Below are 72089 nucleotides of genomic sequence, written 5' to 3' on the forward strand. Positions count from 1 at the left end.
CAATCTGGAAACTTTGGCGATTTATCCCACCATCTCTTAGTAGAGATCAAATCTGAAAAGTTGACGACTTTTGAACTCTTTCACTTTGGAAATCCTAAAACATTCAATCATTTATGCAATTATCATGCATGTAATGCTCCTATCAATGCATTCATTAGTTCATATACACTTATGACCATGCCTTTTTATTCATTTAGAACGTCTGATCTTTTGGGAAGATTTTTAATTAGATCCTCAAGAGAATGAAATCAAAGTTTTTCATGAAAAGGAATGTAATGGTGAATGTTTAATGCAAAGATGAAACATGTCATGATGCAAGTGCATACTTTTATGAATGATAATAATGCAAAGATGCGTGGGAAGACTTCACTATTTGATTTTCTGATTTTCCTCATTATTTTCTCATTGAGGTTATTGTAATATTGACTCGCAAAAATTTGTTCCTCATGCCCCAACAAACTCTTGCCCCCAAGGTTTCGCTTCATTGCACCAACATTGATTCTGGTATTTTATGTCTGAGAGACGTTTGTCAGTTTCCAAGATGCACTATCTTGCTTGAAAATGTTTTTTTCTCCAGAACAATAATTTTGCTCTTTTTAGACTCACAATTGAATCAAAGTATCAATTCACTAAATATCAAATAAATCAACCACTCTTTGATTTAAAATAAGTATAGCCATTTGACAATAGTCAAGATTGATGGGTCATTTTGGGAAGGTAGGATGATTCATATTGGCTAATTCTTGGCTTTTTAAAACATTTTGAAATGCCCCACTATTTCGAGTTGATCTTCAAATTGGATGTAGATAAGATGGTGCAATAAATATATTCAATTATTAGGCTTCTTAGAAAGCATTTCTATTTCATTTCTCATAAATCTTCATTTTGTTCAAGCTTTATAGACTCTTTTAGAATAGGCAATGCAGAAATATTGATCTAAAAACAAAATTTCTAAGTGTTTGTGTGTAGTTGACTATAACAGATGTTTCTTAACTCACTTAGTTCACTTTTCATCAAAACTCATTCTCAATTTACATTTAGTTTAGGCCTTACCGCCTTTCTTTAAATTATAATTTGTTTATGTTTGATATCATTGCTTTTGATTTTAATGGGAGATTCATATCGACACATAGAGACTAGTGTCATGATCTGAATGTAATCGTATTCATAAAGTTAGGGCTATTGACATGGCCCATTACTTTAGTGGAATACCCTTAATTAAAGGATTCAAGTGTGAGAAAATCTTTAACTTGGCAACTCAAACAAAACTCACTTCATAAAGCTCGGACATTACCTCCATAGCTACTTCAAACATTACCTCTGAAGATTAACAACTTACTACTTTCAGCGGAGTGCCCCCAATAATGTTAAAATTAGCTTTCATTAGTACCACATTATTCCTTGAGCTTTTTATTTAAATATTTTTGAAGCTCATCAAGAAGAATCTGTTATAGTCTGAGTGTTGTGGAAAATCAAGAAACTTCATCCTTAGAGCTCAATTTCCAAGCAACTGATCTAATCCAAATTCATCTATTCCACCATTCCATTTATGAATATTGTATATCGTCAAAAAAGATCTTCAACAAGAATGCAAACTAATCGACCTTGCAATATCATGCACTAAATATGCCCCATCTTATCTACTTCCATACTTACCTAAGCATTTGACGTTTTTATTGTGTGGGGGAAGTGTTTTTTTGCATGACAAGAAATTTCTACTACTGTGACAAATTTAATTTATTTCAAAATTAATTATGTCACTATTAGTAGCTTTTTGGTGATAAAATAAATAATCGTCGCATTAAATTAAAAAAAGATATACAATTATGACAAAAGCTAAAATCGTCATAATAATTTGTCACAATTAGCAAACATGTGTAACATATGGTGATATAATAAATTTTATTACGAATTTTTGTCACAAATGTTTCATTCCAATTTTTTGGTGCCAAATTAAAGGTATATAGTGACAAATTTTGTAACTAAAAGTTTTAGTAACTGCGACAAAAAAAATTGTCAAAACAAATAATGTTGTTTAGATTTGTTGTGACAAATTTTGTTTGTAATTATATATTTTAATTATAGTGACAAAATGTAGTCATAAATGATTATCTCCAATTTTTTGTACAAAAACAAAATCATATAGTTACATGTTTTGTAACTACAAACTATAATTATTGTTACAAAAAAGTTATCCCAACAAATAATGAGATTCGAGTTTTTAGTAAAAATAGTGTTTGCTCGATATATGTTTTAATTATAGTGACAAAATATATTGTCACAAAGATTTCCCTCCATAATTTTTTGCGTCAAAAAAGTCATATGGTGACAAAATTTTGTAACTATAAGTGTTAATAATTATTACAAAAAATATTGTCACAAAAATAATGATATTAATGTTTTTGTGACAAATTATATTTGTAATTATAAATTTTAACTATAATGATAGCATATATTATTAAAACTATTTTTCTCCACTTTTTTGTTTCAAATGTTATATTGACAATTTTTATAATTATAATTTATAGTTATTGTTATAGATAATTATAGTGATAATATATATTGTGATAAATATTTTTCTCAACTTTTTTTCAAAAAGTTGTATTGATAAGTTTTGTAATTATAATTTATAGTTATTGTTTTAGAAAAAATTATTACATCAGATAATAAAATTCATGTTTTTTGCAATAAATTATTTTTGTAGTTATATATTTTAATCATTATGAAAAATTATACTATCATAAACATTTCTCCCTATTTCATGGTGCCAAAAATGTTACATAGTAAAAGTTTTATAGATATTGTTATAGAAAATTATAACAACAAAAAATTTATTTTTTAATTAAAAAATGATTTTAGTTTTTTTTTGAAAAAAATATGTTTGTAGTTATACATTTTGATTATAATGATAAAATATTATTATTATTATTATTATAAAAACAAAATGTTCAAAAACAATAAATTTTCTGTGATATATATAATTCAATGGCATTTTCAAATAAAATATAATAACAAAATATATTATCAAAATGTTTTCATTTATTTTTTATGAAGCTAGCTTGAAATTTTTTTCTTAATTACAATTATGTAAATAATTTAATAAAGAATTTGAATAAATCAATATGCATAATTAAATAAATCAAAAGTAATTTCATTTAGAAGCATACAAACAACTATAATTAATTAAACTAAATAATATATTTTAATAAAATAATTGTCTCAAGTAAAATTATAAGTAATCATCCTCCTCCTCTTCGTCTTCATATTGGTCGTCCATATCTTCATTTTCACCACCACCACCACCATCGTTATTATCATTATCATCGTCTAAGTAATTAATGATGGTATCATCATTATCATAATAATCATCATCATCACCTTAATCAAATAAACTAGTATGAATTGTTCTTTCATTTGACATTGATCCACTATTTGAAGGCAAAAGACTAGAATCAATCTCATAGACTTCAGCTTCTTGATTTAACAATTCATTGCTTTCAATATTAGTTTGATGAACATCATTGGAATCAGATTCAAATTATTGATATGGCTCATGAGCTAGATCACTTTCATTTCCTTCGACTTTTGGAACATTGTATATATGTACATGATTTGTCTTTTGCACAAATTTCAAGTTATCTCCATTTTTTACATCATCAATGTAAAAAAACCTGCTCCACCTGAGTACCTAAGACAAAACAGTCACATGTATACCATTTTTGACTAACGTTCACACTTATCAAGTCTCCATTTGTTCTTATGCCATATTTCTTGTCACCAACATTCCACCAGTCACACTCAAACATAAAAACTTTATTCTCATTGCAGTAATCAAGCTCAATAATATATGTTAACTAACCATAAAAATTGGTTTCTTTTGAAGTATGAACTCCATGCACTAAAACACCACTATTTTGAGTGTACTAGATCCACACTTGATAGTATGAAACCTAACCCTATTCACAATTATACTAATATAATAACTAACATGTGTATCAGAACCAATACCTAATACATATGGATGATTGTTCGATTCAAGTGAACCATCCAAATGCAACTTAATAACTTGTGAAAATAAGTTTAAAAGTGTAATTAATAAATATATTTTTATTAATGAATATGATATGAACTGAGAAACAATTACATATCATTTTAACCAAGAGGGAAATTCAACTTGATGTCTTTGTTGCAAGTCAGCATTCCATTGTTTCTGAATTTCCTCTATATGCATTCTATATATTCAAAAAAAATATAATTAGTAAATCATAAAGTATAATAATATTTAAAGTTTACATGTACTTCAATGAAAAAAATTAACTTACTTTAAGTACTTTTCTATCTCTTCAAAATTGATAAGTATATACCATTGAATCATTCTAAAATCAAAATCGAACAGTGTATCATATATTGCAGCTCCCAAAGGTCTTGCTTTTTGTGAAAAAATAGAATACTCATTTTCAATCTTTATTTGATCTCTGTCAAAGTTTCTTTCCATTCTGTTATATCTAGTTTCAACTCCATGAAAGTATATAGAACAAAAACTAAGACACTCTTTGTTCACATACGCTTCAGCGATGGAACCTTCACAGCGAGCTTTATTACCCACAGAGTCTTTCAGTGTACTTAAGAACCTATTCATAGAAAATAAATCGTGAATCCATAACGATGAATGAACATAAATAAAAAGGCTAAAGTATAAATTTGATATTACCTTTCAATAAAATACATCCATCGATAGTGAACGAGACCACCTAACTCAACCTCACGGGGTAAGTGAATAGACAAGTGTAACATAACCACAAAAAAATGACGGAGGGTATATGCTTTCAAGCTTACACAAATTAGAGCTATGTCACTTTGCAACTTATATAACTTGTCTTTTTAAACTGTCTTTGAACATAAATATATGAAAAAACAACTCAACTCAGATAACACAATGTAAAGATCCTTTTGTAGATAACCATATGTTGTTGCCGGAATGACTCGTTGCATAAAAACATGATAATCATGACTTTTCATTCTAGAAAACTTTTCATCATCTACATTTACACATCGAGATAAGTTTGAAAAATAGCCGTCAACATTTACACATCATCTAAGCCATTCACAAAACTTTTTTCGAATTGACAATGGCAATGTATAACATGCTATATGCATTTCTAACCTATCACCATTACGTTTTAAGTGCAACTCTTTTCTAATGCCTATTTCTTCCAAATCCAAACGACTCTTAACATTATCCTTTGTCTTTCAATCAATATTCAACAATGTTCCCAAAATGTTTTCACAAATATTTTTCTCAATGTGCATCACATCCAAATTATGGCATAATTTTAAAAATTTCTAATACGGAAGGTAAAAAATGCTTCTTTTAGTCCAATTCAACTCTCCATCAGTACGTTTGCGCTTTATATTAGTATATATTTTCCCAAAACTCATAGAAATGCAATTTGTTTGTTCAACTATATCATCTCTGGATAATTCTGAAGGCTTATCTCTATACTCTGGCTTACCATAAAATTTCTTACATTTTCTCCATGGATGTGTTTTATCCAAGTATCTACGATGACCCATGTAACATTGTTTCTTCCCATTATTCAAGGTAACATAATCTGTCCACTTTTTGCAAATAGGACATGCCAATTTTCCTTTCGTACTCCACCCAGATAACATACCATATGCAGGAAAATCATTTATAGTCCATAACAATGCAGCGTGCAATTGAAATTTTTCATGAATGTACACATCATATGTTTTAAAACCATTCTCCTGTAAATCTTTCAACTCATCTATTAAAGGTTGTAAATAAACATCAATTTCATTACCAGTAGAATTCTTACCTGGAATTAATGTGGACAAAAACAAAAATGGCTCATTCATTCATTTCTAAGGTGACAAATTATAATGAAGTAGGATAACGTGCCACATGTTGTAGTTGGTGCTCATATTGCCAAAAGGATTGAAACCATCACTAGCAAGCCTAAGTCGTACATTAAGTGAATCTAAAGCAAACCAATCATTTTCTTTATCAAACTCTTGTCAAGTTATTGCATCATCCGGATACCTTATTACATCATCATTAATACGTTTTTCCTTGTTCCATTGCATGTCTTCAGCAACATCTTTAGACATAAATAATTTTTCAAATCTAGGTTTCAAAGGAAAATATTTAACTATTTTACGAGCAATCTTTCTATGTTTTCCCAAACCAAATTTCCACCTTGAAGCTTGGCAATTAGGACATTAATCAAAATGCTCATATTGTTTCCAGTATAATATGCTATCATTCACACACGCTTCAATATTGATATAACCCAAACCAAGATGACGCAAAAGCTTTTTCACCTTATAATAAGATTAAGGAAGTGTTTCATCCTTCGGGAGAACATCCTTGAACAATTTTAAGTTCAAATAAAAAGATTTGATACTCGAATTGGTAATTGTTTTATTGTGGATCATCTTCATAAGAAATGATAACTTTGAGTACATACAACTAGGATATAGTTCAAGTTGAGCATCATTTAACAATTTTCTAAACTTTTGTACTTCCCCTTCCGGCTTAACTGTTTCAGTATTCATAGATGAAATTTTAATATTAGTTCCAATGAAAGTTGATTTTTGTATGTCATTTATCATTTCAAACATATAACCATGTTCTTGTTGAACTTCATCACTAATGTGATTATTATCATTCAAATCATGATTTGATCACTATTTGGTTTAAAAGACTCATTGTGATGTGTCCATTGAGTATAATCCTCTGCATCCATGTCGAAACAAATCGAACTTGACATCTGCTAACTTTTTTAAATAAGCAGTTGTTACAATCTTTGAATGGGCAACGAATCCTACCACTGAAGTATGTATTTTGTTTTGCAAGATTTAAGAAATCACAAACTCCTTCTTGATATTTAGTGATAAATCTGTTTGTATGTGACATTCAACTTCTATCCATTGTACCAACCCTAACATATATAAAATAAATTAACAAATATAGAAAACAAATTAATTAATATAGAAATTGTCAACAAAAGGGTAGAGGGGATACTACATAGACTACAAAAGAGGTTAAAATACAAGCAACCATGGAAGCTATAATATGATCCATACAAATTAATATACAATATTACAAAGAAAGAAACAAGAGGGAAACAACAAACAAAAGGGAATTAAATTGAAGATTTATAGGTTATGTCGTTTATATTTGGTAGTTTAAAGGAGGAAAATGCAGTTAAAAGTTCTCAAATTATGGTACTAGAGACCCAAATTTCTTCTACCAAAGAAAACCAGGATAACGAGCATGAAAAATGGCGGGCAGCTCAAGTCAATTATGAAAGACAGGTTATTCTACAATCAGAGACCATTCAGGAGTTGACTAAAACTTCGCAAGATTTGGCTTTACTGAAAGAGGAAGCATCTAAGTTGTGTAAACTGGCTGATGCCCATAGAAGTGAAAATACTGAACTTAAGGCTAAGTGAAAATACTGAACGTAAAGTGGTTGAAAGCACGAGGACATGTAATATTGCAATTAGCGCAGTCAACTTCTTTTTTGGGCTAGGTTGATCTATTCAAAGTACGTGGAAAATTTGCATTATCATATGCATATGTGTAGAAACCAGAGTAATTCTCTATAATTTCTTATTCTTTTCAATATGACAGATTATATATTTATATACAAAATATCTCTCTAAAGTAGAAAACTCTAAGAAAGAAAAAATAATAATCCTAGGATATGATCCCTTAAAATAAGGGATTGTAGAAATCTATTTACAAAATCATATCTCTATAGGAATTGTAACAAATCATATCTCTATAGGAATGGTAACAAATCATATCTCTATAGGAATGGTAACAAATCATCTCTATAATTCCTACACTCCCCCTCAAGCTGGAGAATATACATTGTATAATCCCAGCTTGAATAGGAATTTATTGAAAACAGGCTTTGGCAAAGCCTTAGTAAGAATGTCTGCAACTTGTTCTTCTGAAGGAATGTATGAAAGTGTGGTTGTCTTTTTGTTAACTTGATCAGCAATAAAATGCCTATCAATCTCAAGATGCTTTGTCCGATCATGTTGAACTGGGTTCTTGGCAATTTGAATAGAAGATTGATTATCACACAAAACTTCAAAGTGATCCTCTTGATTAGTGACAAGTTCTTTCAGTAGTTTAAGTAGCCAAATTCCTTCGCATATTCCCAATGCTAGTGCTCTGAATTCAGCTTCAGCACTACTTCTTGAAACGACATATTGTTTCTTACTTCTCCAAGTTGTAAGGTTTCCCCAAACAAAGGTACAGTAGCCACTAGTGGATCTCCTTTCAGTAAGGTCTCCGGCCCAACTAGAATCTGTAAAGATCTTAACAGTTCTGTCTTGTGTCTTCTTAAACATTAAACCGTGTCCTGGAGTTTTCTTCAAGTACTTGAGAATTCTATTTGTTGCTGCCATATGCTCTTCAATAGGATTGGTCATGTGTTGACTTATCACATTTACATGAAATGCTATATCTGACCTTGTCAAGGATAAATAAATTAGTTTCCCAACTAATCTTTGAAATTTCTCTTTGTCTACTAAGGACCCATCTTCTTTGTTGAATTTCAAGCTTGCCTCCATTGGTGTATCATTCGACTTACAACCAAGAAAACCAATTTCTTTGAGTAAATCAAGTACATATTTGCTTTGGTTGATCACAAGTCCTTCTTTTGACCTTGCCACCTCCATTCCTAGGAAATACCTTAGCTTTCCCAAGTCCTTGTTTTTGAATTCTTTATTTAACAACTTCTTCAAATTGTAAATCTCTTCTTCATCATCTCCGGTAAGAATTATGTCGTCCACGTACACAATAATGATAGCTTTCTTATCTGTTCATTTAATGCTATAAAAGGGAAAATTACTATAGTTACTCATTGAAGAGTGATATTTTTGCAACAAAAATCTAATATAACTCAGAGGAAATTCAACCCGGTGAGGGATCCGTGTTCAATATTGTGGGATATACCGTGGGATGATATGGCAACAATGGAGTTGACTCACGGAAAGAAAGACCACTTCAAAGCTCCACCTTCACAACTCATACTCTATCTAAAGACTGGACCAACTGATACAAAAGAACAAGTTTGTATCATAAAGTGCACTCGAGATACTGATTAGGCTCTTCAAGTTTACTTTTCAATTGAAAGAGCAATGATTATACATGGACGTAACCCTTCAAAGGAACTAGTGAAGAAGAAAGTGACTAAACCATAATCACCAGTATGCGAAAGCAATGCAGTTGAAGTGAATACAAAAGAAGTGGGTTCCACCTGGTCTTCAGGATAAGTGTCTAATCCTACGAGACCAACTTTTGGCGGCAGCAACAACATCTTATTTTGGGAGTGAGATGTTAAAGCGAATGAGCACCAGTTGAGTGCTAATAATTTTGCTTAAATGGAATTAAAATAAAATGGTTGTTGGATAATATGGGATGATTACTCTACCTCAGTATTAATGAATTCAATTTTCTTCAAAAAAAAAAGGCTAAGTGGGAGATTAAGAAATCAATTCTTGAGGAATCCAGGAAAGAAGCTGAGAAGAAATATGATGAACTTAATGAACAGAACAAGATTTCACACAGTTGGATTGAAGCTATGCATATTCAGTTGGCTGAGAAAGATCGCGATTCTATTTCATATTCACATGGTGATTCTGGTATGCAGAATATAAAATTACCTCCAACGGACGATAGAAATAGCAGAAACTGAGATATGTTTATTGAATCAAAAGCAAACAAAATGATTTTCATTATTGTACTATATCCAGGAAAAAAGAAAGAAGCAAAAGATTCTAAATTTAAACTTCTGGTGCTTGGGTTCTACTGCTTCCACCGCCATTTAGGTGTTGTAAAAATCATGTTATTGATCAAATTTCCAGATACTCTTAATTTATTTAGGCTCTTGTTTATTGTCCTTAACATAATAGTTTATTGTCCTTAAAATAATAGTTTCTTGACAATGGGCAAAACTAATTTTAGTAAAAGAGAAAAAGCAAAACAAAAAGGGGAAAGGAGAGTACCTTTGCTGTAGGATATTGGCTATGATTGCGTTGGTGAGATTGTGAGTAATTGTTGCCTATTGGTGCTGAAATGTCGTTATGACTGTACGAGAAGGGATAACAAAAGAAAGTACCGAGACAGAGGTAAAGAGAGCGAGAGATCGGGATTTTAACATTTGGGAAATTTGAAACTCTGTAACGGGCTCAAGTGATTACCCTAAGTGGCATTTTAGTTCCATTGAATTAAAAAGAACAAATTTTTATATGATATATAATGGTGTTGTAGTAAAAGGACTTACAATTTAAAAATATATACATTTAATATTATTAACTAAGTTTTTCACTTGTATTCAGATTTTAAGTTTCTTTAGTAATTTTATTATTGTTTGAAGTAGGTAATTGTTTTTTAGATGAATTGCAATCAAAACATAAGTAATTTATTGTTCTAAATATCTAAAATTGATACTTATATAAATATATCGAACATGAAATTTAAGGTGAATATTTTATTAAACAAAAATGAATGAATAAATAACTATACTAAATGTGACCCTTAAACTTATAAAAATCATTAAGCTTGGTCCTTTGACCAATGATTTTCTTCATTGACTGTTATATTTCTGATGTGACACATCACGATACTGAAATAGTAATTTATTGTGCTAACATGGCTGTCCAGAGTGATTATTACGTGACAGACGAGTTAAATTAGTTTTTTTTATCAAGATCAATGTATAAATTAGTTTTTCCAAAATTTCAAGGGCTTATTTATTTATTAAAAATCATTATTCTAAATTTAAAATTTAAAATATACAAAATAAAATATAAAAATACTAAAAATGAAAACTAAATTTCTAGAAAATTGAACGATATATATTAACCAAAGTAGGACAAATTTCCTATTATTATTTTTACATTAAGTTTAAGTGAAGTTTACTTCCGTCAATCATTTTATATTCACTAAAAATCCATTTCCTTGGATTTTTGCATTATGAATCTGTTTCGTCAATTCCCAACTTATGTTTTATTTGATTTGGTTTATGGGACTCGACCTCCATCTGCATGAATCTATCCAGCATGGACTCCATTTTCTCAACTCCTCCATACTTGGTTTTCATTAGTTCGAGTCTATTGGATTTTGCCTCCAATTCCTTATCATTCACATTAAAAATCACACGTCTTCACATAAGGTAAAGAAACTAACACAATACAAGTAATAAAATTCATCGTCTTTTTTAAAAGACAGCTCTCAAAATACATTAAATTTATCCAACATGGACTCCATTTCGTCAATGCCCCCATACTTTGACTTTATTTGGTCTGATCGATTCATCTCGGTTTCAAATAATTGGCGGGACATATCGTAATCTACCTCTTTTTGTTGCATTCTACGTAACTCGGAGTTCATGTGGTTAATCTGTGACTCCATTTCATCAATCCCCCCAAATCTGGAAACAACTTCCATTTCTCTATCGTGCTGAGGCTTCATCATTCTAAGTTCGTTTAACTCCCTCTTCATTAGTAAATTTTAAAAGAAAACAAAAGGTTGCGATATTAGTAACTTGTGTATGGCAATTGCGGATTTGAATAGAGAGATTTCATTTACCCTGATGTCCGCTCGATACTTCTTATCCGCGTCTCTTTTTTCCTGCATTCTTTCAAGCTGTTGCTCTTTTCTGAGACTAGCCTTCCGCTTCTTTCCAATGCAAGCTTGAGATGGTGTCCCTGCTATGTCGAGATGGCTCTTTACATTTTCCATTGGTGTTACCCTTGGCTCGTTTGAAGCTTCTTCAGGGAGATCACGGTCGGGTTAAAAACTCTGAGCTCCATCATCAACGTTTTCTTGAGAGTTATGATGAGAATTGATACACGTATATAATCAATCTGTTGACATGAAATTTAATTACAATTGTATGCTTTTGGGAGTGACTTGATATATATATCCTTCAGAACGTGTTTGTCTTTTTGAGTGCAAAATTCGAGGTTGGTGTTTTATTTATTTTTTTAATTGTTTTCACTCGAGAAAGGTCACTAATTTTAAATATGTTACTAATTTTTGTGCATGCATTGTCCACTGGCCACAATTTTGGATTTTTTATTAACTTGATATTTGGAAATTTTGGATTTTTTATTAACTTGATCACAATAAATATTAAATTGATCACAATATTAGTGTCTTGCAAAATTTTGGATTTTTATTAACTTGATATTTAGAAATAATTTTTGGGATTAATTTGATTTGGAGTCATTATCGATTTTTGGGTTAAGTAGGTTGAATACCTTAAAAACTATTTTTAATGAATTTTAGAAAAATCATTTAAAGACGAAGATTGGTTTGCGTATTACCAGAAATTTAATTTTTAAGGATTGGGAAGTCGGTTACGTGTGGGGAAAGGTAAGCACCCCCACGACGTCTAAAATTGGTACCTTTCGATTTTACGTTGTCTGAATAGTGAAACTTTATATATTCAAATCCAATATTTATATTTATTAAGATTTAAAAATTAACGGGATATTCCCTCATTCGTACGTCTTAAGGGATCGAACTCCAGATGTTTTGAAGATTTTCCCATGAACTACTCTTCGTTCGAGATATTCCAAAAAATAGATATAACTTAAAATTAATTTTTTTATAAAAATAATTTATTTATAAATCAAATATACGTAAATAAAAAGTAATATGTTTTTTTTGTAACCCTCAAAATGACACTTCATATATTCAGAGACATTCCATAAGTTAATTAAACATAAGACATTTACTTAATTTTAAATCAATTTAAGCAATACTCACTACTCGAATGTATATAATATTTACAAGATATATATATATATATAAATATGTAACACCCCAACCCGTACCCGACCTGGATACGAGTCCGATATGTCACATTGACTTTTTAAAACAATATTCTTAACAAAATACATATCATTTGGACTTATATTAAGAAAATATGATAATGTATCGTTGAATTATGTTCGTTATAACCAATTTAAGGAAATATAGGTTTTATGAATAGTATTATACTGTATGAACAGTACCGTGAACAGTAATGAACAATGCTGTGAACAATCCTTTCTGATTGCCCGTCAGTGTGAGGATGAAAAGACGTACTAAAATTTAAGCGAGTTCCTAATGCTCCATGTAGGGATTTACAGAATCTTGAAGTAAATCGAGGGTCCCGGTCTGAAACTATAGAGACAAGCACTCCATGCAATCTAATAATTTCTCTAATGTACAATTCTGTGTACTTTTCCATAGAGAAATATGTTCTAACCGGAAGAAAATGTGCTGACTTAGTCAATCGATCAACAATTACCCATATTGAATCTCTTTTGTTAGGAGTCAAGGGTAACCCCGAAACAAAATTCATCGTCACATTTCCCCACTTCCATTGTGGAATGGAAAGCGGTTGCAATAATCCTGACGGAACTTGATGTTCAGCTTTGACTTGTTGACATACCAAGCACATAGACACAAATTCTGTGATACTTCTTTTCATTCGTGACCACCAATATCGATCTTTCAAATCCATATACATCTTGGTTCCACCCGGGTGCATTGTCAATGGACTGCAATGGGCCTCTGTCAATAAATATTTCTTCAATTCCTCATCGTCTGATATCACAATTCTTCCTTTATAATACAATTTCCCATCCGAATTAACCTCAAAATCTTTAATTTCTTCATTCCTTACTTGCTCTATTCTTTTCAAACACATTTCATCTTTAATTTGTAATTCTCCAATTCGATCCAACCACGTTGGTTTAAGCTTTAACTCTGCACATAGACCACCGTCTCCAGTTAAAGATAATCTTGCGTCCATAGCTCGTAAAGCTGCAAACGTTTTCCTGCTCAAAGCATCTGCTACCACGTTAGCCTTTTCGGGATGGTAGTCAATTATCACATCATAATCTTTTAAGAACTCAACCCATCTCTTTTGTCTCAAATTAAGCTCTTTTTGAGTCATCAGATATTTCAAGCTCTTATGATCAGTATACAAGTAACAACGTTCTCCGTAGAGGTAGTGACGCCAAATCTTGAGAGCAAACACTACAGCAGCCATTTCTAAATCATGAGTTGGATAATTCTTTTCATGTGGTTTTAATTGTCTAGATGCATACGCTACTACTTTTCCCTCTTGCATTAATACACGTCCCAACCCATTATGGGACGTGTCACTATACACTACAAAATTCTTACCGGATTCATATTGAACAAATACAAGAGCTTCTGTTAAAATTTTCTTTAACGTTTCAAAACTTTCTTGACACTCCAAAGTCTAGACAAATGATACGTTCTTTCTCATCGGCTTTGTTAAAGGTAACACTATCATCGAAAAATTCTTAACAAATCTCCGATAATAACCTGCCAGTCCAAGGAAACTCCGAACTTCCGATACACTCTTTGGAACTTCCCATTCCATTATAGCTTTAATATTTTGAGGGTCCACCCTAATCCCATCTGCATAGATCACATGCCCAAAGAAAATTACTTCATTTAGCCAAAATTCACATTTGGACAGTTTAGCGTAAAGCTTCTTATCCCTGATAATTTGCAAGACTATTCTTAAATGTGCGTGAAGACACTAGTTTTTATTTCATTTGTTTTATTTATTATTATTATTATTTTGTTTTATTATTATATTATATTATTATTATTAAATAATTAATTAATTTTAATACATTGCAGGCCCAAAACCCGGGGCCCAATTACGAATAAACCCAACCCAGTTTACAAACAGACAGGAGCCCAACCCGACCAGGCCCAGCAGAACCCTTCTAGGGTTTTCATCATCTCAGCCAGCCGCCAACGATCTGCCAGATCCAACGGTCCAAATCTCTCTAACAAGAAACCCTAAGGTTATGATACCCTAGGGACCACGCGGCGCCGCCTTTGCCTCTAACCGCCCCACGTCGACGTCTCAGCCAGCTGCCATGCCTCCATGAAGCCACCTTCAACCGAAGCCTCCAGAAGCACCTCGTTACTTCCCCACGTTAAAACCCTATGGTGAGTCACCACCATAGTCTGGTGACTTACCTAGGGTCACTATTTGGGACCGGTTCAAGAGCTACACCGTTGATGGCTATAAAAGCCATCGACCACCTGCAAAGAAAACGACGGCAACGAACAAAGAGAGAGAACCCACTACAAGCAGTGAACCAAAACAGAAAACAAAGGAAGAAGAAAGAAACTTAACCTTGGAGCCTTGACCATCGTCGGAAGCACTAAACATCGTCGGAGAACAGAAAATACCGAAGGTATTTTCATAGATCTACTCCGATTAGGAGTCTTTTAGGGGAAACTAAGGCCGACTCGACCTTGGGGAAATTAGGGTTGTATTTTAGTGTAAAATTTTTTTTTGACACCGAAGGTGGTGCCTGGCGGCAGACGACTGCCGACCGGTGGTCGACCTTCCTTCGGTTGGAGGAATCTAGAGAGAGGCGAGAGAGAAATCTCTCTCTCAGTTCTAGAGAGATAGGAGAAATGAAGGAAATGAGAGGATGGCCCGAAGGGCCAGCCATAATAGGGTATATATACCCTCTCTTAAACGACGTCGTTTAAGAGAGGGCCTTTGTGTAATTTTACGCACGACTAAACTATTCTCGTAGCCACTGTAACTTTAAAAACTTGCATTTTGATCCTTATAGCATGTTTTTATATATTATAATTCGATCTAGTAATTTTATTTTATTTTATTTTAGTCCTTTACATAATATAATGTATATATTTAGGATAAATACCTAATTTAGTCCCTTATAGTTTAGTAATTATCATTTTAACCCGAATTAATTAAATAAGGCTAAATTACATTATTAGCACTTAGATCTTTTTATTATTCGAGTTAGAGCCTTTAATTTTAATAATTATAATTTTAATCACTTATTAATAATTAGGGTTAATTACATCATTAGTAATTATATTTTTATAATACTATAAATAAGGGCTGTAAATTTTAATATTTTATATTTTAATCCTATTATTTTAATTTTATATGTTTAGTCACTATTTAATTGCAATTTAATTTGTATTATTATCATTTCAATTCCAATATGTTTAAATGATTATTTTATTTTCATATTAGTCATATAAATATATATCTATATATTTGTTTAAATATTAATATTTATTTATTTTTCGATATTAAGAAAAGGGCAGTCTTAAAGCAACTAGATGTTCTATTATGGTATTTTAAAAATAAATAAATATCCTACTTATAAAAACCAAAAAACACATATTGTTTTATTTTAGTAAGGAAAATTATTATTTTTAATATTTATTTAAATATTAAGAAAGGACAGTCTTAATATAACTGGATGTTCATTTTCTGATATTTTTAAATAAGTATTTTACTTTTTATAAATTATATATATTTTTAATAAATGTTTTATTAATATTTATTTATTTATTTTTGAATATTAAGAAAAGAGCTGTCTTAAAGCACCTAGAAATCATTTTCTGATATTTCTATATAAATAAATATCTTATTTATATACATATATATAAATTAATATATTTTCTTAAAATTATAAAAATAACAGAATTATGAATTAAATATATTTTTGAACTTTTAAATTTTCAATAATAGAGACAATTTATAATTAATAAGTACCAATTTTGGGCGTTGTATGGGTGCTAATCCTTCCCTAAACGTAACCGACCACGAATCCCTATTTATTTCTAAAAAGAATGAATTTTTGGTTAAATGCAGATCAATTTATCTTTTAACTGATGTTTTTTTTAAAACTCTTTTAAAAGGTAATTTTTAGGTATTCGACCTACCTGACCCAAGAGGCCGATGGCGACTCCCAAAACATTTTCAAACCATTTATTCACATCACTTTTCCTGCCAAATAAAAAATTCGTACCCGGGTAAAAACCGGTTACGATAGTGCGTTATGCTCTTCATGGGATTTCGAGTACACCAGTATGCCATCAATAAAGACAACAACAAACTGGTCCAAATAAGGCTAAAAAATCATGTTTATGAGGTCCATAAAAGCAGCAGGTGCATTCGTTACTCCAAATGACATCACGATGAACACGAAATGTCCATATCTCGTTCGAAAAGCTGTCTTCGGAATATCTTTCTCTTGAATCTTCAATTAATGGTAACCAGAACGTAAATCAATCTTCGAAAATACCGAAGCTCCTTTTAATTGATCGAACAATTCATCAATTTGGGGAAGGGGATACTTGTTCTTGATTGTCACCTTATTGAGTTGTCGATAGTCAATGCAGAGGCGCATTGAACCATCATTCTTCTTAACAAATAACACTGGAGATCCCTAAGGCGACACACTTGGTTGAATAAATCCCTTCTCTAGTAACTCTTGCAATTGCTTCTTCAATTCCAGCAATTCTCTCGGAGCCATACGATAAGGTGTCATTGCAATAGGAGTTGTTCCCGGCATTACTTCAATTTGAAATTCTACCTCTCTATCTAGAGGTAATCCTGGCAATTCCGTAGGGAAAACATTAGGGAATTATTTGACTACCGGAATCTCATCTAACCTTTTATCTTTAACTCTTGTATCTACTATATTTGTAAGAAAACCCTGATATCCTTGTAGCATCAATTTCTTCGCGGACATCACTGATATTACATTTGCTAAAGGATTAGACCTTTCACTAATCACATTTACTTCTATCCCTCCTGGACTCTTCAGGGTTACCTTTTTGAATCTACAATCAACATTCCCATAATAACGAAACAGCCAATCTATTCCCAGAATCACTTCGAATTCATCAAAAGGTAGTTTCATCAGATTAGCAAGGAATTCAATTCTGTGAATCTTTAGGGGACACCCCTTACAGGCGTTGTTTACCCGAGCATTATGCCCTAAAGGATTAGTTACTATTACCTCATTACTCGTAGCTTCTAAAGGGATTCTCGATTCCTTTACTAATTTACTAGTAATATAAGAATAATCAGAACCCGGATCAATCAACACCAATACTAATTTATCATACAACTGGAAAATACCTGCTATAATATCGGGATCATCATGGTCGTCACTTGTCTTTAAATTGTATACCCGTGCAGTGGAGCGAATTTCAGGTTGTGCAGAGGATTCGGATTGATTCCTCCCTCTACCTCTTCCTAATCCTCTTTGGGAAGCAGAAACATTTCTTTCAGATGGTGCAGACTCATCCACCATTAATGGACAATCCCGGATAAAATGTTCAGCATCTCCACATCGGAAACAGACTCCATAAGCCATTCGACATGTTCCAAAATGATTTTTCCCACAATGCTGGCATTGTCTCGCTTGACTTTGAGTGGCTCTCCCAGTACCAGATCCCACTGATTGCGTCTGTCGAGTTCTCATCTAACTTGTTCATCTAGCAGAGGATGTAATTGATTCTGATCTAGCTTGAGGTTGGAATATTGAATCTCTTCCTCTTTTTGATGGTGTTGTGCTTGAAGAAGCACCAGTCCTCTTAGGTGTCTAAACTCTTGAGTCCCCAAATCTCTCATTCTGAGCACTCTCAAGGGCTTTAGCACGATTAATCACCTCTTGGAACGATGACAAATTAAGTATCTCTTTCAATCTAGGGCTCAAGCCCTCCATAAACCATTCACAAATATCTTTTTCAGTAATCACAAGCTCCGAAGCAAACCGACTCAGCTTATTAAATTCACATTCGTATTCATATACGAAGCGATTCATCTGTTTCAAATTCACAAACTCCTGCTTCATTTGCCGGATAAACTGGTCTCCAATGTACTTGTGCTTAAACTCTTCCAAGAACAGAGACCAAGTTACTTGATCACTTGGCATCCTCATAATGATATTCATCCACCATATTCTAGCTTGTCCTCTAAGTAAAGACACAACTCCATCCAACTTCTCTACATCAGAACAGTGGAGACCATCCAACATGATTTTCAAATCATTTAACCAAAGATTAGCCGCAACCGGACCTTCCTCGGCTTCTCCCTTAAATTCGAGAGCTCATAATCCTCTCAACTCCTTTGCTACATTTACTCTAGGAGTTTATGGAGCATGAGGTTGCAAACGCGTCAATACCGCATCTAACGTTCTAAAGAACACATCTTGATCAGCTACAGGCACTCCAGAAGGTGTATGTTCTTCACTTTGCCTGGCCAGGGCAGGTGAATTAGTACTCTCAGCGGGCCGGTCATTTCTCGCTTCACTTCGAGAACTATCATGTTCAGACATCTAATAAGAATAAACATATCGTTCTATTAGCAAAATAACATACTCATTACTATACCAGATCAGAAGTTTTCACTATTTTGTTGGCATGTATACATTATAAGACACTCTAGACTTCGGTTTATGCCGAGAATCGACTAAACCGTAGTTCTGATACCATTAAATATAACGCCCCAACCCGTACCTGACCCGGATATAAGTCCGAGATGTCACATTGACTTTTTAAAACAATATTCTTAACAAAATACAGATCATTTGAACTTATATTAAGAAAATATGATAATGTATCGTTGAATTATATTCGTTATAACCAATTTAAGGAAATATACGTTTATGAATAGTACTATACGGTATGAACAATACAGTGAACAGTAATGAACAGTACCATGAACAGTACCGAATGCTAAAATTTTTCCATATTGCTATAGGGGTATCGATACCCTGGTACATTGTACCGATACTCTCCTACGGTACTTCCGTAAAACATACATAAACTCTTAAAATTTAACCTTTCATCGCTATACATTTACAACTTAAAACATTCTAAAACTCGATCAGAGCACATATAACTTAATGAATTTGTTTACATGCCAAGCTATTTATCACATAATAATACATACTATTTAAGTTTCTTCTTATCTGATAGTTTTAGAAGTAATTTTGTCCCAACTGTTTAACCTTGCTTGTCTATCTTCTCTGATCCTACGTGTGAAACACTCACACGCTAAGTCATCAACTTAGTAAGGCATAATAATAATAACAATGAAATATAATGATGATGCCATAATAAGATGAAATGTAATGAAATCATCTATGAAATCCATGTAAGTTGCATAACAATGTATCTTACCAATAATCTCATCAAATTAACCATCATGAATTCATATTAATAAGTTCATTTGCCCATGATACAATACTGAGAACCTAAGGTATGTGAGTACTGTGAGGTTGTGCACTATGCTGTCACCACAGCTCGTATAAATTTACACCGAAGTACTACGTAGAATTTTTCCCGAAGGACCGCGTAGAAATGCACCGAAGTGCCACGTAGAATTTCATAGTAGTGCCATATAATATGTCCCTAAGGACCACATAGAAACTCCTTAAGAATCATATACATATATCAAGGATCAAGTAAGTGTCTCAAAAGACCTCATACATGTTCTAAAGAATACATATATGTCCCAAATGACCACGTAGAATTTGTCCCGAAAGACCTCGTAGACCCTCTACTCTTGGCATGCCAACTATACTTATAGTTCTCATCGACATAACATGGGCTTTCACAATTCACATATTTTATATCACGTAGACATATAATTTACATACCTTTATCACATAGCTCATATAACTTTTCCTGCATATTCATGTCACATAATGCATATGGTATAAACTCATATCGTGTTTCATAATATGAAATGAATCATGTATCAAAGTATTAAATCTAGACTTATCACAAGTCTAGAGCTGGATATATTTCTATAATCATACTATGCATATGCACTCACCTATATCTCTTTGCCTTTTCCTCGATCGATATTACTTGTCACTTGTTCCGGAACTCGTTTAAGCTTAATATCTATATAAACATAATTTTCGAAACGATTATCAAAAGCCTAAACCTTATAACTCGATTCCAATAACTTAAACTAATTAATGAATCAATATTCAATTTTTCCTGTAGGGGGTGTCGATACACCCTTTGAGGTATCGGTACCCTTACTGCATTTTGTTATTTTCTTTCAAGAGGTATTGGTACACATACATAGGGTACCGATACACTTTGCTCAAAACATGCTTTTCACTCGAAAATTCATCAACTCTTCACTGAATTTCCTCATACAAAGCTCATTTCATACCACTAAACTCAACTACAACCATTTTAACTAACTTTTTTCATTTCAACACTTTATAATCTCCCATATTTCATCCAAATTCTTAAAGTTAAGAATCATACCCAATTTTTCATGTTATCCAAAGTTTGATTTAACAATTATAACTTCTTATTCACACCTATGGCAAGTCAATTTCAGCTTTTAAATCCATTTATACATCTTTATTCAAAATTTCACTTATCCACTTCTTATCTTTAATCCTTCATAACTTACAAATCTATGAGTTTCTATTCTCCATCATGTTTCTTAAGTCTTCATTAACCAAAATCATACTTCAATTTTAAAGATTAACCAAAAGAAATCAAACTCACCTTGGGCTTGAGTGCTTCACGTTTGAGAGAAGAAGAAGATGAAGAAGAAAAGAAAATGAATTGTCTGGAAACTATGTTTCCCCAATTATGATTCACATGGGTATTATAATACCCATTAATTATTATTTAATTATTACCCCATGTTCAATGACCCTTTTACCCTTTTATTCTTCCTTCATTTATTAATTCATCCTACACCAACATCTTTCAATTAATTCCTGAATTTTTCAATTTATTTAATCTGGTCATTGAATTTTAAAATCTTACACTTTAATCACTAACCTGATATTGAGGATGTTACATAATATCTAATCAAAATATTGAAAACATAAATGTAATGTACAAATACATATACCATAACAACAAGCAAATATAATGCACGGCCCTTATTGATATAAATACATAATATAAACAAAAATATGAAATATGATATACAATAAATTGCATAGGCTAAATAAAAGGAGTTTAGTTGACATACGGGATTAAACCAAATAAAGGTAAAGACATGGTCAAAGTATTTAGTATTAGTAAATCAATAATACATCAAATATTTTATGTATAAATAATACAAAGCATTTATTATATATATATATATATATATATATATATATATATATATATATATGTATGTGAGAATTTAAATAAATAAATAAAAATAAACAAGGTAATATATAAATATATAAGGGTTAAAAAATAAACATATACATAAAATACACATGGATTAATAATAATAGTAAAAAAACCATACACATAAATATATATGTTTAAATATACAAAATGTATCTACCGTATACCTTTAGTTCTATTTATGTCTAATGTTTATTTCGTTCTAATTTAATGTCTAACGTTTTATTTCGTAAATATTATCTAATAAATTAATTAAAATAAAAATTTATTTATTTCCCTCTCTTTCGCTTACTTTCCCTCTTCCCCTTTCTCTTTCCATCTCTTCACCAGTAAAGTCCCTGAACTGTGTGACGAGTAAGCACCGAAGGCCAAACAAGGATCGTGTGGATCCACAGGCAGCAAATCTGGAGCTGAAGCTGGAAATCGAAGCGGCGGCAGATTCCGCCGGTACCTCACTGTTAACACTTGAACTCAACCCTAGGTCTTCCTCAAGTTTCCCCATAATGTAGCATCCTCAAGGTTCTTTTACTGCTCCCATTGTTTGGTCCTTCACCGCCCAACAACACAGGTCTTACACATTTCCTAATTTGTTAGAGAGACAATAGAAATTTGGATTTGTTTTCACAATTAAAAAAAAGTTATCATTTCTTTTTCCTCAACCCGACAAGCCATTCAAGACGGAGCAAAGGGCGGCCGAGAAAATCTACGACGATTGAAAGAAGGCGAAACAACGACACGACGCACTTCTCGTAAACGCCTTCGATGGACTATGCAGTGCCGTAATCTTTGACTTCTTTGCGGCGCATGAGCATGGGGACGGAGGAGTCGAGAAAGATAGAGGTGGCTATGGGGAGGGTAGTGTAAGGGACGCCGTAGATGAGGTTGAAGGGAGTTTGGGAATGGAGAGAGGAGAGGATGGAATGGGAGATTTGGCGGAGAAAGGAAGGGTAAGAAACGATGAGGCGGTGGTCTATGTAGATAGGGGAAAAGATGCCGGATTTCAGCTTGAAGTTATCGAATTTGACGGCGGAGATTTCATTGAGTTGGAGGATGAGGGACTCTGTTGACGACATTTTGTGTGTTTGGGCGGTGGGGGGCGCCGCTAGTGACAGTGGTGGAGGTGTAGAAATGGTAGTTTACAAGGAAGGAGGTTATTTTGTTCTTTACATTAATTTATTTATTTTTTAATATTAAAAAGAATGTTATGTGATATTTTAATGGATTAACTCAAAATTAATAACCCGACACGGTTTAACCTAATTTAAATTACAAAATAAAACGTTAGATATTAAGCTAAAACGAAATAAGCATTTGGCATTAACTGAAACTAAATGCGGACACCTTCTGTATATTTATTTGGACATATATACGTAACCGTAATCTATTCATACATGGACATATATATACAAAAAATATAAATAAGGTACCTAAACGCTATAATTCAAGAAAAAAAGGGGCCAAATCAAGCTTCATTAAAAAATAGAATGGTTACACGCATAATATATCCAATATATTAAGAAACACACTTCATGGCTAAAACCCAAAACAAATTAAAGAGGGACTCGTTTTTCTTTTACCAGAGATTAACACGAGAGAGAGGAGTAGGGGAGAGCACTCTGCCGCCTCCTCGCCAGGAAAGGGGAACCACTGTTTGTCATCGGTGTCCGTTCAATGTCAAACTCCAAGGGAAGGTTCGTCTCGACGCCAAGAGCACAGATCCGGCCTTGGTTTCGTCGAGATACACCCCAAGCTTCACGAAGCGGTCGAACACCGTTCGGTTTTCCCACCCTCCGATCTCCTCATCCGACAGTTGGATCGACTCTATTTTGAAGTATGTTGGTCCCTTAACCCGTGCGCATCTACGAACAGTCCGGATCTACTGTCCCATCACTAGAGATGCAGTCGTCGAAGATCCGACGGTAAGCTTCTCTTTTGTTCTCTCCTCTTCTCTTTTTTTTTTATATTTTTTTATAGTTGTTGGATTCTTTCTCTGTTGGTTTTCTGTTCGAATGACCCTTTTTCCCGTTCTAACTCGCCAGGAAAGGGGAACCACTGTTAGTCATCGGTGTCCGTTCAATGTCAAACTCCAAGGGAAGGTTCGTCTCGACGCCAAGAGCACAGATCCGGCCTTGGTTTCGTCGAGAAACACCCCAAGTTTCACGAAGCGGTCAAAAACCGTTCGGTTTTCCCACCCTCCGATCTCCTCATCCGACAGTTGGATCGACTCTATTTTGAAGTATGTTGGTCCCTTAACCCGTGCGCATCTACGAACAGTCCGGATCTACTGTCCGATCACTAGAGTTACAGTCATCGAAGATCCGACGGTAAGCTTCTCTTTTTTTTTATATTTTTTATAGTTGTTGGATTCTTTCTCTGTTGGTTTTCTGTTCGAATGACCCTTTTTTCCCGTTCCAATGCTCACTTCTCTTTTGTTCGAACTGTCTCCCCGTTTCTTCTTCCTCTTTCCCGATTCCCCGCTTCATTGGGTTTGGTGGATTTGTTATAATTATAATAAATTTGTTTTTGATTGATTTGATTTGCTGAGGTGGCCGGTGAAAATGATGGCTCGGGCGGCGACGGCGACAATTACTAGGTCTAGGGTTAGGATACCTAGGGCTTCATTTGGGTTTATGGGCTTAGGGTTTGATGTTGTATTGGGCTCTATTGTAATTGGGCTTGTGATCTAAAAAAGGAATAACATAATAAATATAAATACCTATAATATTAATACATTTAATTAAAAAAGCGGACAAAAGCGATTGTCAACAATTTTATTTATATTTTAAGATTATTATGGTAATACAAGATATAAAATTTATTTCTGAATATGAAAACTAAAAGTAATTCTCTAATTATATCAATTGCATTATATAAAAAGTTTTTAGAAAATATGATATTAAAAAATTGATTAACAGAGGATCAAATTGCATTCAATGTTTACAATTCTCACTATTTTTTTGGACAAAATAACTATTAAATAATATGATATATTTATTTTTAGGAGATCCATTTGAAAAATATATGAACCAAAAAATCAAGCATTCCATCCCCATGCTTTGCTTCCGATTTTTTTTTCTTTTTTGGAAAGAGCTTCGCCTCCGATTTAATTAGGTATTTATTCTGTATGTTTGTGTATGGCGTGGGTCGGATGGCCCCTGAATGAAGCATAGCTCCGTCTCTGGTTGTGATGTGATTTATATTTTTGGTATCTTATATTAAAATTAAATCGAAATAAATATGAAAATTAATCATGATTTAATTATTAAGAATAAAATATTATATACGAAAACGTATTTAAATTAATTGATAGGTTAAATCTTAGAGTTTTTTTAGTTGTGGTCTTCGAAGAATATAGAATTTTTTTAAATATAAATTCTCTTACGTGATAATAGGAAATATGAGATTATCTATTTTTTTTTGGGAATTATAACATTTTTATAGCTGATTTAAAATCAATTACTTTTGTATTTATAACTATGTATCTCATTAAGTTATAAATATAATTTTAATAGTATCTACACTTTTATTTTTATGATACTTCAAATATCTTATGAATTATAATCATGATTGTTCACTTAATTTTATGTAATATTTTATGATAACAATATACATTATAATATGTGTCTATAAATATAGATTTTAATCCAATAATCTCCCACTTGAGCAACATATGTTTCTTGACAAATCTATAATCTAATGAGCTCAAAATTTATTTTTATGCAATAAGTATTCTATAACAATCTCGTTCATCAAATATATACATATAGGATTGAAGCAAATTTTGACATATCCATCATGACTAAACCTATTAATAGCCACATATAGAAACACAATCAAATGACATAGATCAATCATAGAGCATAACATGAAAATTACGTCTAATGTGAACCGTACGTGTCTATTTTCAACTAGTCCTCCTAAAACCTTAACAAAATAAAATTTTACCAAAATCAGTGTGAATAAACCAAAACAAATTTCACTTCTGTAGAAATATAACTTTAACATAAATATCCTTAGACTAAAGTAACTGAAATTGTGTCTACGTTAAAAATTATAAACTCTCATTAAAACTTAATATCCTTAAATGATATTACACCCACATGATTAGTGTGCTCATGAAAGATCTAAGGTGATAGTTCTTTAATAAGTACGCAATAATGAATTTGTATCAATAGGCTTTATAAACACATAATTACATTGAATTTACTTTAATAATCAGAAACTTAAGGTCTATGTACTTGACTGTAAAGTGTTGTTGTAAAAAGAACAAAAGAATGCAAATTTATTGTCACGAAATAATATTAGTGATCTTTCTATTCAATCTATAGTTAACAGTTCATTCGACATATTTTTGCATCTATATTCAAATAAGTTAGAATCCGTAAACCTAATGATCTCTTACGTATTAGACTTTTAATATATAAGCATGTAATATTTTTGTTTTTAAGTGTATCATATGAATCAATTTAGTTGTTATCCAATGATTCATATCTAAATTGTTTAAATATCTGCTAAATATCCTAAAATCATTAGTTATGAATTAATATGTACAAATCTGAGTATACATTAAACTCCTTTATTTTTGAAGCAAAAAGAACTTTTTTTTGTATTTCCTTAGTTTCAAAATCATTCTTCGGGCACTGGTCAAAATTAAATTTGTTTCCTTTAGCAATAAGGGGTATTACTTAGTTTACTACCACTCAGTGGCGAATCCACGACTTGGTCAGGGTGGGCACGTGCCCACCCTAAAATCTGAATTTTCTTAGATTAGTTACTTTTTTACTGATGGTGTCTACCCTAAAATTTTTCGTGCCCACCCTAAAATTTGAATTTTCTTTGATTAGTTACTTATTTTATAGACGATACCTACCCTGAAATTTTATTTGTACCCTTTCCATTTAAAATTTTTATGTTGTTAACATATGTGTACCTACCCTGAAAAATATTTTTGGATCTGCCACTGCTACCACTGAACTTGTAGTATATACTATTATTAACCAAACTCATCTTAAACGAGATACAATTAGGGATGGGCATGGGTCGGGTTTTCGGTCCACCCGACCCGACCCGAGAACAAGGAGTCCTCCACCTGAGACTCGACCTGACCCGACCAAAATAAAATTTCACCCGACCCGACCCGATTTACTTTAACCTATTTGCCACCCGACCCGAGAACAAGGAGTCCTCCACCCCAGACTTGACCCGACCAAAACAACATTTAATCCGACCCGATATATAACTTTAAAACCTGACTCGACCCGATTTAATTTTTTATTTAATAAAACCCCGACTCGACCCGATTTACTTTAACCTATTTGCCATGCATATTCCTATAGTGGACTTAGGACTAAACATTTTGTTCATGACTGAAACTATGAATAGCCCATGGTTAACAGCCCATGATCGTTCAGCCAAACATGAACAAAGAAAACAAGCACTACAAATCACACTACCAGCACTACAAACTTCAATTTTTTTTAACAAACTTCAATTTTTTTAAAGACAAATCACACTACAAGCACTGTAGATTACAAATATCAGCTGCAAAACACAACAATGAAAGAAAACCAAACTACCTATACAACCAAACAAGAATTCAATTCAGGAAACAATCCACTAAAAAAAACAACATGCAACTTACATCTCCAGACTCCAATCCATAATTAAAATATATGTTCACAATTAAAATTATAAATTCATACTATACTTAAATAATTTCAAAGTTCAAACATAATTATAATAAAACGAGACATAAATACGTATGTTCGATGGAAAAAATTCATCCATTATCATCGGCTTCACAAGTTCACATTCCTCAATCTTAGCTAACTACTCAAATTCTATAAAATAAAATTATAAATTAATATTTAAAAAAAATATTATAATAGGAGTAAAGTAACAAATATGAAATTATTACTTCCAATTATCTCATATTGTTCGATTGCATCATCTTTATAAAAGTTGTCTTCATTTGAGTTTGATTCTAAAACATCGTAAATGAAAATAAAATCTAATAAGAAATAATGACAAAACATATAAGTAAAATAATTTGAAGTACACGATAAATACGTTTGTACCTTCTTCGACCCATAACCAATTTTGACAACATGCCAAAGCTTCTACAGTTGATGGATGAAGTCTATTACGTTATGCATTCACCAATCTCCCTCCAGTACTAAAAGTATACTCCAAAGCAACAATAAAAACCGGAATGGCATAAATATCTCTTGCAATAGCTTGCAATATAGGAAATTGAGGACCAATTTTTTTCCACCAAGTCAATATATCAAAGTCTGATGTCCTAGAAATAACATCTACTTCTAAGTAACGGTTTAACTCATATATGAATTTTGTTTTCTTTTTTCTCTTCCTTGAAACATAAGCATCAAAATCACTGGGGTTACCCAAATCAACTAGAACACTATCCAAAGATGCATCATTGAAGCGCTGAGGTTCATTCTTTGAGGACATTATTCTTTCTTCATACTCTGTGACCAAATCCCGACATAATTGCATAATTCTTTCAACTTCATTTTCAGTAGTAACCCCATAAATATTTTCAAAGTAATACTCCAAAGCCGCCCTAATCCTACAAATACTTGGAAAATAAAGATTTGATGTCGTAAATTTTGTACCTGAAAAACCTTCGGTGATCTCGTAGAATAACTTCAGCTTATCACAAATCACCAATGCAAAAGACCAATCATCATCAGTTGGCAAGTACTTATACAAAGGATCACGATGTAACTGCACACAATGAGAAAAAACATCCTTATAAGATAAAGTTGTTTGGAGCATCAAGAATATAGAATTCCATCGTGTTATAACATCAGAACTTAGCTTTTTTTGTAGTTGAAATACACAATTGTCGTAACGCCTCTTCAAATCTTTTCCCACCTTTTTGGAGTAGTAATCCAAAAAAGAACATTATGATGGATTCTTCCTATACCATCTCCAATCACATTTAATCCATCTTTAACAATCAAATGCAATATATGTGTACAACAACGCATGTGGAAAAAAGTTTCGTTAAGAAACAACGTATTACCTCCCATCCTATCAACCAACAACTTAATGACACCGTCATTTACAATACAGTTAATAACTGTAATAGATGTGAGTTTACTATCAATATTTCAATCTAGAAAACATTTCATCAAACTAGAAGCAATGACATCAGTGGTATGTGGAGCTGGTACATATTCAAACATAATTAAACAACAAATAAAATGAATTAGTTTTAAACATATCGAAACATATCTAAATATATAAATATATTTAAACAAATACCTTATAATGCGCTTTTGTAAACTCCAAGAGTTATCAATGTAATGAGCAGTAACAACCATATATCCTTTGTTTTGGTGATCTAAAGTCCACATGTCTATTGTTATAGCAATTCTTCCTTCATTAGCTTCCAACTTTGACAACATATTTCTCTTCTCCTTTTCGTACAAGTCCAAAATATCACGTTTTATAGTCTTGCTATAAGACATTTCAAACATAGGTTGTAGACTAGAATAATACTTTTTAAACTGTGAATGATCCACTATCGATAAAGGATATTCATGCATGATTATCATCTTCGAAATCTCTTTCCTTGCCATATATTGATTAAATGAGAAAGTCCTATTATCAATTTTCCATCCGACTTCTTTTGATTAGCTACTAAGACTTTTTGCCGAATGTCTACTTGAACTCGCTTCTTGCACCTTTTCAAATGATCATGCAAGTAACTTGTCCCATTCTTAGATTAACCATTGAATTTGTTTTGGCAGTGGTTGCATATTGCCTTCCACTCATTGTTGATCTTCTCTTTTTTAAAATGCTCTCATACCATAGACTTTAGCTTTAATGAAGTGCATTCGCTTGACACATTATTTTCAACCACAACATTAGATTGACTTAATGTAGGAACTGAATTTCCTTCAGAACTTGGTGGACTTCCCTCGGTTGATAGCTGTGGAGAGTTAAAAGTATGAGATGTGGATGAAATGGAATTCTCTTCCGAGTTAGACATTTCCTGTACAAATAATGATAAAGACATTAATTAATATCTCCTAAACTTAAATCAATTAATATCTCCATAACTGCAAAATTTAAGTTAATGAAGTTAAACTAGCTACATCAAATGAACGCATCACTTTCTCGAACACATCGGTATATTAAATGAAATGAAAGTGTTTATGCAGTGTTCAAATGTGGAACATCTTTCATCGTTCAATCAATCAAACATGTTGGAAGGTTCAAGGTAATTTCAGACGTGAATGCATGTAATTAAACAATAGCATCTACTTTTTTTTATCTTTCACGTGATAGGGAATTATTTTTTGGTGTTTTGTCTACTAACGGGAGAAGCTGGTAAATGCTATCAGCTAAAATATTGGGGACCTATTATGGCTTGTTTTCAGCAAGTTGTTTCCAATTTTTACATATAATCAGCTAAAACATTTATTTACGCATATACTTAATTTGTTTTACATGTTGAAGATCAGTCATAATCCCTAACTAATGTTTCCTCCCACCTGATTATACATGATTTTAAACTTAGTCTGATCTAAGATGGTAACCATTCTCATTCCTTGCTGATTTGTTATCGTCATGTCTAATGCAATTATAACTTATATTCACAATTCAATTATCCCCCAGAAACTAATTTATTTCAAGCATACTTTGCATCTTTAGTCAAGTGTAAATATTATACTAGACTGTTTCTTTGGCAAGAGAATGACATATTAAGCTCGCATAACATTTTCAGATCCATGTTCACAACTAGTGCAAGAGTAAAGATGTAATCAATAATTTTCATACCAATTTTTAGAACACATTTCTGCAATGCCCATCATACTCCTAAAGCACAATTGAAGAAGTAAGAGAGATATAATGTTATAGAGATTAAATGAAAACTACTTCAACTCCGAGCTAATTCGTATGTAGTGTTTGATTAACTTTTCCTGCATATGATTAATTTTTCCTGCATATGATATATCTAAAATCATGGCCTTAAATACGGAGATGCAAAGTAAATGCAGAACTAATCTCAGCTTAGAAACGGAGATAGATTGCAACCCGACCCATTCTTAGCTGAGATAGATTGCTAAACTAAAAGAACAAATCAAATCCACACAAAATGTCAATAAATCAAACGATTTAATTATAAAAAGTAAATAAATTTCAACTACTGAAGGTGAGGAAGATTGATAAGAACACTCAAAATCCCTTATCCAACCGGGGATCTTGGAACTCGAGATGATTTTCTAGAAATCATACCAGGTGGAGCAACACAATCTGGACTGCCCAACCTAGAATCAACCAAAGGACTAATAACAAAATTGTCCAAACTAGGAATATCCCCTGTTCTAGAACAGAATCAGGACCTTGTGAATTACTAATATGACTAAGGTGGCTTTTGGTTCGCTGGAATGTTTATGAGGGAATTGGAATCTGTGAAGGAATTGAAATTTGTCAGAAATTGAAATCCAATTCCATATTCTGTTTGGTTGGCAGGAAATGAAATTGAAATCCAATTCCATATTCTGTTTGGTTCGCAGACATGTCAGATGAATTTGATTTCAGTAATATAAAATGACAGAATTGCCCTTCTTGTTTTTTTGCTTTATTTTAGTTTGTTTTACAACTTACATGTAGTAATATATTATAAAAAATTAAAAAAATATTAAAATTTCAATTTAATGATTGATTATTCATTTCAATAAATTATAAAAGTCATGCTAATAAACATCATAAGTTAAAATCATCGCAATCAAAATATGTTAATAAGTTGCCAAAAGATAGAGTAATATTTCGATACATTCCAATCGGAGTATGTTAATTAGTTACCAAAAAATATACCAAAAAGTATTTTTATTCAATATATGAATTAGAAACCCGACCCGACATGACACGAAATAATAAAAAAATTATTTTTATTCAATAAAAACATTGACTTAATTGAAAAAAAATTATATAGAGAGGGGTATTATTGTAATTATTCCTAAATATATAAGGTAAAATTATATATTTTTTTCGGGTCGGGTCCGGTTTTTTTCACCCTAAACCCGAACCCTACCCGACCCGAATATCACACTTAAAAAAACCCGACCCGACTCGACCCGAATATCACACTTAAAAAACCCGACCGACCCGAACAAAATAAAGTTTCACCGACCCGACCCGAATATATGAATTAGAAATCAGACCCAACCGACCCGAAATAATAATAAAAAAATTTATTCAATAAAAATGGTAACTTAATTGAAAAAAAATTATATATAGAGGGGTATTATTGTAATTATTCCTAAATATATAAAGTAAAATTATATATATTTTTGGGTCGGGTATTTTTCACCCTAAACCCAAACTCGACCCGACCCGAATATCACACTTAAAAAAACCGACCCGACCAAAATAAAGTTTCACCCGACCCGACCCAAATATATGAATTAGAAACCCGACCTGACTCGAAATAATAAAAATATATTTTTATTCAATATATGAATAAGTTAGCAAAAGATTGATGAGGGTAGTATGGTCAAATTTCAATTCCCTCCAACAAGGGAATTGAATTCCATTCACTCTTGGATGGAATTCACTTTCCCTCATTTGATGGAAAGTTGAAGCCATGAGGGATTCCAATTCCTTATGAAAACTTGAACCAAACATGAGAAAGTGGTGAAATTGGATTCTAATTCCCCCCAATTCCAAGGGATTTATGCCAACCAAACGCCACCTAAGTGTTGAAACTAGAGAAGAAACAAAACTAGGTGGCTTTAAAATTAGAGAATGAATGAATAGAGAAATAAGACTAAGAAGAGGTGAAGTCACATGTAGAAAAACTAAAAGGAGAAAGCCAGACTCAGGAACATGAAGATGAGATGGGAAAAACTGGTTGTATTTGGAATAAGAACATGAAAAACAAATACATTTTCCCTAAAGGAAACATTTATGTTGACAAACAAAGGCTCAGATTATTGATTGAAAATAATTTATCCCTTTTGTGTAGGAGAATATCCCATAAACATGGAAGGAGTAGCCCTAACAACAAATTTATCTTTATTATTAGGAATAGTGGCATAATATAGACACCCAAAGACCCTCAAGTGTGAAAGAGATGGTTGTTTGTTATATAAAAACTCAAAAGAAGTCCTTCAACCAAGCATAGAAGAAGGTAGAATATTGATAAAATAACATGTTGTCATCACAAATTCCCTCTAAAATTTAATCACGAAGGAATCCTTCCTCAGGAGCCATCTCAGTAGGAGGAGGAAGCACACAACACACACATATACACGCAGAAAGAGAGAATGAGAGATACGAAGACACCTGAAGTAGAGAAATGAGAAAGCGAGTCGTTGCGTCAGTGGCTCGAACCCTCAATGGAGAATTTACAAAAGGAATTAGCCTCTCCTTAGCATGATTGGAATGCTCAAGGCTCAGAGTTTGGTTTCTTTGCACTGTTTGAAAGAAAGCGAGAGGTAAAACTCGTAGCCAACTCAGTGTTTAAGTGTTTGAAGGAGATGACATGCCGAGCCCGAAGCAGTAAAACACCGAATTAGGAAAAGTAAAAATTTTTAAAAAAAATAATAATGCATTAACTATTCGGGTCGGGTATGATTATTTTAACACTAAACCTAACTCCAACCCGAACCCGAATATTTTAATATAAATTCAGACCCGAACCTATTTTAAAAAAAAAAAAAAAATTCAATCCGATCGGGTCGATTCAAGTCTGAACTCGTCGGATTCGGGTACCATGCCCATCCCTAGAAAGAAAAAGATATTATACAATTAATATAAGTATAGTTAAACTTACAAATGCATTTCCTTAATTTAAATATCATTAATTTTATATCATGAGACATATTTTTCTAATTACACCATACAAACATCCCGTCAATGTTACTATTGATAAACATAATTTTAAAATTTAATTTATACATTTCAAGCAACAAATATCATAATTATATTGAAAGTGTTTTTCAATGAAAAAAGTATTTAAATATATTATTTCTGAATATATCATTTATAAACAAGATATGTCTTATATTGATCAAGATTACCATTTGTATCCATCTTGGTTAAAAAAGAAATGAAATTAGGTATGATTATTCTACAAAGTTCTTTCTAATATCTGCCAATCTTTAGCTAAAAAGCTTTTGTTCCAAGCTAACAAACCTTGTTTGATTATAATTAAACTTCACATGCAATGCATTTTTGTTTTAATTAGAACCAAAACAGAACAACAAACATGTATTTCCATCAAACATCCAATTCATAAATAGTGTCTTTCACTAACTCCACCGATCATACAGCAAAGGAAGCCCTGAAATATGATGACATGGAAATCACGATGAAAGCATTTACCATAAACAAACAAAAAAATTTATTTCTTTCCCCCCAATTTGAAATGATTAAAACTGAACGGGGAGATTAAGCAAACATTGTTTAGATCTTTGACATTATATTCCCACCCCCTCGGTTACTTGTACCGATCACATCACGTCTTCACGTATAGTTCAACCTGAATATGTCATTCAACACATAGAAGCTTCCCTGCTGTGTTGGCATCAGATGAAACATCTATAAAGCAGAATGCATGAAAAAGAGACTTGGTTAGTGGAAATCCATAAAACAAAACCATGTCAAGCAATCAAAACTAATGGAAATGGTGGACGAGAAACAGAAATTTTCTAAACAAAAAGATAAATGTCTCATACAGCACAACAATGAACATTTAACATTAAAACGATGAAACTTATACAAGTCCGAAAGTAAGACATTTAACCATAAGGAAATCATCATCTCCCAGAGAGGAGAAGAGACGTGCAAGTGTGGGTTCCTTTTGCATCCTGCAGAGTCCCAACTCCCAACAACAACTCCCAACAAACAACATTGGGAGAGATACCAGATGATTATTCAGAGTAAGAAACGAGAACACACTTTGTGAATTAATCATGTAGAAAACATATACAGAAAAGCGGAAAATTATACAAACAAAAAGGAAACTCAGGAGATAGAAGTAATCTCTAGGTCGCGGTCCATAATTAAAGATACAGTTCTTTACAAAAAGAACACGCTAAGGTAAGAGGAAAGGAATATCCAGGAATAGACGGAGTTCAATTAATTGGTAAAGTTATTCACATATTCCAAAATCTATTCGTGAAAATTTTCAATGTTCAATTCGATTATCTTACATTTATATTCCCTTCTTCAGTTGATTATTGTAGAATCAAATTGAATAAAAAATGCAATTCCTGAAAATGTAATGAGCAGTAAATATCAAAAACATCAATATCAAAGTTAATTGAATTATTAAGACTTCGATTTCAATCCAGAGTCAAACTTCCAGCAAATGTAAAACTCACTTTTCACATCACTAACAAATCGCATAGCGAAATCAAATAAAACCGATACGACCAATGAAATTTACAGTGACATATAAACTACGCTCTAAATCGATCACCTAACTACAAATCAAAACCCTTAAACACCTAAAACCCGAGAAAAATACGATAGCATATAAGAGATTTACCTGGCTGAACTTGAGAGCATGCTGCTCGCCGGCGAGCTGGAGGGTACCGCTGACGAAAACAAGCATACCACCGGCACCGGAGGGCTGGCAATCGACGGTGGTGATGCTGTGCTGACACTGCTGGAAAGGAAGGCTGGTGAGCTTAGCGACGATGCTCTGAGCGCCTTGGATCTTTTGACCCTCGAAGGTCAACATTGAACCATCCTGGTAGAGGTTGGCTAGACCGCCCCGGTTCGAATCGAACGTCGTGTAGTAGTGCTCGACGAACGCCTTCGCCACTGCGTCTGGATCCATCTGATTTCTTTTTTAAATTATTTATTTTCTAAAAAAATATCTTTTTGATTTCTAATATGAGATTGAGCGGTCGCTTCAAATTTACGCCAGCGAAATAGAGAGAGCCCATAGGGATTTCGTTACATATATAAAGAGGGGGCCAGGAATGATCTAACGGCTGATATTGAATGGTAAACGAAAAATCAAACAGGCGGCTGGCTTTTCACCGTTGATCTCATTTGAATATTTTGGCTAAGCAAATCGCTCTTCGCGTCGCGTCAAAGCAACGCAGCCTCCCATCCCTCTTTTTCTTTTAAAATTTGAATTTATTTAAAGCAATAATTAATTTTTATTCAGTATTATTTGATAATAATTGATATATTGAATATTATTATTATTATTTTAAATGATTTTATATATCACTAATTCCTTTTTGTTTTATGGCATTTAATACTGTTTTTTCTAAGTTTTTTTCGTTCATTATTAAAATAATAGGACATAAGTTGATAAGTATACTTTTCCACAACTCTTGCTATAAAATGAAAGCTCTTACAATTGATTTGGTGAGAGCAATATTTCAGCACATAAACAAAGAAGAGTCGTCGAAGGCTATATTGGCTAAAGTTTCCATATCATGGCAGATTGGACCAAGAAGACAATCCTTAGAAACGATGCCCTTCTTCAGGTATTTTGTTTAACCCCTGACATCCCTTTTTTTTTTCATTTTTTTAATGTTCGTATCAAGTGGTGGATGCAAGCTGTATACCCTAAAATTTATATTTTATTAATTATTGAATTTATTGGTTATGCCCACTATAAAATTTATTTATCTTTTCTTAAACAAAAAATCTGTGTGGTTAATATATTCGTGTTCACCGTAAATTATTTTTGGAATTCACCATTGTTCGTATCGATATTTTCATAAAAGTATAATTTTAATGCTGTTACTGTATTGCAGTACATCTACGAAACAAGTGCCTCTCCCAAAGAGCATGAGCAATTGAAGGAACTAAGAGAGGCCACCGTCCACAAGTACAAAGATATGTAAGTTTATAATCTTATTCAAAATTTAAATTTTTCGAGTCGAAGTTAGATTTTGGTTTACACAGGAGCGTGATGAATGTGCCGGTCAATGAAGCACAACTTCTATCACTGCTATTGAAGATAATGAACGCCAAGAAAACACTGGAAATTGGAGTTTTTACAGGCTATTCCCTTCTTGCGACTGCCCTTGCGTTGCCTGAGGATGGCAAGGTAATAGCCATTGATACAGACAAAGAAGCATACGAGACAGGCTCACCCTTCATTAACAAAGCTGGAATGCACCATAAGATCAAATTCACCCCTTCGGATGCCTTCTTGATTTTAGATGATCTCATTCAAAATGTAAGTATATATATAATTTGGATATGTGTCGAATATGAATATTTTCGAACAAAAAATACCGAGTCTACACAACTTGTACATTAAAAAGGCATTTTGAAAAAAATGTAAATATAATAAAATATAAAATAAAATAATGATTACAATGCGAAACAATATAAAAACATAATACAAATAGACAAATTTTCACGGAAAGGTCTCCTTATAAACGTATGGGATACGTCTATGATGGAAGAGTTCGTATGTCATTTTTGGTGCAACTAATCCAACTATTTTATATTGGTGAAAAATGGGGTAAAGTACATAAATAATTTTCAGATTATAGAGTATTGCTTTTTGATGAATCTTTTCACTATTACAAATTATAAAATAATTCTTTGAATGTAGGTCGTTGTTTTGTTAAGTCATTCAACTATTAAAAGTTACAAAATAGTCATTTGATTATTCGTACATTACAAACTCGTCTTTTTTGTTAAAAAATTGGCAGCAATATGACCAAGACATTAATTTGTTGAGTGGGATATAATAAAGTTTAATCATAGAACAATTTCAAATGTATTTGTAGATTGACTCTCATTTTACATTATGTCATCGAGCCACTACTTGAAATATTACGTCGTTGAGCAAGTATTTAAAAGAAATGAATGTACAATATACATCATTAAAATATGATTTTATCATATCCTAGTAAGTAGATCAACGTCCAACTCAGACAAATGTTAATTTTTAATGAAACATGATGAGTTTGAAACATATTAATTGTTAGATGACCATTTGTATGTTTTATAATCGAGGGACTCAACAAACCAATTTCCTATAATTGAGGGATTATTTTACAACTTTTAATAATTAGGAAATTCAAAAAAGAAATTTTCTATAATTAGGGAGCATTTGTATACTTTACCTATGTAACACTCATAATCCATATAATTATACCTATACAAATTATAGATGTCACCTGAATTTCTAAAAATATTTTTCCCATTCAAAGTGATTTAAAATTTATTTTATTAAAACGATAAATGATATTATAAAAATATCATATCATATCATATTATCACATACTATTTAAAAACATATATTAATATGGATTTATGCTATCCATATTGAAATAGAGTAAAACAGTTTAGTTTAACCATTACAAACCAGTTGCAAAATAATTTAATAGAGCAACTAGGACATTAATAATTACATGCCACTAACAAAGTCAAAATTCCATCATAGGATGTCTTACTGATATTGTAGTGTTTTCCTGGATGCTCGGAGTGCCTTGTACTCTTTACTCTATTCTTGGATTTTTACTTGTAATACCCCAAAAATTTGGATAATGACCAAAATGAAAATTTTGAAAGTTTGATGGCCAAAGTAGAAAATTGGGAAAACATTTAGGGAATTAAGTGATAATTTCCTAAAAAGAATTTTATTCCATAAATAGATGGTTTACTCTTGAGTGTGGAGTTTTATAGAAATTATATTTTAGGATTTGGAAATTTAGTAAAGAAAAATTAGAAAGGGTTAAAGCCGGTAAGGAAATCGGTATTTCAGATTGAATTGGAATTTTACAAAAATTGGAAGGATGCTATAAGATGGTTGGAAATATTATTTTAATATTTTAGATCAGAGAAATTTGGTTTGGAATTGTGCAATTTTTCAGATTTAATTGAAACAGTTGAATTTAGTGACTAAAACGCAATTTTTAAAAATTCAAGGGGAATTTCGGAAATAAAAGTCAAAATAATTCATATTTGACTTTGTAATATGATAAGGATCTGATGGCATGGTTTTATGGTGAATAGGAAGATTCATTAAGGGTAAAAATGGAATTTCCTATGGTGTTGAATAAAAAATTCTATGATATATTATTAAGCATGTGTTAGATCTATTATAGCATTAGAATATCAATTATGGTGGAGCATCTTCAGCTTCTTCTTCATCCAAGACCGACACCCCCAAAGCTTGTAAGGTAGGTATTTTTGTTTTGAATTTTGAAGCAATCTTGTTGAGAATTAGATTTTGGTGTGATTAGAAAAAATATTCTACGTTCAATTCTCTACGTTTTGACATGAATATTACTAGGGTTCATGTTCAAGTTCATCTTGAGTTGATGAAGGGGATGTTGATTCTTGTGTTTTATGGGTTTTGAAGAGTTAAGTGATTTTAAAGAATTGGTTGTAAGATTTGATGAAGAACCTAAGATGAGGTTTAAGAAAACAGTTTTGATTTTGAGATTTACAGTGGGTTTGAAAATTCACCAGAATTTATATAAAAATTATTTGGAGGTTATTTTTATATATTGTGTTAATATATTGATCTAGTTTTGTTTACAATAAACGGGGATAAATTTAAAGGTGTATACAAAAAGATATGATTTTTTAACCAAGGAAAGGTCAGAAAAATCGGACAGCAGATTCTACAAAACAGATTCTGTTGGTCAACTTTGAAAATTCACCATAAATTGTACAGAATGAATTAGAAGGATTTCTTTATATGGATAGATTCGTATTCGAGTCTAGTTTTCAAAGGAAGAAACGAAATTAAATTCCAGTGTATATAAATACAGAATACTGATTATTTAAAGGTAGTCGGAGTATGGAAATTTTAGAAAGTTTGGTGATTGTAATACAAATTTCGAATTGTTGGGAGTGTTTATTGTAATTATGCCTTTGTATGGGTACTTGGTTAATAATACTTTCAATACTGGAATTTTTGGTATTAAGAATCTAAGTGATAAAATGGTGAAGGACCATTTTGAGTAAATTGGAAAAGTGGGTTCCAATGTTAAAAGAAATTAATATGTACTGAATTATTTGGTGGAAATGAGTTTGAAGTATGTTATGGAATTATTTTGGGATATGTTTATGTTAGTGCAATACTAACATATATATCATTATGAATTTGTGATTTATGCAGATTATGATTGATTTACGATCGAAACAAATCAAATATAAAAGGGTTTATTGTGGACAATAGTGAGACACATATATTTTGAAAGATATAAAGTGTCAAGGTGAGTGCAATACATGCATGAAATTATACATGGATGTTTTATACATCCTCGGGAAGACTTGCGATAAGTCGACCTTGTTTATGTTGACATGATATTTATGTCATTTATCATATATTTGATATATTCTAAATATGTCAAAGGTTCACTACAGCAAAATGGGTTTTTAGCGTCATTTTTAGTGGCGTTTTTTGAACAAACGTCGGTAAATACTCATACTTTAGTGGCGTTTTGTACAAACGCCGCTAAAACTCGTACGTTAGTGGCATTTTTTATATAAACGCCGCTAAATATTATATTTTAGTGGCATTTTAAGCACAAACGTAGCTAAATACTGGTACTTTAGTGGCATTAATATAAAAATGCCGCCAAAGACTTGTAATTTAGTGGCGTTTTAAGCATAAACGCCGCTAAATATTGGTACTTTAGTGGAACTTTTATAAACGCCGTTAAATAATGTACTTTAGTGGCGTTTCTGCTTAAAATGCTGCCAAATTCTAATACTTTAGTGGCGTTTTAACCACAAACGCTGCTAAATACTTGTTCTTTAGTGGTGTATTTATATAAACGCCGCTAAATAAATAAAACCAATAGAGTCTTATTAGTCTTTGATTCTTATTTGAAGGGTTCTTATTCATAGCTAATTAAATATAAAAATTATAAATAATAACATATCTGAATTCATTGGATTCTTATCCATAGGAACTCACTTAGGAAAGGATTCTTTACTCTAAACCCTAAATATCGCTAGAAAATTTCAGGCAAAAAAAGATTGGGGAATAAGATGCTGAATTTCGAAGAACACTGTAACATATTGAACTTGTTGAAATCGTCATCTGAGCAAAAATCAATCGAAGAAACAATCAATGAATTCTTCAGCAATTTCAAGCTCCGTTATTTCAATGTCTGCTATTCTCGTACTTTTTTATTGCAGGTCAGGCTTCTCCTCCTAGTTTTTTTATTTTTTCCCCTAACGTTTTCATTTCTCTCACTCTCTCGTACACTTTAGGGTTTTTAGATTTGAATTTCACTTCCCTTATATGCTTTATTATGACTTTTAGGGTTCATTTGTGAATTTTGTTCTAGCTGTTGTTTAGTTGTTTTTTAATATATTTTAAGTTTTATTTGTCATTTAAAATGGAAAAGCTGTCGAACTATTGTAAATTTTGTATGCATAGTCGTATTGGTTTTGGGTTGGAATTCAGTAATATAGTATAGAGAAGTACTCTTTATTGAAGGTGATTTGTGGTTTAAACCAATGTTTGGTGAGAACATAGGAGGTCTGAGACTTGTGCTCGAAACTTAGACCCAACAATTAATTACCTTCACAAGTTGGTAATCGAATAGGGTTACACATTTCCACTGGAACTTAGACACAAGAAACAAAGAATTGAGGGAAATACATCAAATGTATGAAAGAATTAAAATGAAATAAAATTTAAGTTTTCAGAATTTAGAATTTTTTTCTATTAAGCAATGTTTATTTGGGTCCGCAATGATTACAGAAAAATATCATTGCGACCTTCACTCCAACTCTACTGGTTTATATCATCTAAATAACATGAATTTCTGGGCTCATTGTTTACATGTCCTACATTTATGCAGCAGTTGATTTCCGATTTATCCCACGGCAGTCCTTTTCTTTTTTGTTGTCTGAAGTACATCTTACCCAAATCATACGAGGATTCTCTTGTTCTTTTGAATGTCTGTTGGATGTTAGTACCTGAAATATCAGACTCTGGGTGGTTTCCACCAGCTGTGCTTGGAATGCTTTCAACGGGATAACTCGTGCCGATAAAATTAGCAGAAGAAGCGGGTTGAATGTTTTTATTATCAGGGGGACATGGAGGCAAAGGCGAAAATGGGTGGAAAGGCATGCCAGGGGCTAACCTCCAAGTTTCTAAACTTTCATCTTATGGTGATCCAAACTGCTACAGAAAGAGGAGTGGTATTCCATATGAAACCGACAAACGGGATATGAATCTCTTCTGCTGATGAACAACAACCACATTAGGAAACTTTGACGGACAAACTTTTGGTTGAGGAAACCTGTAGCAGTTGGAGCAGCAGGTGAAACCAAAGATGTATTTAGAGGAAAGGAGAACCCTAGTGGAGCATCCTGCTGAAAACTTTGATTTGCATTATCAATATTAGTAGCTTCACCTTTGTAAATCCCCACTTTTCATATTCTCTGTATGATCTGATATTGCTTGAAATGCACAAATGATCTCTGATTTCTATCTTGTATTTCTATGATTTTCAGGTGATACACTTGGTTCTTTTGTATATGTTCCATGTGAAGTGATTAAGCAACGCATGCAGGTTCAAGGCTCAGGAAACTCTAGGAATTCTGCTATCATGAATGACCAATTGCGAATGAAATCTGGTGAACAAATGTATGGTTATTACACTGGAATGTTCCAAGTTGGATGTTCAATATGGAAAGAGCAAGGACTAAAGGGATTATATGCTGGTATATATATTTCTTTTAATTAATGAATATTAATAGAGTTAGTTGTTTTCCTTTTATTTATGATTTTACTCCTTTTTAGGAATTTTCATCTCTTCGATGAAGTTTTATCTTAGTTGTTTTGCATTAAATGTGGATGCTTGTTGGTTTAACAAAAGAAATAATGTTGATGACAAGTGTTTTTACGATGTCTGGTTGTTATTTTTGCTATATCGGCATACTGATACCATGTGATTTCCTGTCCGTGACAGAGTCAAGGTCGTCGATTCTTGGTGAGCCGTTATTACAAAAGGTTAAAGAGAGCTGCACTCGTCGCACAATGTGCTTGGAGAGCAAAACTTGCGCGTAGAGAATTACGCAAACTAAAAATGGTGATTTCTCTTTTTTTTTTTCATTTTATTAAATTAGTTTAAGCTCATGATGTCTTGCATACGCATGTTCTCAATTTCCTTCAACAAGTTCTTAATAGCTGGTTGTTTTGACTAATGTACTCTATTGCCATGTGATATTAAATCCATGGTTTAGTCCTTATTCAGTCAATTGAATTGGTAATCGATAGGAAAATAACCATTCAAAGTTTAATCCTAATTCTCCATGTCCAATCAATAGGAAAATTTTAATAACCGATGGTTCAATCACCATAGTAGCAGGAATAGGATGTAGATTATAGATCCCTAAATAATTAGTTAGTTAGTTAATCCACATTTTGGTTCCAAAAAAATGTTCTCTCTTCTTATCTGTTGGTTCAGTTAACTCTTTTCTTCTCTAAAACTACTAACTTCCATTCTGGATGATCAAGAGATTCCAGTACAGTTTTCCAGTGTATTCACCTGTTTGATGTGATGATCTCATAGGCTTATCCATGAGGTGAAAGTATGTGCATAATTGTTACAATTGATTATCCATGATTGTCGGCAGGCTGCCCAGAAAACTGAATCCCTGCTAGAGGCCAACTGTCAGCTGGAAAAAGCAAGTTGAAGAACTTACATGGCAGTTGCAGAAGTTGCAACGTGAGAAGGAAAATTGGGGCGCAAACAAAACTTCCGGAAAAGTTCCTGTCACTCAAGGGGTCACGGTAGTTGACAATGAAACGATGAATAAACTTACTACTGAAAATGAACAGCTTAAGGTATTGTTAGATATTTGTTACTTCCGAATAAAGGACCTTACTTGGACTGCAGGCTTGTTAAATGTCATTTAAAGTTAGTAATTTTTCATTTATGTCTTGAAATAATTTTTTACCAAACTTCCATTTCAGGCTCAGGTAGCTACACTAGAACAGATTTGCGAAGTGCGGCTAAAGCAGGCTACAGAGGCTGAGATGAGGATAATTGACTTAAAAACTGCGATGCAAAGGTTTTATCCTGATTTTGTGCTGTACTAATAGATGTTTGATGTTTAAGTTAGTATGAATGTTAAGTCAATTGGATTGTTCATTCTTCAACTTGAACTGCTTATCTTCCATGCAAATAATCGTCTATATCTTTTAACTGGTTAGAAGACAAGATTTCAGACATGGAAACCGAGGATAAGGTTTTGAGACAGCAAGCTTTGTTGAGTGCACCTAGTAGAAAAATGTCATCTCAATTGTCATTTACAATACCTGCAGTAAGCTATGTTTAAACTCGATGTTCATATCTTTCTTGAGTTGGTTTGTTGATTGTGATTATTTTTCACTGCTTATTTTTCTTTGTTGGTCCTTTATTTCACTTTGCAGCCTGTGCAAAATGCTCCTTAAGTAAGTGAAGATTGAATAGACTGGATAATTATCTCTACTTCAGTTGATCATTTATATCAGCATCATTGATTCTTTTTTTATTTATGACCCTGAGATAAAAAGCTCGTTTTGACAGGCACAACTGAATTCTGGTCCATCAATTAGGTTCGGTAGAGAAGATAGTAAAATGAGGAGATCCAAGACTGAAGTGCCACAAGTATGAATCCAGACGATATGGAACTCATTTTTACATTCCTACTTTTGTTTTCAAGATTTTGTGGTGGATGGAATTTTCGGGGATTAATTTTTGATGTATGTATCACCTAGACTAAATTATAGAGAACAATGTCAAATTACATTACATTTAATTTTAATGTTTATAAATTTTAATTTATTTTATTGTTAAGTATATTTCTGCATAACTTGTGTTGTTAATTAGATAAAGCTACATGCTATTCAATTTAGGTGATGTAGAGCAGAAATGAAATATGCAAAATCAATTAATCTTAGCTAAAGAAAGGTAATTAGCGGCGTTTGTCCCAAAAACGCCGCTATAAATATGACCTTTTGCGGCGTTTGTTAAAAAACATACCACTATAGATCTCACATTTTGCGGCGTTTGTTCAAAAAATGCCGCTATAAATCTGACTTTTTGCGACGTTTGTTCCAAAAACGCCGCTATAGATCTGACCTTTTACGGTGTTTGTTCCATAAACGCCGCTATAGATCTCGACATTTTACTGCGTTTGTTCCAAAATACGCCATTATAGATATCGACCTTTTGCGGCGTTTGTTCCAAAAACGCTGCTATAAATATAGACCTTTTGCGGCGTTTTGTTCTCAAACGTCGCAAGCTTTAGCGACGCTGGTATTGCCGGTGCTTCTTGTGGCGTTTTTCCTATCGCCGCAAGTGCTTTTAGCTGCATTTAAAAACGCTGTTATAGAACTAAAAAAACGCCACTAAATCTCTATTTTACTGTAGTGGTTGATTATAAAATGCATTGATCACTAATTGTTGTATATGATGTTATCATGAACATATAGGATTGTTATTATGAATGTTATTTCGGGTGTGAACTGGCCAATGTTAAATTATGATAATATACTTTGCCATGGATGGATCAAATAAAATAGACTATATGACCAAGTAAGTCATTGAGGGACAAGGTATAGTTGGCATGCCATAGAGTATAGTGGCTGGAGGTTTATATTAGCACTATAGTGTGTAAGGACACTAAGTGCAGGTTTAAGTCCGAATTAGCACTATAGCATAAGCTTAGTGTAGGTGGTAGGCACGACCTTATGTGTATTGTTCGGATTAGCACTATGGCGTAAGCTTAGTGCAGGTTTAGTACTACGGTGCAGGTATATTACTCGAATACCCAGGGTCCTCAAGGTTTAATATTGAGCTATTGGCTATGGATTATGATTTATGGTTTATTGGTTAATAAATGATAAACTGGAAAAATAAGCTTACAAGCTTATGGAATAATGACAAGTATATTGGTAAAAATAAGCTTATGAAATTAATGGAACAAATGGTAAGTATAATGGTAAGATAAGCTTACGAGCTTATGGGATAAATGGTAAGTATTTTGGTAAAATAAGCTTACGAGCTTATGGTTAATAAATGGTAAAATATTGAATATGCAAATAAAATGATTTTATGGAATTTTGAATTTGACATTGAAAATCATGCATGAAGTGTATTGCACTGTTTATTGTTTTAATTGCCTCACTAAGTATATACTTAGCGTGTAATGATTTTCACGCGTAGGTAAAAAGCCAGTAATAGAATAAAGAGTTTAAAGCGTTATCAAAGATCGAGAAGTATATTTCAATATTAGTAAGACATCCTAAGTTGTAATGTTAATTTTATTAGTGGCATGTAATTATAAATATTTTATTTGTTTTGTTAAACAACGTTTTAAAGCAAAATTTCCAGAATGATTTTGGGATACCGATTCCCCCTAACAGGGAACCGATTCCCCTACTGTTCACATATACTGTTCACTGTCACTGTTCACGGGTACTGTTCACTATTCATAAAAAAATCTTTTGAATTAAATTTGTTTATAGCATAATATAAATTATATGATATGATATTTTTATAATATCATTTACCATTTTAAGAAGATAAATTTTAAATCGCATTTAAATTGGAAAATAATTTTAGAAATCCGGGTGACATCTATAATCTGTATAGGTATAATTATACGGGTTATGGGTGTTACATTACCTACGCGTGAAAATAATCACACGCTAAGTATGTACTTAGTGAGGAAATTAAAGACAATCAACAGTGCAATACAACTCATGAATGAATTTCAATGTCAAAATCAAAATGTCATAAAATCATGTTACCAGTATATCCAATATTTTTCCATGATCAAAATAATATAACTGAATATAAAATTTCTTTCCAATATACTTACCATTTATCCCATAAGCTCGTAAGCTTATTTTACTAATATACTTATCATTTACCACATAAGCTCGTAAGCTTATTTTACCAATATACTTACCATTTACCCCTTATGCTCGTAAGCTTATTTTACCAATATACTTGCCATTACTCCATAAGCTCGTAAGCTTATTTGCATGGTTACTATTTATTAACTAATAAACCATAAACCATATACAATAGATAATATCCCAATATAAAACCCTGAGGACCCTGGGTATTCGAGTAATATTTGCACCGTAGTGCTACACATAAGGTCGTGCTCACCATATACACCAAAGTATATTACACATAAGGTCGTGCCCACCATATACACCGAAGTGTATTACATATAAGGTCGTGCCCATCATATACACCGAAGTGTATTACACATAAGGTCGTGCCTACCATATACACTTAGTGTCCTTACACACTATAGTGTAATATAAACCTGCAGCTGTTATACTCTATGGCATGCCAATTATACCCTATCCCTCAATGACTTACTTGGGCATATAGTCTATTTTATTTGATCCATCAATGGAAAAGTATATTATAATAATTTAACATTGGGCAATTCATACTCGAAAACATTCATGGTAAAATATCACATTATCCATTATCAATGCATTATAATTTCATACTGTGACATATCAATGTCATGTCGAAGTTATAACAATGACATAACATCATGCTGATATAAATAAGGTTGACTTATCGCAAGTCTTCCTGATGATGTATAAAACATCTATGTACATGATGTATAAAACATCTATGTACAATGTCATGCATGTATTGCACTCACCTTGACACTTTATATAATCCAAAATATGTGCCTCTCTATGTTCCACAATAAACCCTTTTTATACTTGACTTGCTTTAATCACAAATCAATCACGATCTGTATAAATCACAAATTCATAATGATACATATGTTAGTATTGTACTGACATAAACACATCCCATAACAATTCTATAATATACTTGAAACTCATTTTCTACCAAATATTTAACACTTAATAACTCCTTTTAACATTGGTACCAAATTTTCCAATTTACACAAAATGGCCCTTCACCATTTTATCACTTAGATTCTTACTATAAAAAATTCCAGCATTGAATTTATTATCATTCAACTGCTTTGACAAAGACATAATTACATTTAAGTACCCCAATTATGCGAATAAAAATGGCTGTCCCTTTTTCCCATATGTATGGGGTAAGGGGGAGGTAAGATAGTAGGCTACCCCCAACACCAGGTTGAGAGCAGCTTCCGTAAGAGACCTCCGAATTATGCGAATGTTGTACTTAAATAACTAATCTTTTCAAACTTCCAAAATAATCATATTTCACATCTAAACACTCATTTCAATCCCAAAACAGAAATTTCCAGCATAGTAAATCAACTATTAGACAATTATACAACCATTCCCAACTTTTCCAAAATTACTGAATTGGTCCCCTAACTTTTCAAAAATTATAGAATGATCCCCAAATTTTTCTAAGGCCTTTAGAATACTTCCTACATAATTTCCACCTATATAATTTTCCATAATTTTTCTCACTCATACATCATACCGAATTATTTTCCTTTATATTATGTTTTCATGATTTTGCTCGATTTTGATTCGATTCAAGCATGAAATCAACTTTCATCACCTTTTAACATCTTTACAATCAAATCCCTAATCAACTCTCATCAGAACACAAATTTCTCCAACTATTTTATAGGATTATTTCTAGGAAGATTACAACAACAACACAACAACAACCCAATTCCCATATGTATGGGGTAAGGGGAGGTAGGGTAGTAGGCTGCCCCAACGCCAGGTTGAGAATAGCTTCCGTGGTAGACCTCCGCAGTCAGAAAATTAAAAATATAGATAAATGCATGCATGTATAATAATTACTAAATACATAGCTAAACAGTATTCATGCAGTCATTAATATGTGCTTCTCTGTAACGGGGAGTAATCCCTGCAAAATAATCCCTGCGAAAGAATCTCTGCATATAGACAGAAACATAAGACCCCTAAAATTTAACAGAAAACATGACGAGAATGATACACAGAAGTCAACGATAGCAAGCCCAGTTCTAACTTTCATAAATACCAATAACAGAAAAGTATAAGAAGTAAAAGTCATGGAAATTACTACAAATGCATTAAAAGAAAGAGATGATACACCCTATAGATGTGACCCACACTACTTCGACTACCCTAGTCACAAGCCTCATAATTTCCTATCATAGTCATGTCTTCGGTAAGGCCTAAATCCATCAAATCAGATCTCAAGCAGTCTCCCCCTTCCGCCTTGGTCGTCCTTTCCTTCTGGCATCGTCGACTGTATCGACTCTACCCTCCTAACCGCATCCGACGGTAGTCGCCTAAGGACAGCCCAAACCACCGTAGTCTTCCCTCCCTCAATTTTTTCGGAAACAGACACCACCCCCCAAGGACATCCTAATAGCAGAGTTTGTCGTCATATCCCACAGAGTCCTACCACATGTCCATCGAAGCATTCTCATTTCTGCGGCCTCTATCCTCCTTACGTGATCCTTCTTGGTTGCCCAACATTCTGATCCATACAACAGCGCTGTCTCATTGCCATTCTATAAATTTCCCTTAAGTTTAGAGGCACCTTCTTGTCACACAAAACTCCAGTAGCGGCCCTCCACTTTAGCCATCCCACCTTTATACGGTGTGTAACGTCATCATCTACACCCCCATCTTTATATCATAGACCCTAAGTTTGAAACAATCCTTTGAGGGAAGAACGTGTCCTTCTATGCATACTTCTACATCTTCATCGTTTGGTTCCCATGAAGTTTGAACATAAATACTCTATCTTTTCAATATTGATCCTTAAACCTTTTTCTTCCAAAGCAGTCATCCAGGTAGCCAGTCTACTATTCAACTCATATTTTGTTTCAGCAACTAGGACAATGTCGTCAGTGAAAAGCATACACCAAGGTACACCGTCTGGTGTCGCACAATAGATGTCGTCCATAATCAAGGCGAAGATGTAAGGGCTAAGAGCCGACCCCTGGTGGAGTCCGATTTCCACCGGGAATGCCTCGGTGTCGCCAACTGTAGTCCTGACGTAAGTAGTAGATCTACAGTACATATCACGAATCGCCCGGATATAATCATAAATCAAGCTTGAATATGAATCTACAACCTCTAAATCATCAAGATCCATCATCAATTTCATGATCCCTTATATGAACACAAACTGTAGAATTTAGGATATTTGAAATCCAACAAGATTAGAAAGCAATATTGGTGCCAAATAATAGCGTTTTTCGCAGATCACTTTCCTATTTCACGGTATAACTCCAATTCCAAAGGATTTGGCTCAAAAATTAAAAATAAAATATTTTCTTACCTTGGAAGCTATCTCACGTCCTTTGCTGGAGAAGATGAACATCTTGGCATGATATTTTAGATTGATATCATGCTTATCATCCTTTAAGTTAATATTTAATGAATATTAAATTCATTAAATTGGTTAAATACCAATTTACTCTTAATAAAACTTTATAATTACCATAAAACCTAGATACTTATCCTTATCATCTTCCAAATCATGAGACATCAACATTATCATCTTTCAAATAGTCAAAGATGAACAAAATAGTTTCTTAATTTACCATTTTGCCCTTGTAATTTTCAAAACTTATAATTTTGTCACTTTAAATCCAACAATCCAAATTAAATATGGAATTAAATCTTAAAATCCAAATATTTATATTATTTTCCAACATTTAAAAATGTTAAAATAATATATATTTTCTTTTATTTTCGAAGTCAATGGTAACTTTTTTAAATTACCATTTAGTCCCTAAACTTTTCTAAAGTTTATACTTTGATCACCAAACTTTAAAATTTTGTATTTTGGTCCCTAACCAAATCAATTTATGGAATAAAATTCTTTTTAGAAAAAAATTACCACTTAATTCCTTAAAATTTTCCCAATTTTTTCCTTTGACCATCAAACTTTCAAAATTTGCATTTTGGTCATTATCTAAATTTTTGGGTATTACAACCTAAACAAGTAAACCATTGTTTGGAGTCAACAATAACATACCTGTCATTGATATAAACAAGGATGGGTTGAATGGAGTAAGTGGGGTAGTCGCTAGGGATGGTATGGAACCCGAACTTGAAAGGTTCTGACTGACCGACTTGACCAAGTCGATTTTTTTTTAAAAAAAATTGGATTCGGGTCGGATTAGGTCAAGTTTTTTTAAATGTTATGTTTGGGTCGGGTCGGATTCAAGTTTAGGGTAAAAAATACCCAAACTGACATGAAAAAAATTGTAATTTTACCTCATATGTTTAAGGATAATTGCAATAATACCCATCTATCTATTATTATTATTATTAAATTAAAACACTATTTTTATTGAATAAAAGTAATAGCTTTTAATAAATATATTATTTTGGGTTGGATCGGTTCTGGTCTAAATTTTATCTCAAAAAGAGGGTCGGGTTCGAGTCATGTGGAAGGCGTATATTTTTCAGCTTGGGTGGAGGATGTATAATTTTCGGGTCAGGTCGGGTGGACCGAAAATCCGACCCGATCATGCCCATCCCTAGTAGTCGCTTGTAGAATTTTAAAATTATCATATATTTTAGATTTTTCTATGTATTTTTTATTGAAAATTTATTTTTGCCCCCTAGAATTTTATAAACTCGGCCAATTCTAAAATTTTATAGGCTCATCTCCTAGCCTAAAGTTTTGCATCTGTCTCTATATGTATAACCTTTGTGCCTAACAACATTTTCATTTAAAGGAAAAACAAACTTTTCGTTTGGTTCTCGAAAAATGACAAATAAAGTTACAAATGAAGATTTTGACAGTATTTTAATAATTTTCTATGATGAATTTTGATAAAAAGATCTCGTAGATCCCTCGTAATTTCGAATTTGACAAATTAATTTTTATTATAAAATATTTTAGAGACTCATTTTAAAATGTAGCACAATACCTATCCATTTCTTAGGATGGATTCTGAATACATAGACTTATCTTCCATAATGACTGAATGCGATTAGTTTCATTCTCAATTTAATCAAGGATTGTAGAGCTCATTTCTCTTTATATATATTATATATATATATATATATATATATATATATATATATATTAGATTATTTTTTTTTATAAAAAAAATGTAATTTTATAAACGACCTTAAATTCATGACGAGTATATTAACTTTTTTTAAATCTATAAATCTATAAATAAATAAACATAACACTATTAGTTATTATAATACCACTTATAAAATTATGTTTTAACTAATAATATCTCAAATAATAATTTATATTTTATTCTTTATCTAAAAACTCGAATATACATTTTATATATTTTATTCACATATAATGTTTGGTTGAGCGCATGAAATTTATATGCACCGCGTAGGACCGCAACCTTCACCAAGAAACCGAAGATTCATTTGCAGGATCTGAATTTAAATTAGATCGAGTTTTATTTTTAAGGTTTCATCTTAATTTAAAATAAAACATAAAATATAAAAACTCGTTTAGATTAGAATTGATTATATAATAAAATAATATTTTATTTTCATATTTAATTTTAAACTCGATTATTTGTGTTTGAATTTAAATTAGATTGCGTTAAGTTTTTTTAATGCTAATTAAGTAAAAGAGAGAATATTTGAATCACTGACAGAGCCACAACTTATTGATTTTAAACACGTATCTATCCTGAAATCTAAATTTTCTTCAATTAGTTACTTATTTCATTAATAGTGTCATCCTAAACTTTTTCGTGCTACTCTGAAATCTCGATTTATTCGGTTAGTTATTTATTTTACGGATAGTGCATACTTTAAAAATTTTATTTGTATTCATCTCAATTAAAAATTTTATATTATTAACATACATGTACTCATCTTAAAAAATATTTTTAGATCCGCTACTAATTTGAATAGTCTTACAAACTACTCAATCAAACATGCTCTACCTAAAGAGTTTGAATTTAAACAAAAACAACCCCATCCACAATCATGAATTATAAAGAAGTAAGCATAGCCATATAAAAAGAGAGGAAGAGTTCGTTAACGGTCACTTAATTAAGCTGGTTTGTTTGAACTCTTGGTCGGCAACTCGTTGGCAGGTACAAATATTTTCAAACTTTTTTCCTCATTAAACACAAACAATCGTGCATATATACATAATATTTTTAACATACATATATTTTTTTTTGGGTAAAATAAACGTACATATTATTATTAGTGGCTGAAAATTAAATCACTACAAAAAGTAAGATTTTTAGTGACCATTTGATTTTGATATTAAAGATTTTCGTCACAAATAATATATTTTTTGTGATGAAAATTATTTTTTCTTTTGAAATGAGTAATCGTGACTTATTTATATTTTTTTACCCTTGAGATAATAATTGTGACAATTTTAAAGTGCATCACAAGCTAAGCGTCACTAATAGTATTTTACTGTGATTAGAGTAAATTATCATTATCAACTAGTCACTTATAAAACGATTAAATTGACACCAACTTATTTTTCGCAACAAAAATTATAATAGTAATAACATATTAAGTAGTTGTTATTATTATTATTCATAATTGTGACAAAAACATTTTGTCACTAATCTTGGTGATATGTGATAACAATTATTTTTGTCACTATTTAAGTGAATAATTGTGTCATATTTTTATTTGGTCAGTAATAAAATGTTCGAATTGGAACTAATTGTTTTTACGGAAAATGAATATAATAGTTATAACATATTATGTGATCACTATTATTATTTATAATTTTGACAATAATATTTTCACTAGTAAATTTACAATTTTATTTTACCTTTTAAATATTATTTAAGGAAACTTGTTATTATTTTAGGGGTTAATTGCAATATTTATATGTTTATATTTTAAGATCAACCTAATTATTTTTTATATTTTTCTTTCACGAACCTATTTCGTATGAGAAATCATAAAAATTTAATTAAATTACTATAATAATGATTAATATTATAATTAATATATTTTCATAAAATAAATAAAATTAACTCTAACAATAATTTAACCTACATTTTTTTTTTCAAAAACAAATATTTTTTTCTTAGCATAGTGGTTAGGCAGACAATGCATGTTTTTTTTTAAAGTTCCAGGTTCGATCAACTTAAAAGTCATGCATTGTATTAATTTATCAAAATATAACATGTGGAACCAATAACAAGTTGGTCTAGTTAGATGAGACACTAGATTGAGTCTCTCTCACCTATGTAGTATCCAATCTCGGATTGATTAATTAATAAATCGGATATTAGTAGTTATAAAAAAAATAAAAATATGGAGACATCTCATCTTATGGGTAAAACTAAAAATATAATTTCTCTACTATAATTAATTTCATAATGAAATTTTTAATTAATAAATTAAATTATGTAGTTGTGGTAAAATATTTATCACTAAAAAAGATAATATTAGTGTCTAAATTTTCGTCAGTGTTATTAATCTTTATTTGTAAAAAAAACGTAATCACAAAAAAATATAAGTATTTGTGACAAAATTCATTAAACTCGTCATTAATATAATAGTAATAGAATTATTAGCGACGACAAGTGTGGATTCAAAAATTTTGTCACTATGATATTTAATGACTAAATTTGATACTTTTAATGACTATTCCTTTTTCTTGAAAGGAAAGAAGAGTCTCGTTAAAAAATCCTCGTAACTCGATCTAGTCAAGGCTAAATCACGACAACATAAGGGAAAAAGAGTACCCAATAACACTATATTAAAACCATAAAATAAGTCCATTGACCAAAATCCTAAACAAGAGAAAGTAGTAACCAGCTAACTAAATAAAATCAAAAAACAAAAAAATAATAATAATAATAACGCCAAGGGGAAAATGAGAGTGACACGACATACAAAGAAGCCAACACCAGCTCTTGGGACCAAGCCAAGAGCTACCTCAACCAAGCACCATTTCTTTGAGCTTAGGGCACAGAACCCCAACTGAAGCAACACCTTCTAGCAACCATTTTTAGAATCAATTTCTCTGAGGACACTGCATTTGATTATCCTTATCACTCGTTTACAGAATAATCTCTTTTGCTAGATGACCTGCTTCGATATTACAGATCTTCAAAGAAAAATTTATCAAAAAATTCTCATTAAGGATTATTGACGAGATTTTCTTAATCCTCAACGTCCATTCAACATGAGGTTTTGCGAGATTTAAAATCCACTCCACCACATTTACACAATCACTTTCCACAATTCGATTAAAATAACTATACCAATTTGAACCATTAAACACTTTCACATTATATTCGATTGCCATAATCTCAGCCATCAATGGGGAACCAGGCCCGATCTGGACTGAAAAAGATAGTACAGACTTACATGTGTAGTCCCGAAGTGGCCCTCCTATGCCACCCGCGCTGCCATCCAACTTCGTAGCACCATCTACATTAAACTTAAGGTAACCAAATGGAGAAGGGCACCAATAAGCATCGAGAATCAATGCCTTCTTGGTCGGAATGAAGTCATCTGCAATGGTTACATTAGCTACGAGATCCTCCAATCGAAAGGGGAAACGGGAAACTTAGCTATAAACCAGCTCGCTATACGACATTTTGCTAAGAATAGCATTTGATGAGCGTCCAAAGCCTTATCTTTAGAGACTAATTCCTTATTGTCAACCATTTTTAATGTCACTAAAAATATATTTTTTGTAGTGATTATTCTCCAAATTGAATCTAGAAAGATAGAGAAAAACCAATTCCTTTCATCTTCTCTAAACTTTTTTGTCATTATTGAGTGTGTTCAGAACTCAAATGAGGAAGGTTAAATATTTCCAAAATGCATGTATTATCTAAACTTAGTTCTAAAAACCTTGTAGGGTAAATTACAATTTTAGCACTCAAACTATCAATTTTTGTTTGTTTTAGTATCTAAACTTTTATTTTTTAAAAAAAAAAATCATACCTAAAGTTTAATTTTTATTTCATTTTAGTACCCCATTCAAAATTTAACGTTAAGTTTAAAACAATTTGAAAGTTTGGGTACTAAAATGGATCAAAACTGACAATTTAGGTATTAAACACGTTAAATTTTTAATGGATCAAAACCGATAGTTTAGGTACAAAAGTATGTTATTTTTTGTTTCTATATGAAATCCTAATCTTTTTATATATTTGAAAATGCTAGTATATGTGATTGTTATGTAAAATTTGATAATTTTGTTTAACGTGTGTTAATTGTCATGCCTAATAAGTGAAATCAAGTGCAATAACCCATATTTTTGGGTTTTACTCCAACCGAAACCCAATGATACAAATGTTAATGACACACCAAAATAAAATAAATATTTTATTTATTTTATGTTATTTTACATTTGAGTTTATTTACAACACAACCCGCTCGATTTTAAAACTTTCAAATAAACTCATTACAAGCCAAAACACACTATCACTAAACCCAGCGTTGCTAAATTCAAATCAGTCCTACGCCTAAAGTCTACCCATAACCTAACACGCAGGACCCAACAGCTCAACTGGATCCTAAATTATACGAACCTATATACAATTCAAGGTGCTTCATCAAAAATTCAAATGATGAGAAATATTATTTATAGAAAACAAATAATCTCAAAACTAGTCGCATGAAATAGTCATTGGAAGAGATCAAAGTATTAGTACGTCGAACCTTTAGATAGTTTTACATTAATTTTGAGTGAATTTTGTGGAAAATCAATCATAAGAGAAGAAAGGAAAGCGAATTGCAAACGTTTTGTTACTGATATTGTCACGGAAGGTGAGTCGGTAATAAATGACAATTCACTGTTAGTAACGGTAAAAAAGTGCAGCACCCAAAAGTGAATTGTTTAAAATTTTAGTGATAAAATTGATACATCCTTAAAATTGTTTTTTTGGCCCAATACAACACCCGTTGTATTTATTTGGCCCAATAGGGCAGGGCAACCCATAATTTATTTTGGGATCTATGGCAATTTCTATAGTCGAAGTGACAAGTTCCATGTTATTTTTATATTGCAGACCAAATATTTTAATATTTCTTGTGGTTCCACTTAAAAAATATTATTTTTTGAAAAAAAATATACTGAAACTCGTCACCTCGAGGTGAAAAGAACAACAAACTATGAACATTATATTATACTTTAAAAAATGCACATTAAGAAGAAAAAAAACAACAAAATTAATACATTAACGTAATTACGTAAATAACATTAACCTTACGAACACCATAAACATTAAATAAAATCATTAACATAGAAGTATTAATTAAAAAATTTTAATCTTCATAATCAGTAGACTCGTCAAAAGTAATATTAAGTTCTTCAATTCTCCATTCCTTTTGATGTTGTCGTTCACGTACGAATTGGAACCATGCTTTTGGGTTTCCATCATCTATGTTTTTTTCTTGGTTATTTGTCTGAGTTGGTGGGATATTCAAGATGGAAGCAACATCCTCAATGGTACGAGCAAGGTCGAGATCATCGAACTCTACAAACAAATCGATATTAGACAAAGATTGATAAAAGTATGTCTCAATCATACCAGCAAGGTCTACATCATCGCTTAGATGAAACCTCGTGCATGATACTGAAAATTTATAATATAAGGAAGATATTCTTCTACTGTTTCCAAGTAGAAATCTCGTTTCTATACTAAACTTCAACTCGTGTGGTTGGACATTTTTTGGGAAACACATTGTTATAGACTTACAATCGTAACAAAAGTTACGTAAATAGTTGACATGTTTGAAAAAAACTCAAGCTTTGGAAATAAAAGATTGAAGGTGTTTTAGTTTTTTTTTGCTTTAATATCAGAGTAAAATGGCTTTAAACTCACACATATTAATAGTTTCTGAAGATGATTAAATGAGCACTGAAAAGTTGGTGAAATGAGTCATTATTTGGCCTATGTGAAATACATGTTTTACTGATATGAAGTGATAAATGCACCACAAAAAGTTTTTTGATTTGAGTTGATACATCACTGAAAAGTAGCTGAAAAAGCCAACCGTTGCATTATTGCTGCAATAAATGGACCTCTGAAAAGTAGCTGAAACAGTGCATTAGTTGAGCATTGAAAAGTAGTTGAAATAGTGAATAATTTGGCCTGGTTGAAATACACGTTTTTATGATTTGAAGTGACAATTCAACATTGAAAAGTTTTTTATTTGAGTTCGTATTTCATTGAACAATAGCAAGAAGGGTGCATTATTTTGCCTAAGTTAAAAACACATTTTCTTATTTGAGTTGACATATCACCGAAAAGTTGATGAAGATGATAATACACCATTATTTCACCCATTTTCTAAGAAGTTGCTTGAACTCTATAGCTAATGACCAACAAAATAAGCCAATTGTTGCATTATTACTGCAATAAATGACCTCTAAAAAGTAGCTGACACGATGCATTAATTGAGCACTGAAAAGTAGTTGAAACAGTGCCTACTAAGATGACATTTCACTGGCCAAGTAATAAATGGAAAATTAATGATAGGTCGTATTTTTTTAAATTGGCTCACTTCATATGAATCTTCACAAGACTTGTTATTTTTACAATTGCATTGAACAAGAAAAAATCAATCTCTCTCTGAAGCTATGAAAAACAAGTTTTTCATAATCGTCCACACAAATGGCCAAGTTGTTGAAACTGAAGATAGTGTTCAGTTCATGTCACAAAGTCCCGTGAACATGATGTTCTTGACAGATGTATCTCATAGGAAAATAAAGATGAAAAAAAATTAGAGCTTTTGTTTCAAGTTTGAGATATCAACACATCATTTCAATGACTCTGCTCAAATATGGAGCAATCTTGCTCGATGATGATGACGATGTAGTTGTTATGGTTGGCTTTCATAAATCTTCCAATAATTAAATGATTGAAATTATTTCCGAAACATGTTCTTACTTCCTTAACTACTGAACCGATGATCGCATAAGCATGACCATCAGAAGATGTTTATAGCTCATCGGGCGATTCAGTGAAATCCTTGCTGATTTTAGCGAGGATGATGAAATTATGTTCTATTTATGATAGACGATGACACATCAATAATAAATGAATATGATATCACCAAGGTTGCTTCAAAGGAACAAGCCTTTGATGTAGAGGTTGATGTCTCAGAGGTAGTCGTTTCTTGTGGCCAAACAATGCATAATGCTTCACCAGTTTGGGCACATCAACCAACTACCATGCAACCAAAAAGTTCGCAACCCCAGATGCCTCAATATCGTCATGCAGTTGCAATGCATGAGATAAACTATGATGCCATGAGGAATCCTGAGATTCTTTATATACCGAATATATGCACGGTCCACTGGGGACCATGGATGAAGGATCGGTGGAGTTTGGAGTTGGGTCATAATTTGGGAGTAAGAAGGATGCACAACTAGTTGTGAAGGATTTTTTTTATTAAAACTCACATGGAATTTACTATTGTAGAGTTTGGCTAGAATACGTATTTTGTTAGATGTATTAACAACAACATTGGTTGTAAGTGGAGGATACATATCTCATACCTACAACGAAAGATGTTGTGGGAAGTCATAAGGTTCCACAACTAACACATTTTCATGTTCAACTCCTTGACACAAGACCACAAGCACTTAGACTTCGACGCCATATGTGTATATGTGAAGCTACTAGAGGAGAAAAATCCAAGGATCCCAGTATCAATGATTGTGACATTAAAACAAAATAAATTTGGTTATATTCCATCTTATTACAACTCCTAGATGGCTAAACGGAAAGCTATGACTCTATTGTATGGTGATTGAGATCAGTCGTACAATGAGCTACCACATTTGTTGTACGCAATGGAATATTAAATCCTAGGAACCATTGTTCGCTCCTATATTATATGGAAACAATATTTGATAGGCAAGTTATCCATAGGAAGAGAGTTTTCGGAGGCTTGTTTTGGGCTTTCAAGTAACAAATTGAAGGCTTTCGTTACTGCAAACACAGATTGTTCAAGTGGATAACATTTTTCTATACTAATATACAAACACGTCCTTGTGATAGTTGTTGCACAAGATGGTGATAAAAACATCTTTCCTGTTGCCTTTGCCAATGTTAAAAATGAGTCCAATGAAACATGTAATTTCTTATGTTAAACTTGTGCTCCTATGTTGTTACTCAAGATGGGGTTTGCATGATCTCAGACCATTCACTTGGGTTGTTGGCCACAATTGATAGATCGGGAAGTAGGTGGTAATCTCCGCATACGTTTCTTGCGTATTACATACATCATATTGCTTCAAATGATATGATGATTCAAGAATAAGAAGATAAAGAAAAAGATTATCAACATGGGTAACTTATTTAGCTTTACCCATCATTTTTTTGTCTTCGTTTATAATTATTATACTTACAACTAACTATATTTTCAGGCTACACATTACTACAACCAACCTTCCATGCAAGACTATAATATTTGAGAAAGTATAGAGAAGAGGTGTATAACATTGCAGCTGAGATACCTCAGGAAAGATGGGCATAAGCATATGACGATCAAGGTTGACGTTATGATCATATGACAACCAATCTTGACGTATGTATCAATTCAGTTATAAAAGGGACTAGACATTTTTCGGTGGTAAGTATTGTTCGAGACGCATACTTCCGATTGGGTAAAGTTTGGGTAGACAAAGGTGCCCAGTTAGAGGCAATGCTCAACGAAGGTAGAAATTGGGCTCCAGATCTAGAGAAAACAATGAACAAAAATCAAACTCATGCAACATCAATATATGTTCGTAATTTCACCAGACTGAAATCTGATTATATTGTCCAAGAACTTGTTCCACCACATGAAGGTGGGGCTTCTGCCACCTTTACTGATAATCTAAATAGAAGATGGTGTGATTATGGTTGATTTCAAGCCTTCAGATATCCATGCGCTCACGTGGTTGCTGCATGTATGAATGTCAATGTAGACCCATACATTTACGCTGATGATTGTTATAGCTTGAATACTATGCGTAACATATACAGTTGCGAGTTTAATATCTCCTGAATGATGCATAGTGGCAACCTACTATCTCTGAAGAATGGTTGTCCAATCTATAATTACGAAGAAAGTTGAGGGTTATCCTGAATCTAGTCAAATTTATAACGTGGATGACCCTTAAAGAGAAAAAGGTCTGCCAAAGCTATGTGGACACTGAAGAGGTGAAGGCCAAAATAGGTAGCACTTTCCACATATCCCAAGATATCAAGCATACCGATAAATCCTTTTTAATTGTATTCCTATGTTGTACCGACTTTACAAATATCAATGATAATTTTTCAGTTTTTTACATTTCATATATAATTGCAAACTATAACGTTTAACTAAAGTCAAATTCATACATTTATTTAAAACATTTTCAATAAAATAAACATCTTTTCCTCTCAATTTTTACATTAATTTTCTTATTATCAATCCTTTCGATGAGTCGTTTGCTGCGTCGGCTTGCTAACTCTTCATTATTAGTATTCTTCTCATTCTCATTCTCATTCTTCTCATTCTCCTTCTTATTCTTCTCCTCATCCTTCATTTTCAACTCTTTATGTTGATCAAGAATAGACTTTATTGATTATTTCACCCACTCCTCATCTAAAGATGAGCTTGAATATGAATCATCAATATCAGAGTAATCATACCAAAGATGATCTTCCAATTTTTTTTGAAATATTCTTCCCACAAGTGCATGTTTTGGTTCTCTTATAACTCTATCAACTAACATAACTCCTATTTATAGTCAAAATTTGAGAAAATGAATGTTAGAACTTATCACATCGAGGTGATGAGTTTCAACGGCTACCAACAACTATTTTTCAAATTTAAATGAGTATAAATTTTAAACCAAAGGAACTCGTCACCTCGAGGTGATGAGTTCTAGTGTATTTTTTCCAAAAATTAAATTCACATAACAATCTGGAAAAAATAATATTTTTAATGGAACTCGTCAAATATTAAAATTTTGGGTATGTAATATAAAAATAATATCACGTGGAACTCGTCACCTCGGGGTGATGAGTACGCCATGAACTATAGAAAATGTCGTAGATCCCAAAATAAATTATGGGTTGCAATAAATACGGCGGGTGCCGTATTGGGCCAAAAAACCCTTAAAATTCACTACCTAAAACAACATCATTTTAGGCATCAATAGCTACAGTAAAAAATGTCGGTTTTTCTATCTCATCATGTCGTTTGGATTTGAACGACCTAATGGTATAATTGAAATCAAAACTATAATTTAGTGTTATAATTGGAGCAATTGAAAGTTTAATGGTATACAATATTATTTAAAGTTCAATGGCATCTTAAAATTTGTTCTACTCTGTATTATAATATGTGACAACTTAAAGTAAAAATAAGTACCTAAACTATGCTCTTTTTTGCTTTAGGTACTTAAACTATCTTTTGGTCAAACCAAGTACTTAAAGTATTATATTTAATTATTTTAAGTCTTAATATTTTTTCAATTAGAAAATTAATTTTCGACAATAAGATGTTGACAAGTCATACAAAATTAGGTATTTGTTTTGACAAAAAAAATATTTTAAGGGCTTAAAGTAAAAAAATAGTATAATTTAGGAGTTTATTTTGATGAAAAATAGTTGAGGAACTTAAGTGGTTACATATAATAATTTAAATATCTAGTTTAACCAAAAACATATTTTAGGTACCTAAATCAAAATAATGACACAATTTAAATATTTTTTTAGTTTAAGCCAATAAGTAACTAAAAGCAATTTGAGTTTCATATTAATAGTAAGGTGCATTTGATAAAGTTTTTTTAAAAGTGAAAATCAATTTTAGTTAAAAAGTTAGTTTTGATCGCAAAGGGCCAATTTGACAAGACTTTTAAAAAGTGACTTTTAAAAGCTCTATAGAAAAGAACATTTAAAAATGTTGTTTAAAACTGTAGTTTAGAATTTAATTGTTTTAAATTACTGTTAAAAAGCGAGTTTGAAAAGATAAAATGTCCATTATAAATTTTATGTTGTAAATATAAAATATAAAATATAAAATTTAAATTATATTTACACTTATTAATACTATGATATATAAAATATATCAACTTAAACTATAATAAAAATATAAAAAATATTTTAAGATAAATGTTGCAACCGGACCTTTGGGGGAAAAGGCCGACTAGTTGCAAGGATGGTGGTTTTGAAGTGTTTTTAAAATGATTTTGTGAAATGTTGAGAGTCACCACCAATCATTTTAAGGTGCGACTAGAATACCATAAAAATCAGAGAATTTTAATAAAAAAAATTTATTATCAAAATACTAAGTTTGGGGTCTATGAAAACCAAAAAATAGGTTCACGCGTGGGGAAGGGTTATCACTTCCACAAATCCCTGAAATTTATACCTAGTTGATTGCCTTATATTTAAAATAAATATTTTTGAGTTTGAAGTTTTATTTAATTTAAAAATCACTATGGATGTAAAGTTGAAGAGGGTGCTCATTTATTAAAGCTAATAATATTCACCCCAAGTAGGAATGTGGGAGATCAATTATTGTGCCCAATAATCGGACATTGCCTCGAAATTAAAAAAATGAAGGGTTTTGTAAAGGATGTCCATCTACTTCGGGAATTACCAACGGTCATCCTCTGAGCATAATTAGGAGGATACGCCATTAACTCCTTGATAAATCAACATTGTCTTGTTATTTTAAATCCAAATGCAAGCAAACAACTTTTTATTATACCTAATTATGCTAGGTGAGTTAATTAAGGCTTTCCCTAACCTAAAGTATCAAATTATTTAATTTAAAGAACTTAAATATCTAAATCTAGAAATAGAGGCTCTAATATTAATCATATTTGATTGTAACAAGTTATTGAATTGAATAATCGAGATGGTCCCTTGGGCGTATAGGCGAGGGCCAACTCAGATTACTAACTAAATTAAAGGACTAAATTGAAATCTAACCTAATATGAATGATCTAATTAAGAACCTAATTAATTATGTTAAAGGAAAATCTAATTAAATTCTAAGGGCTAAATTGTGAAAATATCTAGAGTTAAGGAACTAACTATTAACCCTAATTAAATTTTAACCAATTATTTGCTTGAGTAATAAAAAATGGTTAATTGGACATTTAGGCAAGGGCCATTTCGAATTACTCCCTAAATTAGAGACTAGAGTGAAAGAACTATAAAGTTTAGAGACTAGATCTAAAGAAGTCTAAATTTAAGCACTTAACCTAATAGGTTCGGTCTAAAATCAAGATCCTAGGACTAAATTAAAAAATGCAAAACAAGAGGTGAAAGATGAAATAATTACAATAAGATGCCTACAATGAATTTAAAGGACGGAATTGTTAAGAAAAATAAAATTTGAATGACAAAAAATAATCGTTGAACTAAAATGCAACAAAATAGAAAATCGGGGATCTAATTTTAATAAGAACAAAAATACTTACACAGTGACCAAATCAACATCAATCGAAATTAAGCAACAAATTTAAAGAGTAAAACATGTCATTAGTGACTAAAATACTAAAACACACTAAATTGACGAGGACACAAACATAATATTATATTTTTCCAAAGTACTAACAAATAATGGTTAAATCACCAAATCAGACCATCACAATTGAATCAAAAGGAAACAGTCATTACAAGTGTCTAAATGCAAAAATGTGGCAATATTAACGGGATCTAAGAGTGATTTTTCTATTTGCTTTAAGCTAACAAAAAGATGGGAAATCATGCAATCATGGTCTACATTTCTCAAGCATTTCATGAAATCAAAGAAAAACAAAGATCGTTTTATAAAAACATGCTAAAAAACTAGGGATCTCAATGAAATTTAACCCTAAAATTATGATATAAAAACTAGGTTTTTACTACTTATGGTTAAAACTAAACCTAAAACCCTAAATGAACACCTCTTCAATTTTGGAAAAAAACCTCTACTCTCTATTCTTTTATCGACCGAACCCTAACACTAGTGGCTTCTGCACCCTTCGACCACCTCTTACGGTGGTCAAAAAACTAAATTGACGCCTAATTAAGTCCTAAAACCCCCTAAAAACCTTTGATTCTTCTATCATTGCTAAGTCTCAAACTAAAGCTTGCAAACAGTATCTCAAAACCCCCTTTTATACTTCAAAACCCAACCCTGGTAAACCCTGATAACTCCGTAAAAAGACCATATTTATGACATTTTCACTTAAGTTATTGACTGTCTAAGAGCCCATATAGGATCATATAGATGCATTTAGGAGCATATAGTTTCATGTGGTGAAAATATAACTTGCCATGACATTTTATTTTGAAATCGGTACTGCGTTATGAGTAAAGTGTTTTGTTTGATGATGTGCAGGATTTGGAAGGAATGATAAGAAAAAGGGAATTGACGTGACTGCTGAGCAGAATGCAAATGCTGCGACAACTTGGACAACATTTCTGGGCAGAAAAGATAAAAAATATTTTTATTAAGAGCCAATTGTCATCGTCTACATGTGGATTCTGCTGCCAGCCAAATAGAAGGGGCCCACTACCACGTCTACACCATCTCTTGCGTGAAAGGAATGAAATTAGGATACTATGGCAATTTTGACACAAAACCCTGGGTTTATTCCCCACTATAAATAGGAGATGAAGCCACCAAATTATGGGACTTGAATTTTGAGAAAATAGTGAAGAGGCGGCTGGAAGAAAAAGGTTCCTCCTTTTTCTGTCAATTGCTTTTATCGTGGTATTCCTCCATTAGCAAGCTCGAGGGAGTGGTGAGCTAGGTGTCCGAGAGGAGCTAGCGAGCTAGGGCAGTTCGTGGTGGCTGAGGGGAGTTCCGACAACGCGCGCCAAAGGCTTTTTCTCCATCCCTTTTCTATTTACTTTCATTTATCTCATTTGGGTTGTATGACACGGATTAATTTCATACCTTGTTGCTTGGAATATTCGAACCCCACCATGAACTAGTCTTATTTAGTGGGAGTTCCTTATGAATATTTAAGTTTTATTTTAATGGATAGTTGTTTTTGTAACATCCCAAAAACTGGGATAGTGACCAAAGTGTAAGATTTTAGAATTTTGTGGTTAATTCAGATAAGTTGGAAAGTTTAGGGATTGGTTTGAAATATTTTTATAGGATTGTTTTATAAAGATTATAAGAGGAAGGGGCATTTTGGTTACATTGTAAAGAATAAAAAATTTATGAGAAAGGTAATATAAACACGTGGAAAAGGGAAGATGAGTAATAAGGAAGTCTAGAATTCTCTATCTTATTCTTCTTTCTTCCTCATCTCCACCGTGAGTTCTTACATAAGGTGAGTATGTTTCCTATTGATTATTCCTTTCATTTTTAAGTTGGTTTTGATTCTTGGAGTGTTAGGAAAGCTTATGGAAACTAAAATAAAAGTAGAAACTAAAGGATTTACAAACTACGATAGATTTAATAAAAGGGGTTTTAAAGTGAATTTTTGAGGAAGAAGTTGTAAATGGATTTTTAAGTCATATTTGACTTGTCATCAGTAAGAATAAGAGATTTTTGAGGTTAGAAAAAATTAAGAATATGTTTGAAAATATGGTGTAATTTTTAGATTCAAGTTTTGAAGTGGGATTTTGGATGTTAAGGAATACTTAAATGATATAAGTTAGTTTTAATAAGTATATTTGAGTTTAATGATTTGAAAGGAGTTAAAAGAGTGGAAGTTAAGTAAGTTTTGGAAAATTTTCAGGTAAAATAACTTATTATCGATATTGAATGAAATTGTATGAAATCCTTTATTCAATATCGATACCATAAGATAAATTGTATGAAATCCTTTATTCAGTACCAATATTGAATGAGTAGTATCGATACCAAGGGGTATCGATACTAGTGAGCAAGTATCGGTACCATTTTGAAGATGAAATTCCATAATCGAAATTGGGTATCGATACTGAAGTATAGTATCAATACCACAGTGTAGAAGTATCGGTACTGTACCTTGGGTACCGATACTATTTAAAGTTAAATAGTGAATTATGTGTTTCATTTAGCTCAAGTTATTGGTGATTATTTATAGTATTATGAATTCCGATATTTATTTAGATCGTATACTGGTGTAGATATTGATCGAAAGTAAGATTCGGACGATTCAAAGTTGTAAGATCGATCTAAGGTGCTAAATGCTTAGCTTGGACTAAGCGAGGCTAAGGTGAGTGCATGCTAGTATGAAATATGATCATATGGAAAGAAGACTTGCGATGAGTCTATTTCCAATGTTTGATTTCATGATTTCTTGAATGCAAGTGTATTATTGATATGATTTCTTTGTGTACATGAATACATGAATATATATATGGTAAGTGCATTGCTATACATGAGCTATGTGAATACATGTCTGCATGGTAATCTATGTGAACTGATATAAATGACCTATGTGAGTAAATGAAAAAGTGAGATAAGCTCAATAATATTGACCTATGTGATTACATGAGAAATGATATAAACTATGTGACTATGAGCTATATGAGTACATATTTATGCGATGATCTATATGACTATGTGAACATGTGATATAGTCTATGTGATATCGAACTATGTGAATAATTGAAAATGTGAAACATGTAAACAGTAAAGCTCATAAGTATGTGTTATGAGAGCTAAGGGTATAATTGACATACCAAGAGTCGAGGGTTCTATACGGTCCTTCGGGATAATTCTACGTGGTCATTCGGGACATTTCTATATGGTTCCTTCAGGACATCTATGTGGTCATTCGGGACATTCTATATGGCACTTTGGTGCAATTTATACAAGCGTGGTGACAACATTTGTGCACAACCTTAATGCACTCATAGCCTTAAGTTCTCAAAAGTGTACCATGGGCTATTAAAAGAGATAACATAAATAAACTATATGTGATGTTATGTGTTTTGCTTTGTGAAATGTATTATATGATGTTTACAAATATTAAGTACAAGATTAAATGTTTAAATGGATTAATGATAATAATAGTAATAATGATAATGATGTTGATGATGATAATGATGGTATATGTGCATGTATGCATTTTGTTATATAAAATGTTCTATGGTTTTTGTGCTATATTATTATATGAAATGCTCAAATTTTGTTAAGTATTTAAGGTTTCTATTATACACTTTATATGCATCACTAAGTCGATGACTTAGCGTATGAGTGTTTCACACATAGGTTCAATGAGGTAGGAAGAGTAAAGCTAAGCGAGTCTGGACAACATCTCCTTTCCGAAGATCAGATTAGAAAAGAATTGAATAGTATGTATTTTGTTATAAAGAATGTAGTTGGCGTTTAATTAAAGATTTGAGCGGGTTATGCTCTGGTCGGTTTTGTAAAACCATATGATTGTATTTAATATAAACTATTCATTTTTATTTTAAAGTGAAATTAAATTTTCAGTTGTCTTGTAAAAGTAAACGATTTGAAAAGTTAATGTGACACCTCAGACTCGTATCCGAATCGAATAGGTTGGGTGTGTTACAATTTTTGTATGCTGATATTTATTTTACTCATGATGTTTAATGCCTTAAGGTTGTAGGAGCTATGATAGTAGCCATTCCTTAAGAGATTGCTATTGTTCAAGAGAATGTCTAAGTAGCATGTCCTTAGTGTTTAAGAGAAACTAAAGAGGATCCACATAAACAAGGGGTTCTAGATATAACTAGGCCTAATACAACCTTAGACATAAGGCTAGGATTTCAATCGACTAAAAGGAGTATTGCTAGATTGAGAGGTTAGATGTTAGTGTTGCTGCTAAAAGGTATTGCCGTGACATATCCTATTATCTAAACCTATAGGATCCCTGCACTTGCTAAAGCCAATAGGTTTGCCATGGCATCTTGAACCCGTCGAGTCCCTTAACTAGAGATAGCATAGGGCACCATTCGTAAACTTTGTCGAGTAAATAAGGCATAAAAGTATGATCATCCTGAGAAGTAGACGTAAGTTTCCTAAGTGACTCCTATCATTTATTCCCATAGTAGTTCGTTGTGTGAGGATTGTCAAGTCATTTTATTCAAGTCCAGTGTTTACATTTTGTTTTGCCTTTACATTATCATTTGATTACACTAAACGCAATTTAATCTGTCACGATATTTCCATCCATTTTTCCACGACATCTCCATTTGCTTCCATATCACACTATCATTCCATTCCCATCAACATCCATTTTATTTGGCCAAAGCATTCTCATTTGTACATACCATCACTAACTATACTTAGGTAAAGTAGTTAATTGCTTTGACTGAACTTATAAATTTCCTCTAATCCCTGTGGATACGCTACTGACTCATCACTGCATCACTTGTTTGATTGTGTATACTTGCACATATTTTGCGACCATATTTAGTAGTCACAATTCGCAGACAAGTTTTTGGCGCCGTTGTCGGAGATTGACAACTGGAAGGTAATTAGTTTTGTCATGGCATTTTTATTTTACTTGTTTATTCTTTTGTATAGTTTTACTTGTTATTTTCCTTTTCTTTTTCAGGTTTTTATTTTACGCACTCAAAGTGGTCAAGCAAACATGTATCATATCGGAAATCAAGGAATTGGTCAAGAGGAATATCAGAATGTCGAGGTAATTTTGAATACTGGGAATGCAGATAGGCCTTGTACTATTCAAGATCACTTAAACCCTATCACGGATGACCTAAATCGTGGAATTATGGAACCCATGATTTAGGCAGCCCACTTCGAACTCAAACCGGTTATGTTCGACATGTTAGACTTGATTGGATAGTTTGGTGGTGCTCCTTATGTGGATGCAAGGTAACATGTTTGGGCATTTTTTGAGGCATGTTACTCTTTTCGACAACAAGGTGTGCATGAAGATATGTTGAAATTGAAGTTATTTCCATATTCTTTGAAAGATCACGCCAGGGCATGGTTAATGGAGTAGCTTCTAGTTCGATATAGTCCTGGGTAGACTTGTGCAAAATATTTTTCTATGGCATAATCCACCGAATATGAACAACCGTCTTAGGAATATCATAGCATCTTTTCGACAAGGCGATGAAGAGTCTATGTATGAGTGTTGGGATCGATACAAAAGTTTGCTTCACAAGTGTACCAATCATGGATTCCATGACTGGACTCAAGTTGTGATGTTCAATAATGAAGTCAATAAACCCACGAGGATGATGCTAGATGCCTCGATAAATGGGAAATTGCTTGATAAATAACTGTAGAGGCATTTGACATCTTGGATAGGATTACCATTATCAGTTTTCATCTTCAAGGCTTAGAGCCGGGCGAAAAGTACCTGGGACATTTGAGTTGGATACTATGGATTCCGTGTCCGCCCAACTTTCTGTCATCACCAATATGTTGAAGAATTTGCAACAATCAAATGAGGTGAAAGAAGTCAAGGTAGCCAACTCAGCATGTGTATTATGTCATGGCAATCACCATGAGAACGAGTGTCCGGCCAATCAAGTGTCCATAAACTATGTAGAGAACTACAATCGAGGAAACAACAACCCCTATTCTAACACCTATAGTTCTGGATGGTGTCAGCGTCCAAACTTCTCTTGGGGAAATCAAAGAACCAGCAATGCTAGTCAGCCCTCTATGTAAGAATTTCAATGACTCCCAAGGTTTTCAAACAAATATGTCATGGCATAATTCTAACAATGGAGTGTCATCTTCATCCAACACAAGTTCTTTGGAGGCCACAATGCAATATTTTATAGCAACCATGAAGATCATGCTACATGACCATACAACCTCTATAAAAAAACCAACAAGCTTTACTTCAAAGCCACAGTTCATCTTTGAGGGCCTTGGAGGGTCAGATTGGCCAAATTGCCACGAAATTACATTTTTCCCATAAGGCAACCTACCTAGTGATACTAAAGTCACTAAGGCTCAAGACATAGAGCATTGTGGTACATTCACCTTAAGGAGTGGCACCAAATCCTAAAAGATGCTAAGTTTTGGGAGGACACACTCGGAGAGCCTGATCATGAGATTGTGTACGAAGATTCGAAGGTACAAGAACATTCACATTCGCTGGAAAACAAGGATGAGGGTTCGAAGAGTACAACCAATAAAGAAAATAAAAATTTTGTCATGGTAAAAGAAAAGCCCCCATCAGTAGGAGTTGATGACCAAAGGAAAGCTACAGAATTTTACTACAACAAATTTTTATGCACTGATAATCACTTGAAGCTTGATGAAGAAGATAAAGAGGAGCTCAAGGATATTCCAAATGAGATGAGTCAGTCTAGTTTACCCATAGCTAGACAACGTATGAAATTTGAACATTTGGATTATATTGAATTTATTCATCCTAAACCCCAAGTAACTGCCCATCTGTCTAGGCTAGAAATTAAAAAAGAATTAATGAATAAAGGAAAAATTCCCTAATGAGAAATTATTATTTGCTGCGGCAATTTTGTGGTATGCTGACATTGTCAATTTTCCCGTTAGTGTTGTTTTGCTTCCTTACTTGAATAGCCTAGGAAAGAACAAGGTCATACACGATGATGGCTACTGTCATAGGGATGACCCCGATCTCTTTAACAAATTTACTGCCCAAATGATTACAAGTTGCCATAACAAAAAGGAGCAAAAAGATATCTCATCCACTACCATTCAGCTTCATGCAGAGAACACTTTGAATGAGAGATGACTATTGAAAAGGTCCTACATTTCAGATGTGAAAGACACAAAATACCAAGGCAAAATATTTTGAAGGTGGAACTGTTATATGTGTGGGCATTTTGGTCTATATTAGTGCTACGATCGAACGCGACAAAAATTCCATAACAATTTAAGATGTTTCGGAAAAAAATAAACTCAAACATATATATAAGGGTAAAGCCCCTACAGTAGCTACACCCACTTAGAAAGAAGACTCAATTGGTGTTGGAACAAATGATGACATTGTTGATGATGTCCACCCATATGCACAAATGCAACAGTAAATTGCAATACTTCTGGCCAAACAGACCCAAGACCAAGTGGCGAATTTGTCTAGCAACCTGAGGACCTTCTTTGCCTATATTAAGGTACGGGATGAGGATGTGACAACAACCTTGTAACATCCTTCATATCAAGTTAATGACTAAATTGAAATATTTCAGAATTTGTTGGTCAAAATAGATAAATTGAAAAGTTTAGGGAATTATATGAAAAATGTTGTGTAGTATTTAAATATTAAAGAATGAAATATAGAAGGGAAAAATGGTAATTTGATGGAAA

The 72089-nt window shown here is 32.3% G+C and overlaps 4 protein-coding genes and 1 long non-coding RNA gene across 6 annotated transcripts; 4 read left to right on the top strand and 1 right to left on the bottom strand.

The window, feature by feature from the left end:
- Positions 1-7191: 7191 nt before the first annotated feature.
- On the top strand, positions 7192-9740 carry LOC120138703 (nuclear-pore anchor-like). Its single transcript, XM_039154119.1, has 2 exons — positions 7192-7470; positions 9516-9740. Exons 1-2 carry the CDS (start codon positions 7192-7194, stop codon positions 9738-9740), a joined length of 504 nt encoding a protein of 167 aa, XP_039010050.1.
- Positions 9741-23574: 13834 nt separating this feature from the next.
- On the top strand, positions 23575-24788 carry LOC120138712. Its single transcript, XM_039154130.1, has 3 exons — positions 23575-23964; positions 24085-24369; positions 24591-24788. The coding sequence occupies exons 1-3, from the start codon at positions 23575-23577 to the stop codon at positions 24636-24638; spliced, it is 723 nt and encodes a 240-aa protein (XP_039010061.1). The 3' UTR covers positions 24639-24788.
- A 9499-nt stretch (positions 24789-34287) lies between these two features.
- LOC120141744 (nuclear transport factor 2B-like) lies at positions 34288-51822 on the bottom strand. 2 transcript variants are annotated; one of them, XM_039156551.1, is made up of 3 exons: positions 51803-51822; positions 35577-35898; positions 34288-34624 (listed from the first exon to the last, which is right to left on the bottom strand). In XM_039156551.1, exons 2-3 carry the CDS (start codon positions 35868-35870, stop codon positions 34550-34552), a joined length of 369 nt encoding a protein of 122 aa, XP_039012482.1. In that variant the 5' UTR covers positions 35871-35898; positions 51803-51822; the 3' UTR covers positions 34288-34549. The 2 variants fall into 2 exon arrangements, with proteins under 2 accessions (XP_039012482.1, XP_039012474.1); XM_039156543.1 differs by lacking the exon at positions 51803-51822 and having other exon boundaries at positions 35577-35950.
- Positions 36388-37758, top strand: LOC120138721 (flavonoid 3',5'-methyltransferase-like). Its single transcript, XM_039154141.1, has 4 exons — positions 36388-36534; positions 36808-36893; positions 36959-37235; positions 37720-37758. Exons 1-4 carry the CDS (start codon positions 36484-36486, stop codon positions 37756-37758), a joined length of 453 nt encoding a protein of 150 aa, XP_039010072.1. The 5' UTR covers positions 36388-36483.
- LOC120141760 lies at positions 40992-44439 on the top strand. Its single transcript, XR_005517799.1, has 8 exons — positions 40992-41170; positions 41842-42403; positions 42500-42709; positions 42958-43077; positions 43625-43835; positions 43965-44062; positions 44205-44314; positions 44424-44439. It is a non-coding gene; the product is annotated as an uncharacterized LOC120141760 (long non-coding RNA).
- Positions 51823-72089: the final 20267 nt, after the last annotated feature.

The sequence above is a fragment of the Hibiscus syriacus genome, unplaced genomic scaffold, assembly GCF_006381635.1.
Source record: "Hibiscus syriacus cultivar Baekdansim isolate YM2019G1 unplaced genomic scaffold, ASM638163v2 tig00002237_pilon, whole genome shotgun sequence".
NCBI classification, from domain to species: domain Eukaryota; kingdom Viridiplantae; phylum Streptophyta; class Magnoliopsida; order Malvales; family Malvaceae; genus Hibiscus; species Hibiscus syriacus.

Coding starts and splice junctions, on each gene's coding strand:
- LOC120141744 (XM_039156551.1), bottom strand. CDS start 35,870: ATGGATCCAGACGCAGTGGCGAAGGCGTTCGTCGAGCACTACTACACG. Junction 34,625..35,576: donor ATGCTCTCAAGTTCAGCCAG/GTAAATCTCTTA, acceptor TCTGCTTTATAG/ATGTTTCATCTGATGCCAAC.
- LOC120138721 (XM_039154141.1), top strand. CDS start 36,484: ATGGCAGATTGGACCAAGAAGACAATCCTTAGAAACGATGCCCTTCTT. Junction 36,535..36,807: donor GAAACGATGCCCTTCTTCAG/GTATTTTGTTTA, acceptor ACTGTATTGCAG/TACATCTACGAAACAAGTGC. Junction 37,236..37,719: donor TAGATGATCTCATTCAAAAT/GTAAGTATATAT, acceptor AAAAATTGGCAG/CAATATGACCAAGACATTAA.
- LOC120138703 (XM_039154119.1), top strand. CDS start 7,192: ATGTCGTTTATATTTGGTAGTTTAAAGGAGGAAAATGCAGTTAAAAGT. Junction 7,471..9,515: donor GTGAAAATACTGAACTTAAG/GCTAAGTGAAAA, acceptor CAAAAAAAAAAG/GCTAAGTGGGAGATTAAGAA.
- LOC120138712 (XM_039154130.1), top strand. CDS start 23,575: ATGGCTAAAACCCAAAACAAATTAAAGAGGGACTCGTTTTTCTTTTAC. Junction 23,965..24,084: donor CAGTCGTCGAAGATCCGACG/GTAAGCTTCTCT, acceptor CTAACTCGCCAG/GAAAGGGGAACCACTGTTAG. Junction 24,370..24,590: donor CAGTCATCGAAGATCCGACG/GTAAGCTTCTCT, acceptor TGATTTGCTGAG/GTGGCCGGTGAAAATGATGG.